The following is a 71,439-nucleotide window of genomic DNA, read 5'->3' on the forward strand; positions in this document are numbered from 1 at the left end:
AAAAAAAAAAATTCATTAACCAGCAGATTCCTACCAGAACTCCAAGTTCAGATCCCCATGAAATGCCTTCAGCTGCAGATCGACCTCTCTGCTACTTCCACAGCAACAGGCAGAGTCCCACCATGAACCTGGCAGTGAAATTCTCCCCCAGCCTCAGCTAAAAAATTGAATTTCCTGCTGTCATTATCCCAGGCATCTCTGGGCATGCTGCCTGATTCAGACATATAAACTCTATTGCACCTCCAGAGCAGCAAGTCATTATTTGCAGGAGGAAAAAATAATTTAATTTAGACTGAAGCTCCCCCCCAAAAAAGCAAGTTTTATCACTATAATAATTTCTTATAAGAAAGGTAAACATCTCACCAAAAGCTGTTTGCATTTGCATGTCATTTGAGCACAGGCTCTAAAATAGAAATCCATCCCAAGGGCGACACCAAACCCTCTATCTCTCACCCTTTCCTTGTTCAATGACTCTTCCTCCTCGTCTGTCCCCAGTTATTAGCGGGACAGGCAGCTCGAGCACCTGCACAGCACCAGGTCCCAATCATAAGTGCTGCTGCGGCATAAGCGCCAGCCTGGTGGGTTTTCACCCATAAATAATCTGCCACTGGTCCTTTGCCGGCAAAGTGGTATTTTGAAACTATTCGTACTAGATGATTAGCTAATACTTGTTGAGCCAGCAGCGTAAAAATTAGATGATTTGGCTTCAGATGGAAGTCAGCCCTCTAATCAAGGTGCTTTAGCTCATGCAATTCATATTGAATTTGTAAGTCCAACAGTAACCGGTGAAGATTATGGTTCTGTACCTGACAGCTCACAACAGCTCTACAGTAATAGAGCTGGGGTTTGAATAACCTTTTAAAAATAGCCCTCTGCTATCCTCCTGAAAGTGTGAAGTAGCATTATTTGTAACTTTTTATTCCTATTGATGATTTGCACAAGAGCAGATATGTAGCAAGGAACTAGTCATCCTGGAAGAAATATCCTCTCCCCGTTTTGGGGAGCAGGATCGCAGCTGCCCCAGCAGCACTTCCTTCACACCACACGTTCTCCAGAGACTTGTCACAAATCATTGGTGATATGAATTACTTGGCTTCTTCCAAAAACTTGGCTTTCACTGACCAAACGTCCCAAGAGTTAAAAACCCACCCCAGAGAGCGATGGTTTCTGCTTTGGCTGCAGAGAGCCACTGCTGGACCAGCCCAAGAGTGACTGCAGAGCTTTGAACGACATCAAAAAAAACCAAGAAAACCCTTCAGACCATGTCCATTAAGAATTTCCTTTGGTTACAGAGCACAGCACAGCATCCTTACCAGGTACCTGGTGGTGACTTCTCTGAGACCCGAAGGGGACATCAGTCCTGAAGCAATTTCTTTGCAGGGAGACTAGAAACATTTTTTTTTTCTTCTAGGACAGGAACACTCATTTCCTTAACCCACCCCCAATTTCCCTGAATGATGAGAAAGCAACACACCAGCTGGTTTTAATGTTCATTGTGACAAGAGGTTGCTTTGGCTCAAAATTTCTTTCAATAGGGGTTGAGGGTTCAACACAAGACTCCTTTGAGGGTCCCAACTGGAGGGAAACACTCAATGTTGCTGCCAGGTCCTACCTTGCCTTGGGCATTAAAGCAAAGACGAGACTTGTGTGTGATGCCAACCCTGAGGCTGCTGAGGAGTGTCTGCAGCCACGGTGTCATTCCACGTGGGTGACAGTGACACCAGCCACCACCGTCACTGGCAGCGAGGGGCAGGAGAGCTTTTCTCACAGTCACCTTCGTCCACAGCCCTCAGCACAGGTTGCCACAGAAGGTGGATAAAGACATCGATATGCTTATTACACTGCTTTTTATACATTATTTATAAGTGGTTAAGAGTTTAGAACTGTTATAAACACCGGCAAATGCGAAGAGCATTCATTTTAAACAGTTTGTAATAGCTATCAAGTGGTTACAGCTTATATTATAAATAGCTTACGGATTTGCTGAGTTCTCCAACCTGCAAAAACAATTGATCATTCCATAAAAACATTAATGTGAAGTGCAACTGCAAGTTATTAACCTGAATATGAAAACGTACTTAAACCTTATAAGAAGGCCCAATTAAAGATAGAGAAGACATAACAGTATGTCACTGCATTTTCGGCACAGGCAAGTCAAAGAATAAAGAATGAAAAGATAACATTAAAATGAATAAAATATTAGCAACCTCTTGCATACGCCAGATTCCAAGCTCACACTGGTAGGCTGCCAAATTAAATCTACCGAATTGCATCAATTTACGCCTTTGCAAGGGGGAGGGTTGGCCCCAGACAGATGCAAATAACTTTGCACGCCTGATCTCGTGGCAATAGGAGTTGCTGGGGCAGATGAACGAGCTGCGTGGGAAGTTATAAGGTCAGGCAGAGCCTCAGGTGGGAGCTGAAATGAATCTTCCAGGTGGGAAGAGCTGCAGGGGGGGATGACAGCCAGGGGGGAAACTGGCTGTGTAAGCGGCTAGGGACAGGAATACAAGTACAATAATAGGGAAAAAGGACCAGTTCATCTTTCCTTTCACATCTTTCCTTATGCAACAGCATGTAGGTAGGGAAAGGAAGAGTTTTTTACTGAAAATATAGCCATAAAGGCTTAATTTAAGATACTACAGCGTCCCACATCCCCACTGTGGGGACATCATGGGTGATGCGGCTGCAGCACCAAGAGGGAACGGCAGCTCAAGCAACACAAGAAGAGACAAAGTCGTTTCCTCTGCTGCCTGTGGCTGGGCTCACCCAGCACAAGGTCTCTCCAGGAGCCAGACACGGCCTCGCATCCTCCTCGTGTCCGTGGCATCGCTGCCCCACGGACCAGGGATGGAGTGAATCCAGTAGCGCGGGAGCGACTGGCCGGGTTTATCAGGAGAAGCAAGACACAAGGCTGGCATCAATCAATACCGCTTTGCAGAGGCCAACAGAGCTCAACCCTGTCACCTGGTGAACATTTGTGCCCCCAAACATGCCCGAATTAGCGTGTGTGTGCGAGCACAGACGGCTCCATCTCTGCCGCGCACACCCACCCTCTGCCCGTCACACCCTACACTTTATAAACGCATTGAACACGTATGCAAACTGCAAGCAAAAATAACGTCAGCTCCCCCTTTTCTACTCAGAACTGCATTCTTATTCATTTTCTCCGGGCAGAAGATACATTTTCATACACAGGGTGGTGGGAGCACACACAGAGGCGCGTGTTACACGTTCCCACCCACATGAACTAATGAGAAACCATTCAGATGGAAACGAGGAGATTGTATCTTACAGCTAACTGAGTAAATGGCATGGTGCGCTGAAACCTGGAATAATAAACCTGGAAGCAAAGTACAAAGAAGGATGAATATCAAGTAAATTAAAGGGTTTGCGGGAGGCTGATCGGAAAAAAAAAAAAGACTACTCAGACAATTACCGGCAAAAAAATCCCCAAAGCCTCTAGGTAAAAGGCCAGCTTCAGTAGAGGAAGATGAAATGAAATCAGAGCAGAAAACAAGATTGGTGGTTGTAAAGAGTAGAGAAATCTGTTATAAATCAGATAAAGATGCTGAGGTCCCCAAGAGAATGCTCTCCGGTAGCATTCACCTACTGCAAGGAGGAAATAATTGCTCTGGAGGAGGTCAATGCAGAGCACTCAAAAGCCCATTAAATAATATAAACCGCATTAAAATGTGAAGCGCCGTCAGCCCAGGTGAGTCTGGATTTCATTTGCCCACCCAGGCTTCAGAAGAGGGAAGACAAATGCTGCTGCAGGAGGCCAAGCACAAGGTCACCAGAGGGAGCACCATGGTCCCAGGTGCCATCGAGGCGCTCCCCTTGGTCCCCTCCTGCCAACATGAGTGAGGGGACACACAGCACCCCTGGAAACGGCCACCCAGATGGCAGTTTTACAACCATCTGGGTTATGTTAGTGCTGGAGAACTGCAGCCGGGACCCAGGTCTGCTCGGAGGAGCCCCACAGCGCCCCCCCCAGCCCTCCCACAGCATCATTTCTTGTCAACTACTTGCAAATCCCCCGAAAAGTGTATTTTCCTTCAGCTGCATCTCATGGACCCTGAAAAAACAAGCGGACTAGTTCGCCACACCACAACCCCCAGTACCGATCAATAAAATGCAGTTTCAGTCTTTAGCCCTCTTTGCTACAACAGCATGTGCAAAACACACATAAAAATTAAAAATAATCCCTAAATTTGAAAGCAGATGTGCAACTTCAGCTTCAATCAGGGAGCAGAGTTAGGCACACAGGTCTGCGATAACACTGTCTAATTTGGGTCCATCTGCGTTTGCAATGTCAAGAGAAAAGTTATCTTTTTGAACAGATTTGAGTACTTTCTTCCCAGCGCATCACCTTGACTGCCAGCTCCTGTCCCCACGCGCTCACTTTAAACAAGCCTTTTGACTCCACGGAGGAGCGGCTCCAGCCAAGTCTTCTAAGACATGAGCTCCTTCATTGATCTCATTGCATTATAAATAATTTCCATAGAAACTGGAAATATTCCCTAAACCAACAGAGGCTTCCTTATTTCCAGCAATTATCTTAAGGTCTGATTTGCATTTTAAATGTCACCTGTATAAATTAAAACTGTTTACCGCTAACACTGTCATTATTCCGAGTCATCTGGCAATAGCCAGCTACAGGGCTTTTTTTGTTTCCTCCAGAAAGCTCTACTACCAGAACATCCCCCGAAATGCTCGCTGGGGCTGTCTCCTCCAGACACCGGCACCTGGCCCTTTCCCCAGCCGGTTAAGCCATAAAACACACCATTTTCCACCGCTCCCTTGCTAGTTCTGGCAATACAGCTACTTCAGAGCATCGCTTGGGGTACATTTTGAAGCTGCTGCTGCAGATTTCACCGCTGATCCTCACTGCCGAAGGGACATATGGGTAACAACAGTCTCCAGTATTTTCAGGCGCTGGTTTGGATTCTCCTACAGTTGTTTTTTTAGGTTGTAAATAATTTCTTTTTTTTCTTATACTAAATTTTTATGACAAACAGAAAGTCTTCTGCCCACTTGAAAAGTTTGGAAACCGCTAAACTGAAACAAGGCAGGTAACCAACTGGCTGTGCCCATAAACAAATAGTTGTCAAACTGGCCGGCTCCCAGTTCAGACTGGAAGACCTCTACCGGTCCACAGTGCACACGGGTTGGGTAAATCCTGAATTATGCTCCATTTCCTCTCCAGCGAGGTTCTGCCCCCTGGTTCGCAGCCACCAGATCTGGCTCGAGGAAAATACTGCTTCTAATTTCAAACACTAAAACCAGTGAAAGGCAAATTGTTCACTGAAATCCCGCTGATCCTGCATGTTTCACCCACAGCCTCAGATCCTGATGGCTGAGGAACATCTCCCCAGCATCTTACTACCACCAAAGTCCCTTGAAGCTCGAAGTGTAGCTCCTGACCACCTGCGAAGACCCTCTGATGATTGGTTGGTAATCCCATTCCCTCCCTTTTTGTTGGTTTGTTTGTTTTGTTGTTTTTTTTTTTTTTAAATTATTATTGTTATATCATTGTAACAACTTGCAACATTTTTCTTCAATTATTATTCTGGGTTTTTCCACCCTTCAGACAAATTCTGACAGTTTTATCTGTCTGCACCTGGGACTGAAAACAGAAGAGGAGCTGCTAAAATCACGACTCCCCCCTGGAAATTAAAAATTGGGAGGAGAAAGGCAATTTCCTTAAACATTCACAAACCAAACCTTCAATTTAATCTCAGACCCATGAGGTCTGAGACCCAACTCAGCATCCACCTGTGCATCAGAAGCAAAACGTTCCCACTCTTGTTTCTAAAAAACAACAGCAAGGCTTTTTCAGCTGCAGCATAAGCAGGTACCCAAGCCCCGCCAGGTTACCAGCTGATGTCCTTCAGCATAACTGTTCAGGAAAATTATTATTCTAAGGAAGTTTATGAAATTATTATTTTGTCCAACTTTCCAGTTCAGCTTGAGATCAATCTGGGTGAACTAATTTCATCTCCCTAATGATTAAATGCTTCATATTAATATAACCCTGAGAAGGCAAGTTCAAGAAGCCTGGTTTTTTCATTCCCTGGAATAATTAGATCTTGAGAATAATTTTGTACCTCCTTGGTTTTCTCCAAGTTTGTTATTTCTTTAAAAAGCTTCCCTGCACCTTCTGTTGCCATCTGTCCTAATCGGCAAACCGGCATTTTAACTCTGGGTTTGCAGAGTAAATAAACTAGAAAAGGAATGAAGAGGCCGGCTGAGAGAGCTGAAGTGATTTACAGCAGGATCCAGTCAGAAACACACCCCATTCTTTAAAAGCACATTTGAAAATATAGAAGTCAAGGTTGGGTTGGGGTTTTTTGCCATGTAAATCACCAAGGGAAAGAGATTTTGCCAAGCAGAAGACAGCTTTCCATAGACATGACCTCACAGCACAGCACTTACCAAATTCCCAGCACTGCTGGAGAAGCACGGTGGTTCCCAGAAGATGACTTCCAACCTCCTGTGGTTGGTCCCTGCTCAGGACCAAGCGGTGAGAAAAGTTGTTAAACCCACAAATGTTTTCAGAAGTCGGGGAAATTAAATGTATGTGAGATTACTAAAATTAATGAAGATGCTGTAACCAGCTTGAGGCTCTGAGTCCCCATGAAGAGCAGACACCTCTCCACCTACCGACACTCTCCACACCAACACCAAGGAGATGGCCTTGAGGACCCAATGCCTACGAAACACACAGGGACTGCTTTTGTCTGTATCAGAGAACTTCATGCAAAGCTCTAACATAAAAACATATGTTATCTCAGGCTTTTATTCCCCTTTTCCTAAAGCTTATACTGTAATTTCACACCACAAAGTCTCCTGAGGTTTCCTTCATGGAGGATGTTTTCAACCGGTGGTGACAGGGGATCTGGTGGAGCTGGAGGACAGCACTTGAGGTCTGACTGGACTCAATTCTTCCATATCTACCATGAAAATGTCACTTAAAGAGGAACACTCCACTTCTTAAGAAGTCCCTGCAGCCACACCAGCACTCTGGCAGCAGCACTTCAAAATGCAGCTCTGGGGCTTGGACCACGGGGCACTGGACAAGACCGGTAACCAAAGCAAGACCTTTGGTTAAAAACAGCCCACACTGGCAGGGCAAGGACAGCAGAGAGGTGCAGCCAGTCTCCGCCGTGCTTAAAAAACTTCCCATTTCAGCTTTCTTTTTTAAGCTGTTAGAACTGATACAGAACTTGTTAATTATGTCTTTGTTTCCTTTGAGGGCTCTCAGCTCAATTAATTTGTATAATGCACCGAGGTTCCAGTTCAGTCTTAATGACAAGGTCTCCCTTCACATACCGCCGATTCCAGCCAGCACTTAATTTTAATGATAGTTAAATGAGGAAACGACAGTTATATACTGCACACGCTCTGCTTCGGAAGCACAGTGTGAAATCTCCGCCGTGATTCACAGCACTGTAGATCTTATCTCTCAGACGTGAAGCCATGGCGGCGTATGAGTTAATTGCAGTGATTTTTATCAGGAAACATCGCCAAGGGCCTGGTGGGAGCCGCTCTGTTTCACAGGGAGACATCCCACGTGGCAAGTCCAGTTTTGTGCTGACCTGTAATCCCAGGATTTCTTAATACCTTCAACTCGCAGGAAACAGGACTGACAGTTGAGGAGTTTTTCTTTCAGTGGCTCTGGGATTAAATCCATGCGTAGAGATAGGGGAATAGCAGGGCAGAAAGCCCATCTCCCACGTGAATCACCACGTTTCTTCACGGTCTTTAATAGAAGAGAATATTAGGGTAGAGTGGTCATTATGCTCTCAACCCTGTTTGGGGTTTTTATGCAGGACCAGGACAAAAAGCGAAGAATAAAGCAAAAAGAATAATATCAGATATTAATTCATGCTCAAATTGAAAAAACTTTAAAAGTCAATATTATGTAAAGGTCCCTGCTCTTTTTGCAAAAAAGAAAGATATCCTTTCAACAAAAGGAAGATATCCTTTCAATATCTTCAGAGTTACATATATCAGACCGTTTGCGTCTCTCTCAGCACCCGTCCTGGAGCCTGCCTCTGCAGGAAAATCCACCAGAGCTCCTCTTCCAGCCTTCTCTGCCCCATCTATCTTTCCTTCCCCCCCCCCCTTTTCTTTTGAGTAATTTTCATTTTTCAAAGCTTTGGTAAACCCAAGTTCAGGAGCTCTTACAGGCCCCACTCAGGGCTGGCAGTGTGGCTAACTAGGATTGCGTTCATTGAGCCCAGCCATACGGTTCTTATAAACCGGGATTTGCACAAACTGCAAGAATAAGGTTGGAGTAGCCTTATCGATGGCTGCCTTACCGATAAACCACTTTACAGAAATACATCACCCAAGATGAGCTCCAACCCCAGGATTACCCCTCCCTCCTCAGCCATCCCAACTTCCAGCCCAATACGAGTCCCTGGGTGGGATCTGGGTGGGATCCTCCCCAGCAGAGCAGGGTGTCCCCAACAGCAGCTGACCCCAAACAGCACCCAAACACCGCTCCGTTTGGCTATAACATGCCCTAATATGTTTTTGTTTCATTTACCTTTCATTTTTACAGTTATTAGAAGGCAATGCAACTTCCCTAACCGTGCATTCATTATCGTTCCAGTTATCCCTCCAGGAAATTACGCCGGAGAATGTGAGAACCAGAGATAAATTACTCATTGTAATTATAGTGGCAGGCTCGCTGCTACAATAGCCTGCAAGTTGCAACAGGGAGGCTGTAAGGGAAGCTATAAAACAGACACAGGCTGCTCGCAGCCAAAGAAAATAAGATCTGACCCCAAAGCCTCACGACCAGGAAAACAGAAATAACAACATGACTGTGGCTCACTCGGAGCCGGAGCATCGCACGGCGAAGGGTTACAGTCGGTCTCTCTGTTCAGAAAGGATTTCACATAAACAGATTAAAAATTAAATTGCTGTCGAGTGTTTACTCCAAAGGCCGGGCTCGTCTGAACATTCAGTGCAGCTGAAACAAATTCCGACTGATCGTGGGTTTTGTCCTTTTTTCAAGGTCTGAGTGAAATATAACAGGTCACACTGACATTTTCCCCAAATTCCCTCGGCCATGGCGTGCCCACAAGTCCTGAGACCAGCAGAGCTCTGAAAACCAGCATTTCCCCGTCAGCACCAGGAGCATAAAAGCAACAGAAGAGCTTTTGTATGTAAAGAAGCAAAAGCCTCTTCCCTTACCTCCCAAGAAAATAAACCGCTCCTGCTTTTAAAGCTGCAGTTGATATTCAGAATGCAAACGATAAAAGGCCCAAGAATCAAAAGTAAGTGTGCAACAACCGGTGCAATTCGGGAAGGGAAAGCGGATGTGGAGCTGGGAATTAAACCTCCTTCCAGGGACCAAGAGTTGCTGAAGCGGCCAAGGAATAGGCCACCGGGTCTCCCGGGACCTGGATTTCCGCAAGGGCTCTCGATTCTTCCTTCTGCTCCACGACTGTAGCTGGAAGCATAAAACTACATTTTCTTTTTGACCAAGAGAAGCATCAGTAAGAAGACCTCACGGCACAGACCTCATACAAGTCCTTAATCTAACAGTAAGGTTTAGAACAGCCTTTAAAAATTATAACCTCTAAATTAAAGAGGCAAGTACACACAACCTCCAGTATTGATTAAAACCCCGCAGCTTTATCACCAGGTAATTGCTTCATGATCGGTTTCTCAGCAGCAGCGCAAGCCTCAAACCTCCTGAATAGGAAATTTTAATTTCAGGGTGCTGCTAATTTATTGTGCCGGTTAGTGCTACATTATAAAAGCTCATGCCACGTCTCTACAGGTGTGACGTTTCTCTTCGGGGCTTCAGCTCAATTCATCCCCCCTGTTTCCAAGTGACAGGACCTGCATTTTCCTGTCCCTGTGCTGCAGTGCTGGGTTTATACTGGTTTGCACTCCCACCGCCTTCCCGACACACCTGAGACAGTTTCACAGAATCATCGTGGTTGGAAAGGACCTCTGAGATCACTGAGTCCGGCCATACACACACACACACACACCCCCCCAAAAAAACCCCAACAGTCTCGGGCACTAGAGCATGCCCTCAAGTGCCATGCCTACACGTTTCTTCAATACCTCCAGGGATGGCGACTCCACCACCTCCCTGGGCAGGCTGTTCCAGTGCCTGACCACTCTCTCAGTAAAGTAATTCTTCCTAATATCTAACCTAAACCTCCCCTGCCCCAACTTCAGACTATCTCCTCTGCTCCTGTCATTATTCCCTTGGGAGAAGAGTCCAACACCCACCTCTCTACACCCTCCTTTCAGGTAGTTGCAGAGGGCAATGAGGTCTCCCCTCAGCCTCCTCTTCTCCAAACTAAACATGCCCAGTTCCCTCAGCCTCTCCTCATAGGACTTGTTCTCCAGACCCCTCACCAGCTTGGTGGCTCTCCTCTGGACACGCTCCAGCAGCTCAATGTCCTTCCTGTAGTGAGGGGCCCAGAACTGAACACAGCACTCGAGGTGAGGCCTCACCAGTGCCCAGTATGGAGGCACCATCACTGCCCTACTCCTGCTGGCCACGCTGTTCCTGACACAGGCCAGGATGCCGTTGGCCTTCTTGGCCACCTGGGCACACTGCTGGCTCATGTTCAGCTGGTTGTCCACCAACACCCCCAGGTCCTTTTCTGCTGGGCAGCTCTCCAGCCACTCTTCCCGGACCCTGTAGTGTTGTACATACATATTCACACCAGAGACATATCGAGGAGCTCCACGCTCCTGCTCTTCTGACCAAAGCGGCTCCAGACCTGGGCTCTACCCTCAGGAGCATTCCCACGCGCCCTCAGTTCTCACACACTCCTGACACCAGACTCACAAGCTAAAAGTGATGTTCAGCCATCGACATCGCCGCAGCGGCATCCTCAAATGCAGAAATAGCAAAGAAAAATTCCTTGGGTGTTGTCAGATCAGAATTTCTTTCCATTTCCAGCTACCCTGGTGGTGAAGGCACCAACATCCATTCTCCCAAGGCACGACGAGGGGCAGCACTGTCTGGAATAAGTGGTATCAGAGGAGATGAAGTGGTGGAAGGACCTGTCCCCCATCATGGAAGAACCTTTCCCTCAGCACAGCCCTTGGGCAAATTACAGTTTTCAGAAGCCTTAAATGTGCACCTGTTACCTATCTTTTTATCCATTTCTTAATGAATCTGGGTTTCTTCGCAAAAAATGTTGATTCTGTGCTGATGACAATCTGAGAGCTGTCACATTACGATGGCATTTTTTAAACTACGGAGCAGCTTACCCCAGTGATAATATTTTTTCCTTTGAGCTTCTGTGATAACTGGTGACACAATCACAGTAATTTATACAACGTTGAGGGGTTTAATTGTTATTTTACAGTCGTTCACGTTTATTTTAAAACTAAGGTGGCTACCACCAAAGATAATTACTCAGGAATAAATGTCAAGCTGCCTAATGATTATTTTTTTTTTATTTTATTTCCTACAATATTTTCTTTTTATACAGCCAAGCCCAGGACCCAGCAAAGTCAATACCAACACCACCTGCTGACAGCAAAGGGGTATAGAAGTTTGGCATATAAATTAGTTTGGCATATAAGTTTGTGAAACTTCATGCACAGTGTCATCAAGACTATTTCGTAAGCCCACCATATGGCACACTGTGGTGCTAAAGGAAAATAAACCTTCTCTTATTATGGCGACATTCGGCAGAAGCCACGGGGTGAGGAGGGATCCCGCATCTGCCTGAAACTGCTGTCATCAATTGCATGATTAATGTCATTTTTCCCCTGCCAACTGCCATTAGAACTGCTTTTTTACTTCCCCTGAGGTTGGGACACAACTGACACCTCCTATTTTTCTCTCCCTTTTATTATTTGTATTTATCTAGCTTTTGTTTTCACATTGCCTCCACTTATATCTTTTTAATTGTTCTTTAAACAGAGATTAGAGTCTCCTTCTTTCCCATCCCTAAAATTCCTCCACGCTTTCCAGCTATGTCCATAAGTTTTCTGACACCAGGGCAAAACACATAAAAAGAGCTCCTCTGCTTTCTTTCAGTATTAAAGCCTCAAAACTGCTCCTGCGATGAGTTTGCTGAGATTTTACAGAGCAAATCCCAGCAAAATCCCTGGCCCTGGGACGGAGGAGGGAAAGGCTGAGGCAACACACTGCAAAATAGAGACCTGTTTCATCACATCCCTCCCGTGACACCGGAGGCAGCACCGCTCCAGCCAGCACCGACCTCTTCAAAACCAGCTGGGACCCAAATAACATTCAGACTGTGCAAAATTCTTCAAAACTATCTCTTTTTTGTATTAGCGCCTTTGGGACAGAGGCGGGCGCAGCCCCAGGGGCAGGACCGGCTCTTCATCTACAGAGATTTTTACTTTTTTTAATCTGTGAAAACTAATATACAGTGTATCAGACCAAAATTTTTTAATAGTAAGACAAAATGCCTGGAACAAATTGATTTTGCCACTCCTGTATTTGTCATGCCGGAAGAGTTGTCCCTAATTAGATAATATTAGATTTCTTGGCTCACACAAAGCAATTCAGAAATAAGACTCTCGTTATTAATGGGACAAACCATACAAAGGAACCGAGCAGGGTTTAATAATGCAGAAAAATATTAAAGGGAGAAAGGTTTTAATTCTTAATAAGTAGATCCATGAGTTTCATTAACCAGCGTTCAAGATTTTTTTTTTTTTTAGGGTCGTTTTTATTACCTAATTAATTAAAGCCCGACCAGTAAGATAGATTAATCTAATGGAATCGCACCTTGTATTAATAGCAATACTAATTAATCAACTGAAACACTGCTCACTGGCTGAAGAGAAATCTTTCCGGTGTTAAGCCAGAGAGACCACTGAAAAAGACAAGAAAAGGACGGGCAGAGAACGTTTTTCTTCCCCAAAACGTGGTTTGGGGGGGAGCCGGGAGGAGAAGGCAAATGGAGGAGTGACATGGGCTGTGACCCACACATGACATCACACCAGGTCTGGAATCACCTGCTCCCGCGGCACCATCCCCTCTCATCCCGGTCGCCTTTCCCATCCCGAAGGACAGGCCCTACGAAAGCCACCCGTCGGTTTTGCTGATAGGCAGGGCAATCAAAACATACATCTGCATCCCCTCCGGGACCACGATACAGCACAGCTCAGCCGTGAAATCGCTGCTGCGGGTTTTTAGGGCCAGCACACGCCGACAGCCAGGGCCGGTTTGGTTTTCTTCGCCATCCTCCTCCCGATCACTGCATCGCTTCCTCGGTCCAGCACATCCCCGTCCTCATTTGCACGGTGTCAGCAGCAAAACGAATTCAAGTGCAGTAATCGCCCAAACCTAGTAATTGTGTGTCAACAGAAGTGAAAAGCTACATTTTTCACATTATGAATAATACATTTTTTAATAGCATTTTCATTTCTGAAGTTTTAAATCCATCCTCTTCCACCCCCTTCCCAAAATCCCCTCCTTGCTGTGCCCACGGGTGTTACGTTTTGGTGCAGACGTGTCCCCAGGATGAAGGCAGCCGTGGATAAACCGAGACCGTACTGAAACACAGGAGAACCTATATACATATATTTTTTTTAAATCACTGTGATCTCCATTCATACCTGATTCTCCTTATCACACATTTTCAGCCAGCACCAGATGCCAAGATTTTAGGCTGTTTTAAGGAGAGCCACCTCAGGAGCTGAGGAGTCATGAACCTTATCAAAGCGTCCCCTGTTGCCACCCACAACACCCATTAGGACAATGTTTGCAATTAAAACAGAGTTTGAAGGATTCAGACAGCCAGCTGGGGCTGTCCCCGTGTCCGAGGAGAACATCGGGTTCATAGACTCATAGAATGGTTAGAGTTGGAAGAGACCTTAAAGATCATCGAGTTCCAACCCCCTACCCTGGGCAGGAACACCTCCCACCAGACCAGGTTGATCAAAGCCCCATCCAGCCTGGTCTTGAACACTTTCTGGGGGGGTTCAGATCCTTCTCCTCCTGCACAGCCACCACCATTCACCACAGCCTCCATGGTCACCATGAAGACTGGTGAGGCTGGGGACAGCTGGTTGAGGCTGGGGAGACCTCTGGGCTTTCCTGGTCCAACCCCTTGCTCAAGCAGGGCCACCCGGAGCTGGTTGCCCAGGACCATGCCCAGGTGGCTTCTCAGCACCCCAAGGGGGGACTCCAACAGTCTCTCTGGGCAACCTGCGCCAGTGCTCAAAGAGGAGGAGGAAGGTGCAAAGAACTGACATAATTCATACCACCAATTTCCACCACGGAACCTCCTGGCTGGACAAACCAGGATCAAATCTTCCTTTGCAACGTCCTCTTGGGAGCATGAAACAAGGAAAAGGGTCATGCGCTCACCTGCATTTCCTAAAAAACAGGGATTTTTTACATCCGTGGGTTGAGCACAGAGAATTTCCAGCCCCGATCCTTCCAGTGTTCAAACCCCGTGTCCTGCTCCCACCGACCGCTACAGGTGATGAAGGGGGGGAACCCAATGGGTATCTGTAGCTACCGCATAGTTTGTTTTTTCAGTAAGCAGCATCTGAGAGCAAGGGGATATTTGTTCTATTAAAAATGCTTATTTAAAAACTTCATTTAGAGTTAATTTTTCCTCCTGAAGGCTGCTTTAAAAATAAATAAATAAATAAATAAATAAATAAATCTCCTCTGTAAAAGAGGAGGAAAAAGCAGTATTTTTTCAAAACAGAGTTTTGTCTGTCATTCGAAGTTAACGGAACGCAGCTCCTTGACAAAATCATACAATGCCAGATTGCAAGCACTACCGTTACATGATGAAGATAATCGATTCATGGTACTTTTCAAGAGCTATTAATATTAAGAATTACTTATTACACCCAATGAACATTATAAAAAATTAATAGTATACAGATTGCCATTATTTTGAAAGCCTTTGGGCCTTAGAGGGCAAGTAACTTCAATTATTCAAAAATATTAATAAAGTAAAATTTAATTTTTTATAACATTTTCTAATCTTTTTTTTTTTTCACGTTTTTAGAGCACCTGCCTCGAGTGTGCAAATGCTGCTGCATATGGTGCTCTGCCTCTAAAAATGTGCAACAACGTCATCCAAGGAGAGGTTGGCCAAGGGAGATATCAGGGATCTCTGTCCCCAAGGGCAGGAGAGGTCTTTCCCAGCCACAGTCAGTGCTCCTCCTGGAGACTGGAATACGGTGCTGATCCGTATTCCACACGCTTTACACATATTTTTCATTTGAAAGGGCGGGTGAAATCATTTGAATTCAAATATCCATTTGATGAACGCTCACACTGAGGCACAGAGCTGCCTCTCCGGGTGGGAAGAGAGATAGACAGGGAGGAAGGAAGGTCTAAACCTTTTCTAGCTCCTTCCCCAACCTGGTAAATCCACACCTGATCAAACAGCACAGAGCGTGGCTGGTCCCAGCTCTCCCAGTCACCGCAGCAGCTCCTACCCCAGGTCCATCACCCAGTGCCATCAGTAGCATTCTCATCTGTGACTTGCCCAGCTCACAGGAGGTCAGTGCATCTTCACCAGTTACGGGCTGGGAAGTACCTTTTCACCTTTTCCAGCCTTATTAACACTACCTAAATTAAAAAAAAAAAAGACTTTACAGAACTTCTTAGAGTTACTATTTTAAGAATCAAACCTGCCATCTCCTCCTGGAAAATGGGAACAACCGACTTTCATCACTGGACCACCACCTCGTGCTAACGAGGCTGGAGCAGCTCTCCCGGGCTGTCACCTGCTATAGCCAGGCAAAATTTAAGGCAACAGAAATTGCATTATCTTTGGGGGAGGAAAAGATGCTTTTCAATATAATTTTTGCAAGCAAGTGGCCTTCTCAGCAGCATAAGGTAAGCAGGGGACAAATAAGGGAAAAGTAGTACAAAGCAGCTTTTAGCGAGTACTCGCTGGTCTCCTTTAGGTGAATAAACAGCACCGGTGGTGATGAGTGAAAGAAAATTTCTCTCTACAAGAAGTTTCAAGCAAGGACAAAGGTAAAGGTCTCTAAGGAAGTAGAGGAGACTGTTTTTCCGTACCCGCGCGGAGAAGCACAGCGAGGGACGGGCTCCTGGCAGCACAACACCTCCGCTTTTCACACTCAACTTTCCTCCACGCTCCCCCCAAAGCAGCAGCGTCGCTCCACAAAGCTACGGAACAGAGCATCTTCCAACCCTCCGGAACAGAGCATCTTCCAACCCTCCGCCTCCACGATACTCCGGCTGTCTGGCTGCCACACAACAAGCAGAAACCCTCCAACAGCGGCACAAGAGTGGTCTCTGGTGGAAGCAGATCGGATCTACAGCGCTGCCACCAAACGCACGGGAACCCAAGGCAAAGAGCTTCCTCCACAGCGACCAGAAGTCACCTCTTTTTTAGCCACACCACCAGGTCAGCCTGACGCATTCCACCCTAAAAAACCAAGTTCTCACGCACGCTTTAGGGCCTTAGATCTTTTATCACGTACCATCTCGCTGTACTCAGATCTGCCAGAAAACAGAGAATGGGCAGAGTGGCTTTTCTGAGGTATTTTCTTAAAGGTGGAGTTCAAAGAAACCGCAATCAAAACACTCGGTCCCACTTCGGAGCTGTCCCACCTTGAGCAACCAGCTTCTCGGCAGCAGATAGGAGGGAAGCCAAGATCAAGAAAGGCAGCAAACAGCAGCTGAGGGCAGTGACACCGCTAGTAAATGTGCAACCACAGTGAAAACACTAGAGCTCGGGTTCTTTCCCCAAAAACCAGGATTTCAGCCCACTTACGCTTACTTCAGAATTGAGATTGAGAAGCCTGAACCCAACAAAAGTAGCGTTAGATGGGCAAAAAGATACCACCCAAAAATTCACAGGAACTTTAAAAGCATTACAAAAACCCAACCACTCGTGTTCAATAGAGATTTCCTTGTGACTTGGAGTTTGATCAAGACAAACAGAAAGTGCCCTGTCAGCTTCAACAGCCTTTGAATCAGGACTACAAAACAGAAACCAACAGGAAAGATAACGTCAATCAGAGAAAACAAATCCAGGAGAAAAGAAAATAAGAGAAAAAAAAATATCAAAGCAATGGCGAGAGAGTTTGAGAGTTTGTTTCCACATTCCTCTATTTTTAAACACAGCACGAGGTATTTCCCAGGGCACAGTTCTCCACAGATAAGAGCCCAGCAAGGTTCTCGGTGCAGAATTCCCACCTGCACCAGGTTCTTCACGGACCAGCCCGGAGAAAGTGGGATTTAGGAACATCAGCGATTATTCGGTGCCGCCACACTTCATTTCTTCATTCCACATCAAACCACTGCCTTCAGCACAGGCTGCCCCTCTAATTGTTACGCGGGAAAAATGAAAGAGAGACAGGGGGAAAAGAAAGAAGCTTTTCTGGTTTGGAGGTGGGGTGTTGGGCCTTTTCCCCTGCACTAAGGAGCCATCCCGTGCTCTAACTAGATGAAAATCCAGCGTAGGTAAGAAGGCATCTCATGTCTAGTACCCAAGGCAGATGAAGGTGGCAAGAAAGCTCCCACCGGACAGTAATCCCTCCTCCAAACCATTAACTTATCTCGTGTGCTACGGCAAGGATATGGTTGAGAAATCCCATTTCCCCCAGGGAAAATAAAAGCTATTTCTTGCCCACCTCAGTTACGCTTTGTAGGTGTCCAGAACTGGAGAACTGATCGGGGACTTCTGCTACTGGAGAGAGAGGTCTTGGGCACTTTGGATGGGCCAAGCCAGGGGGAACTTGAATAAAAGCCACAAATCTGCTCAAACACAGACTTTAGACATATTTTTCCTTACTCACCCCTGCTCCCAGGTCACCCTCAACTGCTGTTTCCCTGCCTGGTGGAATGGCGAAGATCACGAATACACAAATTCATCTTTTCCCTGCGCTTGGGAGATCCCCTGCAAGCTTCACAATGGCCTTACGAGAACTACACAACAAGACAAACACACTTAAAAGTGGGCAAATACACGATTTTTTAATGCAGATTTGTAAAATTTAAGCTCAGTTTTGAGAGTTCAGGACAGTTCATGAAAGAGCATTTGGTCTTCTTAAAAATTTCCCATCCCCAATTAAATACTTCATGGAAGAACAACAATTAAGCATACATTGCATTTTTAATTAGGAAATATTTGATATTGCACATTATACCAAGAAATACAAAAGTCTGTTTCAGCAAGTTATTCCAGCAGCGTTATCGATTTCATTTTGATATCATCGACTTATACAAAAGTTTTAATTTTAGTGCATAACACGTGCCCTGTCATTACAGAGTAAAAACGTTATTCAAAGCAATTTTTAAAACAAAGAGAAAGAAAAATTTGGCTCCTTAAAGAATACAAAAGCCTTTTACCACATCGTCAGCACCGGTTTCCTTGTAGACAAAACCTGTTCCTATGGAAAGATGACTGTCGGATCACCTTGGCAACACATTCGGATGCAGTTTCTAACGAGGAGCTGACCATAAGACTATTTGGCACTGGAATTAACGGCCCAAATCACTGCGGGCTGAAAGGCTGCGAGACCTGCCCACGCTGTTCCCGTTCTACAGCCACCCCACAAGAGGGAAAAACCATGCTGGGCAGAGCTGTGCAACTTCGTTACAGTCATATAATTCTCTGAGGAAAACTCTGAAACAGATTTCTGTGCATAACACACCCTTGAGCAGGGTTCGGGTGCTTCAGAAGGCACGAAACACTGAGAGGCAACTGCAAGGTGTATTTTTGCTTTTTTGCTTGCATTCACGCATCCTCCTGCGCTCCTCTCCACGTTTACAAACCGGAGCACACCTGCGTGGCCCAGGCAACACTTACTGGTTAAAAAGCCACACCTTGAACCTCTCCTGATACCTCTTTGGGTCATAACACCTTGATTTTATGGTTTGCTTGGAAATACGCAACTAAGACATCCCAGCAATAGGTTTGCAAAGCAAATTCTACAGGGACGGGAACTGCCAGCTGCCTCAAATATCAAGGCAACCTACTCTACTGCAATGTTTTGGGAAATCTTAACATATTTCCCCAATCTTTCCCCCCCTTAAAATACACACAGTAAGACTAAGACAACAGGATTATTATTATTATTATTTTGCCTGAATACATGATAGAACTATCATGGAAGAGAAGATTCTACAGTGAAGTCCCTGAGATGCGACTGTACACTAAAAGATTCAAACAACCTCTTCAGCACTAACTTCATATTTATTAGAAATGTTTTGTGTTGCAACACGTAGTTTAAGAAAACCGATGTTGTTATAAGAAGGTGAAGATACAGCAGACCGAGTTTGCCCTTATATTTAAGCCTTAATTTAAAAAATAATTAACTCAAGAGTAACATTCAACTACTTCAACTGTAGTCAAAAGTAAAAAGCATGGAAGCAATGGGGAGCCACTAAAAAAAAAATAATGTTATATTTAGAATCAGTTGGTTTGGCCTCAGTTTGTTTTCATCCCCCAACAGCCCTGCCTGAATTTAACTGCTTTCCTCCTGAACATTCCTAGACAGTTAATTCCTCAAACATATCTGAGCTCTATCTAAAGATGGTGGGATGAAGCAACAGCATTTTTTCACCATTTCTGGAACCAAATGACACAGTTTCCAGGTACAGTACAGTCCGCACGGATGCCACAACCCTCCCCTGTCACAATGGCACATACCCAGCTTGTGGCAGAGGGAAGCTGACATCCCAAGCATTTTTTGGCATGGGCACAGCAGTTGATATCCTTCCAGTATCGGGTTTTTTTTTAAAAAAAAAAAAAAGGAAAAAGTCATCTCCTATGAACATTACTTTTTCAGTTACCTGGGAATCCACTGTATTTCGTGACCAGCTAATCAGAAATACTTTATCCACCTTCCCAAGCAAGCTCAGTTTTTTCTGCTAGTGAAGAAAATGTAAGGCACTAACGTATTAACGCTGTCAGGAATGTGGAATAGTTTGTTCTTAATGTACTGTTACACCAGTTCTTAGCAGCATCTCTCCTGAAAAGGCACTAAATACATGGCAAACAATGAAACTTTTGGAACTTCTGCTCAGCTAAAGCTACATCAAGTCAGCTGCTCGGATAGCTGAGTGGCTGCGCAACTTCCCCTTCCCTCCCCCCCATTCCTTTACAAAAAAAGGCACCTGATTTGTTTTATCACTGGTTTCTGTAGCCACAGGCGCTTGAAACCATGCAGTTCTACAGAAGTGAGGGATATGATGATTATAATGATATCTTGAAAAGATAACTCCTGATCATGTAAGAAGCTACTATTCTAGCTACAGCGGTTTTGTTTCAGCAAAACCCACTACCAGTGGGTTCCTACCTGAGTAGTTCTTAAGATTGCGTATTGCTAGTCAAAATAATTCAATGATTAAACTTGGTGTAAGAAATTGCACTTTCCCATTCCTTCCCCAATCCCAAGATCATTTCAAATTAAATACTAGACCCTTTTCTAAAGGGACATTTGTAATACAGCTACAAAGAGGTAGCTAAGTGGCACGTGCCAATTTTCTTTTCTTTCTTCTTTCTTTTTTCTTTTTTTTTTTCCCAAAGTATATTCAGCCTTCATTTGCAACAACATTTTTCATAGTAAGTCTTAAAACAACAAATCTCTATTCAGGTGGCACCTGGAGTTACCACAGTTCAGAAGACGGAACTCATAAGAGAACTTGGTCTCCTTTCACATCCAGGATTGACAACTAAAAGGCACAGGGGGTACACCCAAGCGACCCAGCAGCCGCAAGGGTGTAGCTGAAGAGGAAAGGAATGTCGACAGCCCTTCCCAGGCTCCTCCTGACAGACGGTAAAAGCGACTGGGAAGAACCGTTCAGATCAAGCCCACCATCCGATCAATCTGTCTCATGTAGTTACTCTTCAAGGGCAGTAGGTATCTCCTCTCATCAGGAACTCTGTTACACTGTTAACAAAAGGAGAATATTTTTAAGAACTCCAATAGGAAAACAGGCGACCCCATACCCTCTGCAATCCAGCAGGCGCTGCAGCATCACTAACCAGAAATTCCCTTCCAGTACAGAAAATTGTACCCAATGGGGCTTTTGGTCCCAGCTCTCCCTCGCTCTGTGCAAACTGCAGCACAAAGCCCAGAAATGAACAGCAAGTGTTTCCTCGGCGCCGGCTGCAGCTTCCAAACACACGCCAAACTACTGCAGCTTGTTATTCAACTGAGACTGCCTTCACTATGACAACTGTGAATGTTTTTTAAAATAATGCTCTTTTTTTTTTTTTCTGCAGGACTGGGGGGAGGAGGAGGAAAGGAACCATGCTAGAACCTACTAGTAGAGATTTTTAAAAATTGTTCTCTATTAAACACGTACATATTTCGATTAGTGATAGGCACTGGACCCATAGCTCCGTACTCTTTGGATGCCTTGCTAAGAAAGGTCACCATTACAGGCCTCAAAACCATTCTGAGGGAAAAAAGTTCTTTTTAAATAAAGCTCTGCATTTCTCTTTCCCCATCACAGCAACACTGGCAGATTTTAAGTGCAAAGAAAAGGGGAAGGGAAAAAAAATAATTGGAAATAAATTAACAAAGAACAAGCTAATTGCTGCAAAATACTTAAAAGGGGACACCTTCAACATAATCACTCTCCCCTTACCCTAACCCATTTATTCCACTACTGACAGTGTTTTTCACAAGGGAGGTTCTCAGATATTTGACATTTATAAAGGAAAAATTGCAGAGCCCTGAAGTAACACTTCCTAAGAGCTCTTTTTCTAATGCCTAACCCAGATCCACGCACATCCCTTCTCCAGCAACGCAACCAGGCACACTTGGTGTATTCCTTACGTTAGAACTGAAGTTGACTGCCTTTAGCTCGTTAGGTTTAATTTTTTCTGTGCTGTCCTCTTCTCCAGGGAGGATGTCTTGCCACAGCGAGTTACGAAAACGTTCATCCACAGACACAATATGTCCCTCAGTAGTAAACATATACTTATTTCCAGATTTATGCAGTGGATTCTCTTCATCAAACAACTAAAGAAGAGATGGGAGAGAGAGCTATAGTATGTGTGCAACAGTCTTCACGTGCCATCAGCAGTAAGTTAAAAGACATGCACTCATGCATGTAGAGGATCATGCAAAAAGCACACTTTTTAGTTCTAAATGGGTAACTACTACTAAAGCAAATGGAAATAAAAAGTTTTAATGCAAGCAATTTATTCTAACAGTTGAAGGAGGAGAGCAAAAGAAAAACTTCTCACACAACTTAAACTGCCTTTTTTTTCTAAGCTGCACTGTGCAGGCATTTCTAGGCTGGCATCCACTGTTTCCATTCAGCCACAGATTTATTTGTTTTTCTACACTAAAGGAGATTGAGAACAGTAGCTTAAGCAGCATTGGCTCAAATGCTTTCTCCTGTGAGTGCCAAAGTCTGATGGGGAGAAATCGGAGGCTGCTGCAAGGTAGGCACAATGGCTACAAGTAGTAATTTAGCTCAGAGCTGAGCGGTAGCTTCAGTTTTGCTTCCTCTCCTTTCCAGCTCCCCCGAAAAAGAGCTGCCAGCTCTCCAGCCAGCAGCCTCCCAAACCTCCAAGATTAGGGAAGAGTCAAAGGAAGAAACGCAGCACATTCTCTGTTACCTAAATCCCTCTCTTCCCCTGAGCACAGCACAGCTCCTAATTAACAGCGTCCCGCCTCCTCGTTGTGCTGCGTTTGCGCACAGTGCATGCAAGAGAGTGTATCTGAAATGAAGAACATGTACATACCAGGTACAAATATTTACATGTTTCACTGAGGAAAAAGCTCTCCATTCGATCTTCCTTTGTCTTCTCTACGACGTGGTGTAACGTGGCGTAGCCACACCTGCAAGAGGTAAGATTAGTTTGGGTTTAGTTCCCACACATTATGATCTTGAAGCGCTCCCTGGATACTCCTTTACTTCAGCCCACTCCAATTGTCATTAAGGGTGAAGCTAAAATGAAACAAGTCTCAAGCACTGATTACTGGTTTCGGGCATTCTGACGAGACTGTAATCATTGACCCTGTAAGTCAATACCAATAGCTGAATAAAAATTCACTGTCTTTCCTCCGAGTCGTGGAAGAAGTTCAGATGCTCAGCATTACAATCAGGACTCACTGTTACTGCCTTGAGGTGAAAGCTGATACGCAACAGCGTCTATCTCAGAGGCCATCCCTCCACTTTACTTAAACACAATGAGGCCAGAAATACTCTTGCAGGATCCATAGAAAAAAAAAAAACAAACTTAAACACCTACTAATTTTACCAGTTTTTAGCAACTGATATCGACAATGCATTTTGAAAAGCAGTTATAAAATTCTGAAAGCATAAAGCTATCACTGGACTATAATTTCATTTTCAGATGAGAAAGAAGTAATTGCTCAATAAATAAATCATCACTTGTGGCTTTCTGGTTTACCTACATTTGGTAGATTGGATTCTATATAATATTTATAGAATAAAATAGATGTACACAGCAGTGAGAGAAGACAAAGAAGATTGAAAACTGACTTTGCTTTTGTATATTTTTCCAAACTCTGCAGAATATCCATTCCCACATGAAGGTAAAATGGGTTCTTTGTGGCCTAAATGAGGAAGACAGACAAGAGTTAGAGTCAGCGATTTTGAAACCTTGTAAAAATAACACTTAGAATAAAGGCCTAAGTAGTATCAGATTCTTGGGTACTACAGTAAACTGATCTTTACAGGAACATGACTTAAGATTACTCTGTGCAAGCCTCTTGCATTTGCTTTAGTGCAAATCCTAATAAAACTTGTAGTAAATTTAAACTCTTTTGATAGCTTTCTTGCAGCCAGAAAGTTATTTTCGTTTACTGTATCTTCTGCCAGATGGAGACTGTGCCCAGACAATATAGCAAGGAAAGCTATTACATTTACTTCAGCAATTTCTATTAAGTCTCAAGTCTCTACCTTGTAAAAACGTGCCAGCTATTTTTTGAAAAGGTTGTTTAGTCTCACTTTTGTCTGTCTTATAAAAAAGGCTATTTTCTTTAGGCAAACAACACAGCAACTACATTGCATTACAATGTAGTGCCCAGAGACCTCTGTATAAGAGCAGGCAGATCCAGAGGCACCTCATTTTAGCAGGTCAGAGGGTAGGAAAAATGACTTTCTGAACAGAACCATTTTTGCCAAAATATGAGCTGTAAGCTCAGAAAAGTCAAGTACCTGATAAAGAAGATATGTGGATTCCACTAACTCTGGCCTCAGCGGATAAAAGGGAACATCCGGTGCTTGCAATTGCCAGTTGTATCTTTCTGGGAGAGCTCCGTATCGTTTCCATATGGCATAATAAAAAGCATGGAGACAAATAGCATCTTCCACATCTCCTATCAATACCTAAGGCATAACAACAGCCGTAAACACACCCGTGAAATACTGCAAGCCAGAAAATTGCTTTCTGCTCTGTAGAAGAGCATGCCATATAATAAAACACTCCCCTCATAAGGGGAGACAAAAATATAACCCACCCACCCCCCAAAAAAAGCTAATGTACTAATTCCTTCGCACTAAAAGCTTTAGCAGAGCTCAGCCTCACAGCATGGTATACAAATGCTGAGGTTAAAGGAGAAAAAGCTAAAAGTATGTCAAATCTAGTAGAGAGCAGGCCAGGCCTTCCAATATCATTACGCTGATGGAGAAGCTGAACTGCCCTAAGACTTTCTTATCAGAGCAGCCAGTTGTGAACCCACAGGTTGAAGCTCATCTCAAAATAGATGCTCAGACTCATTCACAGCCCAGGACTGGAATGAGCCTGACACGCCTCTACTGTGTCATTCGGTCTTTAGCAGAACGGAAGTTTACCTGTAGCCCAGGAAAAAAAGCTTGCAAAGAGTCGATCCACGTGTTCATCAGCTGTCCTGTGAACATGTTCACATTCACGTACAGAGGAGGGTCACCTTCACCTTCGTTGCAAGCTTCTCGACTGCCAAGTAACAATAAGCACGTGTAAATATTCACTATTTTAGAAGAACACACTGCACGTTTCATTTCACACCTCTGCCACCAGCAAAGAGAATGAGCCACAGATTTGTGTGGCTCATTTTCAAAGCCATTTTGAAAAGAACCAAAATGTCAGTCAGGCTTCTCAGAAAAATTAATTCATCAAGGCATGCACATCATATCCTTAAGTTATGTCACAGAATCTCTACCAAAAAGTCATGCTAGGTAAGATCAGGCCTTAAAAAGTACTAAACCAACCAATTTACTACATTTCCTTTGCAGTTCTACAGCCCTTTCTCAGTCTAACATTTACTAACTTGGATGGTAACCAGTCTAGCTTCTTTGCACCAATGCTGTTCAGATCAGTTGACTAAGGAGTGAAGGGGACATTAAAATTTATTGCCACGGTGACTACCATGGAAATAAGATTTTGGTTTTTAAAAGAAAAAAGAGAACAACAGATTTTCTAGACCATGAAACAAAACACTATACAATCTCCCATATCTCTTTGGAGTACTCATCACTTAAAGAATTGATACTCATATGAGATAACTCACCCTCTTCTTAAGTGGTTCTGAATGTTCCGATAAGCATCGTTGAACATCTCCAAGTCTTCCTTTTCTCCAAAGAGGATGTAAGACTTCAGAAGGTATTCGTAGAACGAATCCGACCCTGCTCCCAAGCCACTCTGCTTTCCAACCCAATGGCCAGTTTGAATATTCACAACATTTCCTTTCAGAACAGACAAAAAGTTTAGTCTAAAGTTGCCAAGTACATCAGAGAAAAATAAGCACCAGAACTTAGAAATATTACATCTTCAAAAAGTCTTAAGGAGGAACGATTGAAGATTTTTATCCAAATAAAGTGTTACAGTGGATTCATCAAGGCACAAGCGCGCACACACAGTTATTTTAAGTGCTATAGTTATCTGTCAATCTAAGTTATATTACTGGGGATACAAATGCAAGAACTTTAGTGTCATTTCCCAGTTTCATGAAAAATTTGTCTTTGGAAGCTTGAGCCCTAAAGAAGTCATTCAGATACTCCTTTTTTCTTACAAAATTACAGTGTCATTTGGTCAACACAAGCCAGGAGTACACAAGCGGAGCATGACTTCAGTTTATCATTGACAGAAGTTTATGATAGACAAAAGAAACCCATAGCACGATGGCATTCGGCTACAGCAGACTGAGGTAGGTTAAACCATGGAGCCAGTCAACACAGCATCACCTCGGAGATTACCGAGCAGTCCAGTGTTATTGCTCCGGAGACTCCAGAGGGCTTTGACGGCTCTCCTGGCCACCCATTCGAAGGTGGAATCGCCAAGCAGCCTGCTGAGGATGCCAAACTCCACCAGCAAGGAACCGGCTCCTGCAGTACAAGTTTCGTTATTGCTGTCTGGAGGTACCCCCTTCTTCAGATTGACCTGGGAAGCAAGTAGAGACAGCGCTTACAGCATGCAGGCAGGTACATCTCATACAGCCCTGCTCTCATCTGCAGTACAATATAGTTATTGCAGTATAATAAAAGTTTATTATAAAGCTTTTGTGTATTCATTTTTGCAATATGTAGCATGTAATGTGCATATAGTTAGAAAGGCAGCATATCACTGCTTGGTCAAACAGCCTTCCTGAAGAATCCCTGAAATTCATCTTCAAACTTTGTAACTATATAACTTTATATCATGCTCAAGGTGGGCAATCCTAATGTTGCTACTCATAGAATGGTTTGGGTTGGAAGGGACCTTAAAGCTCATCCACTTCCACCCCCCTGCCCTGGGCAGGGACACCTGCCACTAGACCAGGTTGCTCAAAGCCCCGTCCAACCTGGTCTTGTATTTGTTAATCCTTCCAAATTTCAGTCCACTTTTTCATCGTTTCTGCTGAACTTTCAGGTTCTTTTAAGGCTGATGCAAGCACTGCTCCCCCTCACTTAGTGCTCTTGAAACCAAGAGTTTCCTCAGTGAACGCTCCTCAAGTTCCCCACAGAAGAAAACGCTAATGGGAAGTTACACCACCCTCAACTGCTTTACCAGACTCCAAACAGAAGTGAAAGATCATGTCTCTGCAGCCCGACAGGTCTGAAGGAAAAGCAGAGCTGCTGTCCCCAGAAATTAAAAGTAGTCAGGCAAGTGCTAATTACTTTTAGAGTTCAGAGCTGTTCCACTAAAACTGACATCCTTCTCCTTGAGAATTGCATCTGCTTAAAACGAGAGGACGCGATATTCAAGAATATCACAGTATTCTTGAGTACTCACTGAGCAGTATTTGAGAAAATTACGAATTCCGAGCCCAGCACAACAAATATTTCAGACAAGTTTCATTTTATCACAGTACCAAGTCACTTTCCTAGGCTATTTGCCTTTACAGCATTTCTTTTTAACCTTCTTAATGACAGCACTGTTTGTTGCTCCATGATATATAAGAAAGTGCAGGGCAGGGCACCTTCCAGCCAAACAAAACAGAAACAAATGACTACCGAACCGAAGGGAACAACATATACCTCCTGAGAAAACAGGCTAAAAAAAATATTTATTAAACAGAAGGAGCAATTTATTTATCATGTCACCATAACTTGGCACAGTTTCCTCCCCACACCTTTTCAATGTAACTTAGAGCAGGTTCAATACCCCAAGTACACATATAAAGGCACACACAGGACACAGAATTTGAGTTATAGGACAGGCAAACTACTACTTCTAGATTATTTCCCCCCTGTGTTGGTGTGCTCACTTACCCGAGGATAGGGAATTCCAGTTTTGGTGTTCTCAAAGGCTGGAAGCAGCCTCACTGCTAGGTCATGAGCCATGTGCAGCAGTTCGTTGTCATAATCCTTAATAGTCATATCACCAAAAGGCTGTTTGGTGTCTGTAATTATGATGTGGGCAGAAAGCAGGCTTCCCAAAACCCTGCAGGGAAAAAGGAAAAGATCTTCAGTTTTAAAATCTGATCTGAACCTAGTTCTTCAGCTAAACCCTTACCAGTATCACATTTAACAGAAATATTACTTTGTGCACCTTATAGGCACTACAGAAAAATCTGCTTTTTTTCCCCCCAACCAGTAGTGAGAACATCTAGAAGTCACGTTGCCTGTCACCCACAGTAATCCCAACATCCAGTTCTGCAAACTTTACCTAACTCAGTACCTCCTTACAACTTACTAAGCCTGTTTACAACGGCAGACCTCCTCACCCCTGCAAATGGCAGTAAGGTTGTTATATGAACTCAGCATTCAGAAAAAAGAAAGCCTAGTCAAGTTGAGCAGCAATCGAATAAACACTGCTTAAGATACTCAGAAAATGAAGCCATTTAAAATCAGACTGCATCTTAAACTCATCTCCACGACAGACAGGTCTGTTTTCTCATCTAAAATGAAAGTGAAAGCAAGCAGAAGGTCGATGGAAGAAAACCAGAAGAGGGAAAGCCTGTCAGCAGGGTTGTTTGCTGTGCTCAGATCCGAGTCTCTCCTGCAAGAAGAACAAAAGAGCAGCAGTCTGCAAACCACACACTGTGAGACTCCCCTGTATCACTGCTTCAAGTCACATGTGACTCATTACAATTGTTTCAATTACAAAATTCTGTGATTCTGTGAAAGGATGGAATATTTTCATAAAAGGTTAAAAAACCAACTTACTCGAGGAACAATTATGGAATAAAGCCTACCAAAGATATCCTCATCAATGATTTCACTGTGGCTCTCCCGTATATGAATACCAAGTCTTTAACCTTGGTACTGTTTTAAAGACAAACTCAAAGGGACGTACCTGATTGTTGCCTCAAAAACTTGGACCGTTGAGTCTTTATCAAATGAAACCGTGTCAATCACCAACTTCACTGCTTTCTGGAATTCTGAGGAGTTTCCCATTACCTTTTTACATAAAAAACAAAGCTGTTTTGTCTAATTGTTACTTCAGAAGATGGTTGGGGAAGAGAATGTCTAGTTCACATTTTAGACCAACAGTTACATTAACTAGATATAGAACAGACTATTTCAAGTTCCTGCTAAAAAGACTTTCCAGAAAGTTACCCATCCTACCAACGTGTAAAAGTGCTTTTTTTAAAAAGTATGTTAAAACAGGGAAATCCACAAAGATACATTTTTGGCCATTTTACTAATCCATGCACATATGAATACGGGTGTTCTTCCACCCCCAACATCAGCCTTGTGGGTGATCTCTCGCAACAGGAGTCTAAAAACTCTTAAGAACCACCCCACAGAGTGTTTTAACTGCTTAAACTATCAGTTGGATAAGTTTAGCTGAAAAGGTAACACCGTTTGCAGAACAACAAAGCCTGATTTGACATTAATTTGACCAGGAGAGTGCAACCTTTTGAGTTTTTGACTTGACACTGCACGCCATGCCCAGGAGTTTTGTTGGGCCGGTTTTCTGTAGGTACACCGCAACAACTGATTTCCACTATATCCAGACATAAATTCAGCCCCAGCTTCAAGAAAGCAGAAACACGGAAGGAACACACAGGTTCCCGCTTGCATAAGTTCATGACGAGGCTGGAAACGCAGCTCTTTAACCATCAAAACACCACACATCAGTCTGTCTGCTCTCTCCAATACCCAGACCCAGCGGGAAAGCATTCACATAGATCTGAGAGGATGAAGGGCAAATCAGGCCTTCATCACGCAGAAGCTTCTGAAACACACGAGACTCTAAGAAGCAGAAGTTTTGTATTTAAGAAAAAGTTACGTACTGCTGCACAAGGTATAGATAAGACTCTGACGACAGGAAGGGAACTGTTTGGCCACGCCACCATCATAGCACAGATCCCTAACTGCTGTTTCTGTTAAAACCAACATTTTCATCGCTTCCTCCTTTCAGTTCTGTTCGTTGCTGCCACGTTCAGTTGCGACCGTCTCACCGCAGAGCTGCAATTCCATCGCAGCAGAGGAAGTACTTAATAACCCGAAGTACACATACAGTCCTTGCACACACCACCTTCTCCACGAGAAGGGAGAAACCCACCGTGGATCCATTCCAGAAGGCCAAGAACCTGCTCTGGCTGCAAAGATGAGACTGTGAAGCCTACGTGGGTTTCTAAATACACACAAGGAGTTCAAGGGACTCTTCTCCATGATACCATACTCCTGGTACTAACATAAAACTCAGTTTCTTCTCACATTATCTTCAAATTTTATCAGAAATGCACATAATGGTCTATTTTTGCAGGTGAGAGGCAGCTTTACAGTTTTTTCCCCTCCTTCCTTTCACCACTCTTCGTACAGATGTATGTGTTGGTCCGGCTCTCCCTGCCAAGCAAAACAATCGGAGCTCTCCCAGTCATCTTGAATAAGACAAACTCTCCTCCTGATGTATCTCTCAGCAACACGTGCACGTCCCAGTTCAAATCCACCCTTCCTAAACATCAGAGTGATGGCAGTATCCCACAAGAGATCTCACCTGAGCCTTGGCAAAGATCTCCAAGATTTTCTCTGTCTCTTCTGGAAACCTCTGCTGATATATCCCCACATCCCCTTACCCTTCCCTGCACATGTAACACACTGCTAGCTTGTGACCCAGCCGTTAGCTGGTGTACAACCTCCACCACCACCTCCTCAGAACGGAAAGATTTAACAACCTCCCACTTACAAACTATTACACCTTTTACTTCAATACTGCTGAAGTTCATTACCATTTTAATCGCTTCCTCACCATGTCAGCTCATCTGCTCTTCACAGTAAGAGTTGATCTCCATTTCTATCAGCAGCTCTGCGTGAACCATCAGCACTTTTTGCATTAACAACATTAACACGCAAAAACTAAACAGCACCAGTCCCACAGCAGGTCCTTGGAAAACACAGTGGAGTAACTCCATCCAGTTTGAAACTCTCTGTTGCTGTCTTCCTTCAACTTCTCACCGAGTTTCTCTACCAAGTAGCCCTCTTCTTTAGCTCCAATAGCCTCATTTTCCCCTTTAACTCTTCCCTTCAGAATCCATTCCAGCGCAATGCCTGCTGTCAAGGTAACAGCTCAGGACCCTGCTCCCACTTCAATCCAACCATCCCACAAACAAGACCTGCAGTTTCACAGCCCTTCCAAACAAAGCTCTGTGCCCAAGAGGGAGCTTTGACTCCCGGTTTCCCACACTGGGGTTAGGAATAAGCCACCCGGTGAATTGTGACAGGCCCCTGTTTCACTACTAACAGCTGGATTAGCAGAACAGAGCAAGCGAGACCCACACACACTCAAGAGTATCTGGGGTTTCTCGTCTCTCAAACCCTCTCATCCAATTGACTTTGGCTTTTCAGACATTAATGTCCATATGGCTGCCTTCAGAGTTTAATCAGCAGAGAGTTACTCTTTGGCAAAAGAAATGTAGAATAGAATCATAACCGTTTTGGTTGGAAAAGACCCTCAAGATCAAGTCCAACCGTTAACCCAGCACTGCCAAGTCCACCACTAACCCACGTCCCTCAGCAGCACATCTGCCCGGCTAATTTTAAATACCTCCAGGGATGGTGACTCCACCACTGCCCTGGGCAGCCTCTTCCGATGTTTGACAACCCTTTCAGTGAAGAAATCTTTCCTAATATCCATCTTAATGCCCGCCCCACCCCACCCCCCCACCCCGGAGCAACTGGAGGCCGTTTCCTCCTGTTCCTTGGGAGAAGAGACCGACTCCCCCGGCTACCCCCTCCTTTCAGGGAGTTGCAGAGAGCGAGAAGGTCTCCCTTCAGCCTCCTTTTCTCCAGGCTGAACACCCCCAGCTCCCTCAGCCGCTCCTCACAAGACTTGTGCTCCAGACCCCTCACCAGCTCTGTTGCCCTTCTCTGGACCCGCTCCAGCACCTCAATGTCCTTCTTGTTGTGAGAGGCCCAAAATTGGACACAGCGCTCGAGATGCAGCCTCTGTGTTCAGTTTAGGACCCCTCACATCCTCACTACATTAATGTATCTTTAACTTAATCTGCAAAACCCAGTTTGTTCGTTCCAGCTGCCAACAGGAATCTCCTGAGCTTCCCTCCTGATTCAATTTGGGGCAACACAGCAACTCCCCGGCCCCCCGGTACCGCCAAGCACAGACATGGCAGCCGGACGGGCCGGAGTCTTCCTCACAGGAAGAAGTGAAGCTCAGCTGAGGGGCGCCGAGCTCCTCAGGGGCAGGGCCGGCACTGGGGGTGCCCCTCAACCTTCCCTCCCCCGGACTCACCGCCAGGGTGTCCAGGGCATCGATCAGCGTCAGCGAGTAGTTTCCCAGGACGTCGTTGATGTTGAGGTTGGAGCTGGAAGAGAAGAGCCGCGCGTCAGTCCCCGCCGCCACCGGGCCTGGCCTTCCCCCCCCCCACCCTCCCCACCTCGCCATTCCCCTCAGCCCCGCCACTGACGGGTCGTGGTCGGGGCCGCGGCCGCGGCAGTGGAGAGGGTCGAGCTCGTCCCGCGGGAAGGCGTGCCGCATGTAGCTGTCGTAGCCGAAGACGAACATGCCGCGGGCGGCGTCCCGCAGCCGGGCCCGCAGCTGCGGCGGGAAGGCGCCGCTGTACCGCCGCTCGTACTCGTCCCCCCCCGCCGCCCCGCCGCCGCCGCCCCGCCGCAGCAGCGAGCCCCAGTGCGAGGAGCCGGCGGCGGGCGGGCCGAGCGCGGCGGGCGGCGGAGGGAAGGGGAAGGGGAACCGGCGGCGCAGACAGAGGCCGGGGGCCAGGGCGGGCAGCAGGGCCAGCAGCGCCTGCAGCCCCAGCCTCAGCAGCAGCAGCCCCAGCACCAGCGACCGCCATTGCATGGTGGCCCGCGCGCCGCGCGCATAGTTTAAAGGGGCCGCCCGCTCCCCCCGCCCGCTCCGCAGCCTCCCCGACGCGTCTCCTTTAACAGCGGAAGCGAAACACCGAGCTGGGCCCGTCCCCGCCCGGCTCCTATTGGCCGAGACGATGTGGGGGCGGGACCGGCTTCCGCTCATAGGGCGCGGAGCGACGTCACTCAAGGGCCGAGCCCTGCGAGCCTGGAAGGGCGGGGCCGCGGGGCTGTCGTGGCACGGCCCGGGGACGGGAGGGGCGGGGACGGCCCCGCCCGGGCCAAGGGCTGAGGCCGGGGCCGGTCCCACAGGGGAGGCGGAGGACGGGAGCGCCTCCTCCCGGCGGGGCGCCTCACCGCCCGCGGGCGTCAAGCGAAGGCTGAGAAACAGGTGGTTTTTCAGGAAAAAAAGGACCCAAAACGCAACGATTCAAGTGAAGTTTGTGATTGTACTGCAAATTAGCGCCTCCCAAGGCCTGCTTACCTCACAGATGGCATCAGGAGGCCTCGCTGTGACCTGAGGAGCAGTCCTCTGTACCGCCATGGGGAGCCTTCCGCCTGAGGAGAGCGTCCGGTGTGAGGAGGGGGCCACGGGCCCTGCTCTTGGGCCGTGGAGATGGACACGGGGCTTCCCTTCACACAACGGCAGGGCCCGCTCAAACGATGAGAGGGAAAATGGAGCAAGGGGTGCGACGACAGCAGTGCCCAGCACATGGTGACCCACCTTCAGTGTGACAATGGAGAGAGCAAAGAAGAAGCTCCGAGGCAGGTGGAGTTTTCCGAAAGCAGCATAAATAGCAAAAGCTGACAAATGCCGCTTGCAAATTGTAGATATGAAAGTGGAAACAGGAGTCAGGCAGTACTGGGAAAACCCAAACCCCTCAAAGACAGTCAGAAGAACAGAAAAGTCAGTAAAGAAACTACAGCTGGGGGAGGCGAAGAGGAGACACGCATTTCTGAGCTACCCCAGAAACCTTCTCAGCATCAGTATCTGTGGTTGTAACGTGAATGCTTTATCGCTGAACTAAGGACTGGTGCTCACTGTAGCACTGCATCCTTTTAGCAAGAAAAGGCATGACTTGTTACCCAAAAAAAAAAAAAAAAGAATAAAAATCAATGAATAATAATAAAAATCCCTATGTAAGGGGAAAAAAGTATTTAAAGATTTATCACACACAGACAGACAACCAGGCACTAATGATTTGTCTTCAGCCTCTATTTTATACGTTCTATTTCAGAAGCCTGATCTTGCCCTTTGTTTTCCATTCATTGCAACAGAAACAGTACAACAAATAAATCTAAAAATAAAAAAGTCACAACTCAAACAGAGCAGCCTGGGGTTGCTCTTTCAGTTCCTTTTCCTCAATCTGTGGGATTCATGCATCTTTTTAGTGTTTTTCCCCTTATGCACCAGAAATACTATTCACACCAAGAAGGGGATTCATTTACTGACTCTAAAAACTGAGGAAAATTCCTCCTCATTGAAAAGACTGAAGTATCTTCCCACATCCCGAGTTAACAGTTACACAGAGGCAACTTACCAGTTTAATTCACTCAGAGACTCTCGTGCGAATCAAGCTTAGCTTTAAATTTCACACATCACAACAGCTTTTTCTTTCTCTACACACATATTTGGTTTTTTCATTGAATAATATGGTTTATGAACTTCTCCCTGATCGGCCTTTTCAGAGGGAAACACAAATTAGACCGGTAAGTGCTTTCAGCATTTAAAGCAAAGCCATAATCAGAACTTTATAATAGAGTTTCACAGACCAACTACCCAGAAAGTTGCCCCCTGCCGAGCACAAGCCTCACGGCCACTCTCTCGGGGTGAAGTTCCACAGTGAACGCTCCTGCAGTTTCCACAGAAACCGCTCTCCCAAAACACAGCACACACCAAGCGTCAACCAGGCAACACCATTCAACAACTTACTCCTCCTTGTTAAAAGACGGCTTCAAGGAGTTTTTTGTTTGCTCCTCTCACAGGTGATCTAAAGCCTTAACTTTTAGCTTAGATGTGTTTAGTTTAGCTCAAGCATAACAATATCTCCCACAATTTGGCAACGAGGGCATCTTCTATATTTCTAACGCTAATAAAAGCGGCTGTACTACTACAGATAAATATGCGAAAGAATGGTTTTCAACAACACTTTTATTGAAGCACTTCGAAACGATCACAATGATAGATGTTGCCTTTAACAGAATAAAAGCCTGTCATGTCAATAATTAAAAGGCACTAATCCTGGCACAAAGGTCTACTTACCCACCTTCCACCGTGACGGAAATAAAACCACCAAATATTTGACTCCTCCTGTAAAAGAATATGTGCATACCCCCCCCCCCCACCTTTGAGTGCCGTTCCATCTTTTAAGTGCTATCTAAAGAAAACTCTGATATTTGACCAAGGCGTACTGTAACATTCAGCACCTGTAGTCCTCGAGCGACAGCCCACCCGTCGAAGGTTTATGATCCAGTGAGACGAGTCATTCTACACTCACACGGTGGGAATAAAAGTCCCGGAGCACACACCAGGCTCAGACATTCACGTGTTGTTTCTCCTTTACCACGATTCATTGCTTTGCCGCTCGGGTAAATCGGGAACGCACCGCTTTTAGTAAAACAGCTTAAATAACCTGATTTACACCCCTTTTTTAGAATTCCCAGAGTCGGGGCCAGAGCTGAAGCAAGCCAGCAGGGAGCAGCGCTGGGGCGTGCGACTGGGGGGAAGCGCTTCTCTTTCACATTCAGCAAAGGCGCACAAAGCAAACTCATGACATGCCGTTGCACAGCCACAGTAAACTATAAAATTAAACTGTAGAAAAGTTAAAAAGCTTGTTAATCCAGCTAAGTCATACTTCAAGGTATTATAGATCCCTGCACAACATTCCTGTATTAATTTAACCACAGAGACTGTTTAAGGCATTTTCTTTGGCCTCTTTTCTTCTACCAGAAAGTAAAGATCATGCAGTTTTATACATCAGCATCCAAAAAGGACCATCTTTCCAGCCTGTTTTCATGAAGATGCAAATAAAAACCACAAATCCATAAGAAACGAGATTATTAGTTCCACAGATCATGGAACGGCTCCACATTTGTGCATTTTTCACGTTGGCAAGTAGTAGGACAGAGTTCTTTGTGCAACTGCTGAGACACTAGGCTGTACTCAGGGTGATGATGATAATTATACTGCACTGTAATTGCACTTAGAAACCACCCTCCACACTAACATCGATAGGATGTTAACACTCCAAGGAAAACCTCCACATAGCTGTGGGCTCACACACCAACATTTCTTCCCAGTCTAGTCTCTATGATCAGTAAGAGCCATCACTTGTACTGAACAAAACCAACAAGTATTTGGAGTTGACAGCTATTTTAAAAAGTCATGAGGACACCATACAAAACACCAACACATCATGAGGTCATCAAGGTGTCTAGCTCACACGCGTATTCACGACACGGAGTTCTCTACAGCTCAGTATTTGCCTTTTCTTAATATGCTAAAGGCTGAGACCTACTGCAGATACATCAGAAGAGAGTTTCGGGACTACTGATGTTTAAGTACAATCATTTATATTACTAAAATGCAGCCCCAAAAGCAACTGGTTAAGAGAATGGGCAATTTAATCAGTCTCTTTTTACTGTCCAGGCTCACTACAGTGACAAGTAATCATCACAAGAGATTAGATTAGCATAATAGATTTCTAGGAGCAGAACACATCTATAGCATCCAAGTCCAGCAGAGAACACTGCTAATGCCCATCTTAGGCTCCACACCTTTATCAGGACAGAAAAGGTTTAACCTTGGACTTAACCGTGCCAGATGAGCAAGTAGTTTTTTCAGTCCAAGGCTGAAAGGTGGCGAGAACAGCCTCACCTCTCTGGAAACACTTATTACACTTCCCTTCTGTTTCAAAGTGAAGTTAATCAAGCCCTCAACCAGAAGTGCCATTCTCTGCCCTGGGTTCAAACAGCTTCTTCAAGGTCTGCATTTCTGCCACGTGAGTGGCATCTCGAAGAACCATACAAGAATAGCTCTGAAGACCTCAGCGGGGTCATTTCGTGAAGTAATGCAAATACACTTTTTAGAGCACGCACAGTGTGCCCCCCCCCCCCCCCTTGCTATTTACATTTAGAAGTAGAAACTATTACTGAAACTCCACATCAAGCAAACAGCTGTTGGCCAAGTTCCCACCACAGCTTATTTAAGCAATGAGTACTGGAATCAGACCAACCCGGGTGACAAATCTTACAGCATTAGTACTGTTTTCAGATTTTGCTTTGAAGGTGAACTCCAGGGAGCTTGTTCTGCACCCAGGAAACCCCGTCAGCTGAAGAAATACACACATGAGCTTTTACTCCACAGTTCACCAGCCTTCCCACCAGCCCAGTTACGTGTGAAGGATGTTAACTGACCAGTACTCAGACCTAAAAACCATCCCGTTACAGCTCAGCGAGCTTGAAAGCTTAGACAGAGGCAGGCCGTGAATAGAAGACAGCCAATTTGTTACCATTAACGGGAAGATGTTGTAATACGGTCCTACAAGTTAATCAGAAAAATTAATGCACCAAAGCATTTGGGAAGAACACTCAGAGTAACTTCAGATTAAAATCACGACAAAGATTTTGTTCAAGACCTCAGTCAATGAAAGTCTCACTTTCCAATGAGATAAGAATCTTTATGCTTTAATTGGCAGTAAGTGATCAGGCACTGCTACATCTGACACTTGTGCTAGAAAAGCCCAGGTTTTACTCTAGGCTTAATGACAAGAAACATGTTTATAGACACATGCCTTTTTCTCCTGAAAACAGACCTCCAGGAGGCTGCCCCTACTTAAGACCCTCCAGCTGACTAATTAGTGCTTTTCATACACATTATTATTAAAGCACTGAGGTCTGCTGAGCAAGCTTAGCCAGTCACTCCCATGGAAGCTGAGAAAGCCCCAGGCCTGAAAGGTAGTTTTATACGCATTTCACTTGAATGGTTGAACCACAGCACATACAGAAGCTCAAGCATTTACCGAGCCTTCTTCCCCCACTCCAATCTTGCGGGAGAGAGACATCCAATAAAGCATTGCCATGAGTTAAAACCACATCAAGTCAGTCAGTTAAGTGTCAATACAACCCTCAAAACATAAGTTTATTGAATAAAGCTGAAGAGCAGTAAACCAACATATGCATCCACCTAAATAAAAAAATTCACGTATTTACAAAGTTCAGTAATTGTATAAGTTGTTCACATGCAGAGAGTAATGCACAGGTTAACAATTGGTAGTGTTTGGATGCCATAAACGCTGAAAGCAGTGAAGTATATAAACACCAAACACATCAAGTTTAGCTATAGGCCAGTTAACTAAACAGTGACCTGGTCCCCCACAAAGATTCACACATTCTAGTTTAGTTTCCTTATTTTAGGCACAAGCAAGTTTGCTAAATAAAAGTAACTGTAGCACTTCCTGGTGAACTAGGGACTACAGTAGCGAGTTAATATACCCTCTCCTCTACAGCACCAGAGTATGAATTAATTGAAATCATGCTTCAGAGAACTGAAAGGGGACAAAAAAAAGTTAAAATGCAAGTTCAGACCGAATGCAGGCAGCATGTAGTGTCTGTGCAACAGTGCGAGAGTTGGTAGGGAACAGTAAGGCCATGGCAGTCCAAATTAAAACTGGCTCGTCATAACCAATATGGACTAAACAGCGTTTCCAACCAAAGACTCCGACGTAATGCAAACTACATTTGGGTGAAGAATCACACACGGTGTGAGGCAACACGAGCGGGTGTACCATGTATTTGCATACACTAATAAGCTACACTGACATTACTGTATGAACAAACCAGTCTTAACGAGTCTGTCCCTTTAAATATACCAAAGTCATTGAGAAAGTAAAGCTACAAAAAAAACCCATTACAATCTTTAGTTTATACATACTTCCCCAAGCTGTAGGAGCTAGTCAAGAAACAGGATCGATTCATTGGCTCTCTTGTGCTTTGACACAGTAGAACATTTCATCTCGCAGCTAACAGACTTTGCACATGGTTACATCAAGAAAGCAGGCAGGTCTAGAGTTGTCACAATAGCCTAGATATTCCATAGCACCAGGTGACACTGTGCCCAGCCATTCCATGAGCAGGAGAGACACCAGACAATTACACAGATATTGTGCTGAAGGTCAACGACTGACTCGATACAAAAACATCAGTAATTTAAGTGTCATGCAGCTGCTCAGAATGCGTGTTCTGGTTTCAGATAGAGACCACTGGTATCTGGAGATAGAAAAATGTATTTGAACAAAGTCTGATGTTCCTAGCATTTTGTTTTCATGCTGGAATACTCCAATTTTTGAAAGCTTGACAGAACAGTCCATTCCCATCCCCCACACAAATGTTAAACAGAAGCAACAAAATGATTTTTAAACAGTTGACTCTTCCCTAATTCATCATGAGAGTTTTCTTTTTCAAGTGACAGGATAAGATCTCAGCTGTGGATTAGTGATGCTGATCTATGCCTTGTGCTCCCCTCTGCAAACAGCTTCCATTCCTCTGCTTACATACACACATCACATGCATTTGTGAGATAAATCAGTATCCCACAACTCACGCTTAAATGTTTTCTAACTACTGTATGTGGCATCTTACAGAATCTTAATGCTGTCAAGCATCAGCATCTTCAAGCCACTAAACACTAGAAATAAAACACTTGCTGAAAATCATATAAAAACCTGGCCCTGAAAAACCAGAACAGAGTGTACCATCAGAGTTAACATGGTAGAGATATTTTTTTACTTTTTAAAAACCACCCCCCCCAACCCTCCCACCATAGATGGTTGTAAAATAAATATTTGTGCTGACTTTATCATGACAACTCTAGTTGTTTTGTGACAGGATAGGAATACAAGTCTTCAGCAGTGCACATGATAAATGAACCGTGACAAGGCAGATTCTTGATACAGGATTTTTGGGTAATATCTCATTTATGGAGGGAAGTGGACAATTGAGATTATGGCCAACTGGTACTGGAGACTCCAGGAAGACTTCAGCTTCTTCTAGATTTTGAATGCTGAATAAGCCACTGAAGCGTGATATCTGAAGAGAGAGAAGAGAAGGTCCATATTCAGGTGTCCATCTGTATTTGTGTAACCAGCATTGCTTTGGTACGCCACTGTCCTCAAATACACGACAGGAATATCCAGCCCTCCTCCAGAGGATGGTCCAAAACAGATCAACAGAATGATTTTTTGACCTGTTTGCTGTCTGTGCTTTGGTCCTGTAACTGCCCAGCACCCTTTAAGTAACACTTAAAGAAACTGCCCCAGACATCCTGGTTCCTCAGTCAACTACACCTCTAGGAAAAAGACTTCCTTTAATCTGATACTTTGGCGTGGCTCACATAGTCAGTTTTAAATCAATCAACACTGCTCTATTTTTCTGCCTCTCCTCACCTCATGAGAGCAAAGTTAGTTTAGCCCTACAGTACAAGGCATCAAGCTTGAAAAAGGGTCTCTTAAGGAAGTGAAACACACTGGCATCACACCAGCCCAATGCTTCCAGCCAGGAGAGGCAGCCAGAAGAGCCCCACAGGCTGTTCATTTTTCCTGGAAAGAAGTTGAGTCCTTCACAGAAAACAGTCCTTCACAGAGCCCTTCCTCTATAGTCTGTTCCTGTGACCATCAGCCTAAAGTTTCCCTCATGAGTAACCTCATGGTAGCCCACCAACAAACTGGTGTTAACCTCATGGCAGCCCCAAGAAGGCATCAGGAGAAGAATGGCAAGTGTCATTAAGTGCTATGTTTTCATTCAGTTGGGATTACTCAGTTTACCTACTACTGTCAGGTACTTGGTATTACACAGCACCATGGTTTCTGCCTCTGAACTCCAGAAATTCTAAAGCAATTGATGTCAGCATCAGAAAAATTTACTGTTTGGCTGCATGGAATAGTGACTAATCACAGGCCACAACATGAACCACTTTGATAAGCGAGCAGGGGAAGACGGTTTTTTCAAGGGAATAGCATTTTTCCTGTTGAGGAAAAACTTGCTGCAAGTACTTGCTAGCCTCATGGAGTGAGGCTGAGTTGAGAGTACCCGATAGAAGTATAAAATCATTCAGGCCAAGCTGAAAGTGAGATTAGTCAGCTCTTTGCTGCAAACTAACTAAAGGCAGCAGGTTTCACAGGAGACTGACATATGTTTCAATAACTGCAACCTCAACAACTTTAATACCAGTCAAGCTTCCTCACTGCCATCAGGAGTTATACCAAATTTAACCAGTGCACTTACACGTTGTTCTCTGTTTTGTTAGCAGTCTCCTGAAGCCAGGAAGCTTGTGCTTAACAACTTACAATCCCCCAATCCATCCTCTGATAGCTCTTCATAACGCTTAGCATTTTAGGTTAATAGTTACCTATATTATCTTTCTCTTTGCAAGAAATTGAGTAGCAGCAGATTTCTCTGTCCTGAATAGCAGCAAGGTTCCTGTGAAAGAGAGAACATTTCAACATACACTTCACTTATAACAAGACCAAGAATCTAAACTCTTCCCCTTCATCTTCTCCGCATAACTTGTTTCGGTACAATGTTTCAGCCACCTCCTGTTGCTGGGTTTTCTCCTTATAAATGCAAGCTGCTTGATCCAACAACCCCATGTACATGAATTCATTGATTGAGTTCAAGTAGCCTTTCTTAGGAAGGGTTGGACTTACATCTTTTCAATTAGCTGTTTCTCATCCAAAGCGTTAGGGAGGTCTCTCTTATTTCCAAGTACTAGAACCTGAAATCCAGAGCAGAAGGAAACAGTTGCAGCTTTGACTTTTTAGGAAAGAAAAAGCACCCAGAAAAACACAGCCACACCACAAAACCCCAAGCTTCAGGGGAGTCTAACAAGCAGTCTGCACGAGGCTGGTAAATTTAACAGAATAAGACACTCGCTATTAAACCAGATCAAGAAAGAAGATTGATCTAGTCACAGGTAAAGAGGGGTACAAGTAAACTGTTGTGTTCAAAAACCAAGCATGGGAACGCATCAGCTGATAAAACTGAGAACAATCCCCAGAATTTGAAATTCCCCAAACTTGCTCTATATTTCTGTACTACACTCTGGTTAACCTGTGCTAGAGCAGACTCTAGATGAGAACACAAACTCATACTGTGGAATACTCTAAACTACTGTTCTAATTTAATTTCTTTTTTTTTTTGGTGGGCACTGAACAAGAGTAAGATCCCTGAAGGACTGACTGACATCAACAATTTGATTTAAGGCACTACCGTCAGGTATTGCTCATGTCACACCAATCAGTAAGGTTAGGCCTCTAACTCTTAAGTCAAGTGTAAGCCAGACTTCAGAGTTGGTAAAGTTATGTACAGTCCTCAAGCAAGCTTAATACTGTGCAAGGCAATATTACTTACAGGGATTCCTTGTAACTGTGGCTTATCTAGAAGATTGTGCAGCTCATTTCGAGAGGCTTCTATTTTTTCACGATCTGCAGCATCTACCATGTAGCTTTAAAGAGAATTTAAGGTTAGGTCAGTGAGACTGAACTACTTCAGAAACAGCAGCGTTTCCTTTACAGTGTCGGTTTTGAGCACGTTCAACACGGCTTTAAACAAAGCTAGGTCTTCTGAGCAAAGAATTTGGCTCTTTTTAAAAAAATAATCTCTAAGAACAGAGTAGATGAAAGATTCTCTCAGACAGCACCGCCACCCAGTTCAGGAAGTAGTTAGCACTCCAGATCAGACACTGATAAGAAAATAACCCATCTTGAGCCCTGAATTTAAGGGCAAAAAAAGGTCAATATGGTTGGAGTATAGTTTCAAAATTAAAACGAGTATTGCCGAGCCAAGCATGCACTGTTAGAAAGGCTACACACACAAGACAAGCAAATCTGAAGTTGTACGAGCTGAAGAAAGACGACACTTACACAATAGCATTAACTCCTCTGCAATATCGCTCCCACATGCTTCGGAATCGTGGTTGCCCTCCTATATCCCAAATCTTAAGGCAAGGGGAAAAAGACAATTTAGCCATGCACTATGTTTAAACATGTCACGCAAAGATAAGACAAGAGATCAAAACACAGTTTTTCCTTTCTCCTTAGGCCAGATGCAGGACCTCTCACATATTAGAAGAGAAATATGTCCCTTGTACAGCTGCCAACTAGAGCACCTCACACCAGATGTAAGAGCACATCTGTGTACCGAGCTTACGCACTGTGGTATACAAGAAAATACACCAAGACATATTGACTTAAATCTCTGCTTTTGATGTAAGCCTCCCCTTAAGCAATATTGATGAGCAGAAGAGGAGGACCTCTGGGCCCTAAACATGTAAAAATTAATTCAGATTAAAGCCAGATAGCATTATCACGACATTGCCTTAACTAGTCCCTGAACCTGGAAATCACACACAGATTCTTATTTAAGAAACCCCATAAAAAAACATTAAGTGTATTCTTAAGCTATTTGACAGATTTAGCTGAGCCTCTTCAGTTTCCTATATTTGTCTCAAAGGTGTAAGCAAAACAGAGCAAACAAATATTTTAAACTAGAAGCTGGAGATAACCTTGCATGGGTTTAAAAGAGACAGTCAACAATGGTAACTTACCTTTATTGTAACGTTACCCTTCGTAACTTTTCTCATGTTGAAGCCCACAGTAGGAATCATATCTTCACTGAATTGACCTGACTGGAAAAAAAGAAAGTTAAATTTAGTGCTTAGCTGACGCAGATAGTTTACATAGTAAAATATCATAAGCTTTTTCTAACCATTTCCCCTCCAACTGAAGGCTTTATAGCCAAGAAGTCATAGATATTGTGTTTATGTCCATTGAAGCTTGTGTGAAGTCAGTCCAGTCATTTCTTACAAGCACTTAAATAATTTTTCAAGCCTTGAGGCAGTCAGGGGAGCAAAGTTGCTTGGGGAGAAGCGCTTTGTATGGCTTAACAGATGGACAGCCAGGGCAAGCAGAGGAAAAGAGCCGTTCACCTACTTCTGCTGGAGCCAAGTGCTAGACGTCAGGATCTCCTAGTTCCCTGGAAGCTAGAAATATCCAGAAGATTTTCCTCTGATGCAAGCTACTCTATGGACAACACTGACAGTAATAAATCACTCCTGTGGAGTAAGCCTCCAACCCACAGGTATGGGCTAACTCCCTGAGGACTTTTAAAAGGCTAGAAAGTGGAAGGACCTGAAAGGTCTGCTTCCTGCTCGGCCACAGTGTCCAACTTGTTCAGCACTGGAAGATGCAATCAAAATGCAACTGAAGACTATTTCATCCCGTTTCCACTGGAAGTTCAGCATCACTTTAAGCTCCGACATAACTGCTGCAAAACAGGGTTGCATTAGAGAGGTTTTCCAGTGGCAGATGCTTTACTGTTACACTTTTATCTGTAACAGCTTGAGAGCCAAGTTCCCAGCTATCTCCTGTAGCTAACCCAGAAGCCATAACAAGCGTTATCAACAGTAGCACAGATTTCTCCCATGCTCCCTCAGCTATCTGGCAGAAGGGAAATCTCAGCCACAGTGATCATTATGTATCCCACTACATCCATTATGTGTAATAGAAACAGTCAAACAGATTTGGAAAAAAAAAAAAAAAAAAGGTCAACTCAAATGCATTCAGTTGTTTAATTAGGGTTCGATATCGTAGCAGCAGAAAGTCTGATGTTGCACAGAGAAGCTAGCCCGAGTTAAAGCCCTTTAGGATCTAGGAAGCAGACATCACATCACCGTACAGAGTTAGGGCCCAACTGCTCACAAGCTGCAAGTAGTAACTAAGACTGACTGGACACGCTTTGATTATGTGCTGTTCAGAGTTTGCAGTCAGAAGATGATCAGCTTGTAATACCAATGCTTTGTCATTCACTTCTATGCCTAGAAGCCCTCACTTTCTTCAGCTCGTTCCCCCTACCTCACCCCCCCAAAAACCCTGTGTTCTTCCACTACCAAACCAAAGCTGCAAGCTTTACACAAGGGACTCCAGTACAACGCTGATAAACACAAGTAGTCAACTGAAAACATACAGATGATAGCAGTCTCATTTGGCCTTATTTGGCCAAGTCCTTCAGTTAAACGGTGCGTTGATCTTTCTGTTGACCTCCAAAGCAGAAATCCATCCAGAGCTTGGATTTGAAGCCAGCAGTCCCCTGAACAGGTGGCAATTTTTCACATTTAAGATCTGATTCCCGGGCGTGTGGCTATACAGACCAACAGCCTTTTCAAAAGAGTAAACAAGTTACTAAGTCCTTGAATTCAAGGAATGCAACACTAAAACCAGTGATGACCTGAAAAATGGACAGCCTAAACCTCATCAAGCAGGTGTTCTGCATTCTCATTTGAAAGCACTTTCAGCTGTTTGATACACACTCCTCTTTGTAACTTAATCTCATGCAGCAGTTTCAGAAACTACTCTAACCTCTCTGCTAACTTGGGTTATAGGTGCCCAACCTGGACACCTGCTCCTTACCTTCCCATTCCTGCCCCGAAATCCCAGTGCACGAGCTGTCCATTTCACTCAGTTTGATTACACATAGTTAGGCATCTGATGAAGTTTAGTGCAGTTCATAAAGCGTGCACTGCCAATCTTGCCTTTGAAGGGTCAGTTTGCCACGGTTGCTCAAGAACCACCACATTCCTGCCTCTCCAGTCACACCCTACACCCACATCTTCCAACCAAACACCTCCCCAGCACTCCCTGAACCTCTGTCTCTTTGTGCTGCTTTGTATTACCCGATATGCTCTCAGCTATTCCCGCTCAGGTACTTCCAGATTCTTCACTCGAGAGCTGTTCCTATCTATAGTTCATGCTCTCTCATAGCTCTTTTAGGATACAGATTCCTTCAGATCGGAGCAGCACCTCACTTGCCACGTGCTTAATGTAATGCTAAAGAAATTACTGTGATCCACCACAAAGAAGCTTTTAAAGAAACTTCAGAAGAGCTGCTGCACCTTATACTACTTTCCAACTACTCTCTACCCACGCTACACATCCAGGTGGCACAAACAACTTGTTCTGACTTGCTTAAGAAGTACACTACAGCATCACTCGGTTACAACCTGAGTTACAGCTTTCTACATTGCTCTTTGTAGGCAAGACAAGGCCGCACTATCCGACACACCTTCCCAACTGTCACAAACTGAAGGGCAGCAGGTGCCATCCCCGAGCTGCCTCCAAAACACAAGTTTGGAGGCTGTGGATCCCAAGATGAGGTGGGCACTTTATAGCTTTGAGAGGCACAGGAACACCTGACTGCAGGTTTTGAGCATATTGATCAACTCAGAGCTTCATTTGAAAGACCTTACTCTGATGTCAGCGTGGGCGTTCCCCTGCTCACAGTTAGCGTACCTAAAAGGTAACTGCCAGTACCTTTAAGACAGGTCAAGAAATGGTTAAAACTATTGTAATGGATTTTGCTAGCAGGCAGCGATCTCCTATGGTAAGTTCTGCTATTGTAGCCAACTGTCTTGGTCCAGAAATGGTTCCCTAAACCTAGAATTCAGAGGGCTTCTGTTTACTACCTCTACAGAGGAAAAAAAGCCAGAAGCCAGGAAAAAAGCTGCATCTTAAAGTATTTATATGCAAAAGCTACTCGCACAGCAGAACAAGAAGAATATGCTTTTATTAGTAGGCAATTCTGATTGAATCAGACTCCCCCCACCCCCCCCCCTCAAGCAGATTACTCAGCCCTATCACTGTGTGTTCACGATCCAATGCTTTCTCCTTCTAAAATAGGCATCGGCTTTAAAACAAGTTTGATAAGCATAGAAATATTTTCAATTGCCAATCTGAAAGTGCTTGGCTGTTGTCACACACAGTAAGCGTTGCTCAAACACTCATCAAGGACAGCAAGAGCAGTTGCTTTCAAATCTAGCAATAGCATCTGTTTTCAGCACTTGTGAATATTCCAGTAGACAGACACCGTACTTCATCCAGGCCTCCTGGAAGATCAGCCTTGTGTGCTAGAAGTGATTATGAATTAAGCCATTAGCTCTGAGGTCACACAGACCATACAGCGTTAATACAAACTGTTTGCTGAAGGTCACAGAACAAAGTTAACTCTAGCCCCTCTGTGAAAGATAAGAAAGAGGGAGACTAAACAGACCGAATTTCAGAGGCCACATGCAGAAAGAACCTGCAGGACTAGTCTGTAAGCCTCCTCATTTAAGAAATGCTCTCTTCTCAATACTCCAAGCTCCTGGAGAACCCAAGCACATGGTTTTAGTGCAATATGAACCCATTTACCTGCCTGAGTACTGATGTTGGATAAGGATTATTCAGAGGAGCAAGACTGCTTCCAGACTGAACTAAGCTCCTGCTCTGTATTCCAGTACAGGGCCAACACCTGTGCGAATCGGTGTGGGTTCAGCTCACCTTCTATCCTGCAACATTTATGAATTGCACTCTCCATCTCAACTCCAGATCCAAGCCTGGCCCACCTGTAAGACACCAGCTTTGGTGTGTGCTCTGAGACACCACCACACACGCCAAAGAGCAGCCACAAACACTGCTTTTTTTACCCATAACTCTTGGTCTGAGCCCTCTCCCTCAGCCCACCACCAGCCCGGGGCAGCTTTGCCAGCAAGCACCCGCCAAAGCCTTGCCTGAGGAAGAAGCCAGCAGCATGCCACTTACAGGTACAGCCCACCTCCCAGAGGGGTGGGCATGCATTTAACTTACATCCTTTCTATGGTTCTGGAATGTTAGGTGATAGTAAGTTTAGTATCTTAATACTTAGTTAATATTAAAACAAGCTGCTTACTAAACCTACCATTTCCAGTTGTCTTGAGTCAAAAAAAAAAAAGAGCCCAAATCAAAATAAACCCCACTCTGGCTACTTCTGCCTCTCTGTAGCCATAAGCTAGAGCCAGAAGACTGCCAGCTTCCAGGGAGTTACGCTTACCAGACCGTCAGCACCAAGCCCTAAGCAGCTTGATCAAGTAATCGAGGACAAGACTGGTACTCCCGCTTCCTGCCTCTTCCTTAAAGATTCATTTCAACACATTAAAGGAACCATTAAGGGCAGAACTCAAACTGCAGCAGTAGAACCAGCGTTCTCTCTTCTTTCTTTCCAGCCAGAGCAGTAGCTCTCTCCTGCTGGCACTGGAAAGCATGTAGCCTGCAAAGGTCCATCCACATGGTCCTCAACCACCAGTTCACAGCTACCAGATTTTGACTCCACAGCCTGCACAAGATCAACAGAAAAGGTCAGGGCAGCCTTTAGCTTGCATCCCACAAAGCTAAAACCATTTATTACTGTTAGAGGACATATTTCTTCATATAGGCTTTGTTACTACACAACAATATTTTATTAATCTTTACTCCTAATACTTTTCAGCCATCTAGAAGAGATCACCAACAAGCTTAGCCAACTAGGAGACAACAGCATTGGAGTACGGATTCCAGCCTGGATGCTCCCAATCCACCTGAACCAGCATCCTACCTTAAGCCCTGCTGTTCACCCCTAAATTTGTTTCTTTTCACACTAAGGAAAACACTGCATCTCTCAAATCTCTTCTTAAAAAAAAAAATGCAGAGCCATTTTAGCATTATATAAATCTACCCCTACACTAAGCCTCCTCTGCAACATTCATAGCCTCGACCAAGAAGTGCATCACATATGGACGTATCAACTCTTGCTTCTTTCTTGAAATACTTCAGTGTTTCAGCTGCTTGTTGTAATCACATTTAGAAGCTTGAACTCTAGTTTAGAAGCTTCAGCCCTCGTGATCCAACAGTCCCTTGAAAGGCTTTACAACAGCCCTTCCATGAATGATTGCTGCAGAAAGCAAAATCGTGGCATCTGACAAAAAAAATGCATTATTATTTCCCCAACTCTGACTTCAATGGACTATTTAAAAAGACATGGACTGCTTATCATGTAGCTACCACACAGCAGTGAAAGAAGACCTAAAAAGGCATATTTCTATCTAGAAGTCAGTCATGTAAGAGCTTAGATGCTTTCCTGACTATCAGAGGCCTGAAACGTCCTTTCTCCAGGCGTGCTATATGGGAACTCAAGACCATGATGGAAAAAATAGATTCTGATTTCAGTCACCTTTTGCAGACCATCTGGGGTACAGCAAGCAGGACCTCAAAGAAAGAGTATTAACTGGAGAATGAGTCACCTTATATTAGCTTTATTATTACCTCATGAAGTGAGGCAATCCATTTATGAGACTTTTGCGATTAAGAAACACTTCACTTACGTATCAACCTTCTCGCTTAACTACTCTGTGTATGAAGTGACAACAACACTATTATGACCTGCCTGGGTGTTTCAGAAGGCACTAAAGCAGTGGCAAAGTTCTTTGGAGCAATCTTTTCCCACACTTCTCCAGTGTGGCTTCTTGAAGTCAAAGTTACTTATAACAGTCCTGAGGACAGAAGGAAGTCACAATTCCCCAATGGCTAAACGAATCTTTTGTTGAGGTGCTTCAAGAATTGCCTCTCTCAAGAAACCAAAGCCTCATTCAAAGACTTTTCAGATATTCCAAAATTAAAAACCAAACCATGCTAATTCAGGCTTTGACACAAATCCTAGAAAGGCATCTTATTTATCCTGTCACCGCAAACAAAACAGGTTGAGTGTAGCTCTTAAACCTGACAACTCTATCAGGAAAGTCTGACTCCCTCCCACCCCTGCAGTTCTCCTCTCCCGCTTGCTGAGGATCAGGCTATCGAGCTTCAACATTCCAGTACCAAACACCTGGATCAAGGATCGATCTACTGGGCTTCCAGCAAGACTTCACAATAGGAAATGCCACTCTTTGATGCAGTACTTTTCTGCAACTGCACAAGTGTCCCATCATTCCCCAGCAGGCCCTGCCTGCAGCCTGGAAGCAGAGTCAGTTTACTTGAGTCATGTTTCAGTTGCGTCACACGGCGGTGGAGCTGCCTCTCCAACCTCCCCACACCAAGCGTGGCTGGGACTCCCAGCTTCCACAGCAAGGCTGAGGAAAGCCGGTTAACAGACACGAGACGCAGAGACGCAAACGAGAGAAGATACCACAGTCTCCAGTAAATAATGATCGTTTCAAGCCCTCAGATAAGAAGCTAACAATTCAAGATGCGATACCGGGATGACATGCAGTTTCTCTGAATAAGAGCCATAGGCCATCTACATTATGGAAATTAGGAGCAGGAAGAAATGATATCCTCCCTTGTGAGCAAGTTTACTCACGCATACGGAAAACTTATGCTTAATATCTAATTAGAGACAGTGACTAATACGGAGCCTTAGCAAAGCAGAAGCTGCATTAGTTGTATCCAGCTATAACTACATTTCACTAAGGTTTGTTTTTAAACCTTCTAGTCAAACTGACTTTGGTCGGATTTACAAACTAAGCGTTTGTTTACACTAGAAGAATAAATATGGCCCAAACCAGCTAGCAGCCTAGAAAAAGATTATTCTAGAACTAGACTGCCTGCCTTTCGTGGCCTTTCCACTTCAGTGGCAGTACCAAGCCTCCCGTGTAATTGGTTTGAGTTTTTCCTTCAGTTACATATGCCTGATTTGATTGGCATAGATTACATTAGAGATTTAGATTAGATTAAACTCACTGTTGTCAAAAGACTGGTAACAGCCCTCTGTTAGACAGAAGGCAATCTCTAAGCCATATCAAGTCCCTGGTATGTCATCCAGCTTTTAGAGCTACTCTGTAGGACTAGCATCTTGCTGTGTCATTCCTTTCATTTTAGTTTTATGGAATCCCACCACTTGACAGCTACATCCATCCAAACCATTAACTGGCCTGCAGAGAGCAGTTATTCTTTTCCGGCACTCATTTCCAAATGCATACTCTGAACTAAAGTCAGTCAATGAAGCAACTAACAAGAAGTTAGCTCTTCGTGCCATGGATGACACTATTCCTGTAAGCAGCAGTGTTGTGCTGATAACTGAAGCTATTCTTTTTTCATGCTATTTTAATCATGCTATTATTTTTTTTAAACCAATAATAGAAAACTGAATGAATCCCCTCACACTGTTTTTTGCAAGGAGTCACCAGACTCCCTAATTAAAAACTTCAGAAACGTGGCTTGCTACTTCCAAACCTAAAACGGCTAACTAGGCTGTGTCATTATGCATAACAACTTCCTTATTTCACTCAGTTTTGCAAGGCTGTTTGAATGACACTTACTCAGATAAATGTCTGGGTGTGATCCTAATGTGCGGTTGAAACCTTGCAAGATTCAACCCCCAGCAAAGCCAGCTGGATGCAGATGTCAGCTTTACTCAGGAGTACTTTCACCATTTGAGACAACTTAGATGGACTAAACTGACGTGCAACTACTAGAAAAATTCTGTACTACTCCACATATCTGCTGAACAGTTCCACAGGCAACTCCCTGAAGGAGACATGCTGCTGGTACTAAACAGATAAAACAGTAAAGTAGTACTTTGTCAAGTGCCATCCCCCGTCCAGGACTCCAGAAGACAAAAAAAACCTGCAGAGTAACCTCAGTGCCCAAAGTCGCATGAACACACCAATCAGCATCAGCTCAGTAGTCACAGATTGAGGTTGTTCAACGATTTCAGAGTTCCATTTTTAGAAATCCGAGCCCAGAGGTGGTGGCATCCACTACTGTGTGCGAAAGAAAAGGCTTCTGGCATTCTCGGGTTAGTCCTGGAGCTTCCACCTAACACAACCAGGCAGAGGAAGAGTTACCTTTTATGAGGGCAGACCCATTTCATGTGATTATCACAAAGCCCGGAGAGTGCTAACATCCTCAGCTACACAAGAGCTTGGTTACGTTTTGTCAGCTAGTCAGTGTAACAGGGATTATGTATAACTGCAAGAGAATAAGAGCCCTTCTCCTACCCAGTAACTCATTCAACTGACAAATAAGTACATTCAGAAAAATACTCTGTAATAGTAAAAAACAAACAAAAAAACCCACACTGAAGGTCTGCTCAATTAAGGTTGAAGACATCGGCTTTCTCAAGGCAGTTATGCTCCCTGCAAAACCAAAGGTACACCTGTTTCCCATTCCAGCCTCCCTACAAGGGCTTCCAAATTCCAGCTTGTCTCTTTGAATGTTTTCTGTCACATGCATCTGTAGAACAGGACACTGCCGAAGCCAAACAAGCCATTTAAGCAAGCCACTCTTTATGTTGTTCAACAATGGAAAAGCTTCACGTAGGAGGATTCCCACACCCTTCCTTCATCTGCTCCAGGCAGATCAGCAGATAAGTAGGCCCAAGTTCAGCAGTCTGCTGCTGTTAGGCTTGGAAGTTGTACTTCTTAGCGCATACCTTAAGAGAAAGTAGATTATTTGACATAGGTTCCAGCAATCGGAATAAGAAAAAATCTGAGAGAAGACCCATGAGCGGCAAACATTTAAATCACTTACTGAGGTTCACTGAAAAAAGAGTCAAATGAGAGAAAGTAGCTAAAGACACTATTTGCATGATGCTAACGTGGGCCCAGCCATCCTGACGTGCTGCCCAAAACAAGCCTTCAGAGCACACCCTCGAGCTGCACTATCAGTGTGGTCCTGTATCAGCGAGGCCCCATTAGCACACAAAGGCTGATGGGGGCACAGCACGCTAGCCAGACTGGCTCGCCCGCCTCCCTACGAGCCCACCCAGCAAGGGCAGACACGCCTGCTTCCCACCCCGGCGGCACAGCTCCATCCCAGCGGTTCGGCTCAAGACAGGACCGCGTACCGGGGCAGCCGGGGCAGGCGCCGGCCACGGGCTGCTGAGAGCGGGGCCGGGCACCCGACCCGGGCCCTGCCCGCCCCCAGCCCCCTCCCTCCAGGACCGCAAAGGCCGCAGCGGCCACCAGAGCCCGGCCGGGCCCCGCCGCGGCCTATCCCCGGCCCGCTCACCGCGATGACGTTGACGAAGGTGGTCTTGCCCGAGTACTGCAGCCCCACCAGGGTGAGCTCCATCTCCTCCTTCCAGAAGAGCGAGCGGAACCAGTCCAGCAGCCGGGAGAGTAGCGCCAGCATGGTGGCGGCGGCGTGGGGGCCGGGGGCTCTGGCAGGCTGGGCCCGGGGCTGGCGGCGGCGACGGCTGTCCCACACCCGCGCGCTCCCTCACGGCCCGGCTCGCCCCCGCGCCGCGGTCATATGACGCCGCGTCGCGGCCCGCGCGGCGCACAGAGAGGGGCCGCGCCGCCGGCTTCCCCCCGTCCTGTACCACACCGCCCCCTGCCGGCAGCCGCCCGCGCCGCCGCCAGGGAGGACCGGCCGGGCAGGGAGGGCGGGGAGGGGGCGGGGCCGCGCCGCGAGGGGCGGGGCGTTCGCTCGCACCCCCTCCGCGCCGCCATCTTGGGCGGGTGAAAGGGAGTCCTGACAACCCCTCAGTCCCGCCATCTTGGGAGGGTCAAGGGGAGTCCTGTCACATCCCTTCAGCCCCGCCATCTTGGGAGGGTCAAGGGAAGTTCTGTCACATCCCTTCAGCCATCTTGGGCGGGTGAGGGCGAAAGGGGCGTCCCCTCGCACCCTCTCAGTCCCGCCTTCTTGGGAGGGTGGGAGGCGTCTCTTCTTGCACCTGCTCAGCCCCACCATCTTGGGCAGCAAGGGAGGTGTCTGCTCATACCCCCTCAGCACTGCTATCTTGGGTGGGCAAGTGTGAGGAGAATGTCCTCTCACACGCCCTCAGCCCCACTATCTTGGGCAGCCGTGGGCAGGAGGGCGTTCTGGCACTTCAGGGCTGCCCAGCTGCGGTGCCACGGCCACGTTTGACACCCCAACTCCACGGCCATGGTCTCCTGGCAGCCATGCTGTGCTCCCAGCCCACACCTTCTCACCCATTCCCAGCCACCTCCTGCACCTGGCCCCACAGAAGTGCCCTGGCCGCTCACTGAGCCCCTCAGAGCCACCCTGGGCGCTCTGCCACCAAGCAGGGTGGACAACAGGACCCCAGCAAGACTGTGGGGTGGGTTGAAGCTCGGATTATAAAGGACATTGATTGTGGGGGGTTTTCTTGGTGCATCCTTTAGTGAGAGCTGCTGTTTGGTCCTCAGGACCACTGAGCTGGAAGCCAGCCTGCAGGCAAATCCTGGGCTTGCAGATGACTTAATATTAAGCCCTTCTTAACATTTAAGAAATATTAACCATAATATTTTCACGTGACAAATGCAGAGTATTTTTTAAGCAAGTGAAATATCTCATAAAGCCTTGTGTGTGCTCTTAGAACTTCCGAAAACTAAAGGTCAGGCCACCCGACCTTGTTAGCCTCAGTTATTCTGACATAACCAGCCATTCTGTAGAAGTTTTTTGCCAGGAATCCACGGACTTTTTAAGGTGATTTCCTGTGGACCTCGCTGGTGGAGATCCCCAACTGCCAGGAAAAGCAGCAGGAGGAAGCAAACCAATGCACGCGCCTGCATGGCTTTTTAAGAGGAAAAGTGATCGGGGTGATACCGATTAACAAGCTCTTGACGTCTTCATAATAAATTCCACACCTTCTCTAAACATCTGTCCCCCAGAGAGACACCACTGAGGATCCCGATATTTGTATCGTTCATAGATCCTGTACCACCGGCTCTCCGGGCAGTTACACGGTGAATTTTGCAGCTTGAGGCCAAGGCAGGCGGGACACGAGCTGAGCAAATGAAGATGCGTCTGAAAAAAAATCGTGAGGAGACTACAAGATGCCCATGGAATAAGAATATTTTCTGTTCACCTGAAGTACAGTCTTTTTCTTCAGGATTTCTTATGGTGCTGCAGAAAAACATGGTTCAAATTAAGAGATATCAATGGATATTAAACAGGATTTGCTGTTTGTCGGTTGGTTGGAAAACAGCTAGTGGTTTGCTCCCAGCTGCGATGGCTCTCAAAATATTTTACAGATACTAAGGACCTGAGCCACTGAATGAGAAGTGGAAGCAGAGTCAAGGCTCTCTGCCCTGCTCTGGTAGCTCGCTGGCCTTCATTAATTCTGCAGCATTTCTCAGGGCACCGGGATCAGGCTGAGGACGACTTTCCTCCCTAGTGAAGTGCAAAGCAGCCCTGGCAAAGCTGGAAGCCTTCTGCCTCCAGACGCTGACCGACTCCACAGCTTCTGGGGACCCCAGCTCCAGCCCTGCAGCCTCCATAACCCTGAAGGAGTCTCCCAGGGCAGGCAAGAGGCTGGTCCTCCCCAGCCCAGCACCGCACTGGAGGAGGAAGGACAAGCATGGGCTGGACTCCGTTCCCCCCTCACGTCTGGTTATGGACATCCCAGCTCCCAGGGGAGCAGGGGAAGCAGGTTAATTAGTTTTATGGAGGCTGAATAACGAAGAGAGAGGGGCCAAGCAGCTCAGGTGATGCAAAAAAAGCACACAAGGAAGCAGTACCTGGGAATTTTGGCATTTTTTGGTATTGCAAAGAGCAGCAAATACAGCACCAGCTATAACCTGGTGCCAGCAGAAGGTAACAGGCCTTTTCCTTTTCTTCAGAGGAATGCTACAGCTTAGCTAGCCTACCCATGGCTGACAAAAATCACATATAGGAACTGCTTTTAAATACGGGCAGGCCACGGTGTGCAGCTGGCAGACAGCCTCTTTGCTCTTGGATGAAGAGTTTTGGGCAGCCAAGCACCACACACACCACCCTCCTGAGGCAGCACAGCTCTGCTCTCTCCTCTACTGCCTCCAGATCACAGTTCACCCCGAACACGGGAGAATAACATATTTAATAACTGAGACCAACCGTATTTTGAGGCAGACTCAGCCCGTTGTTGAGATGAGGTTGCAGATGTGGCTGTGCAGGCTTTCCTCCGGTTTGCACTCCCGCATTGCTGGCGTTAATGAGGTAAATGCAGCCATAACGCTTGCACAGCACGAGTGGATTTTAGCATGGACATACCTAAAAGGACAGATAAAACATGCAAGAAACATTCAGGACAGTCGTCACTAATCATCGTTATAACCACAGGTCTCCTCTGAAGAGACACTGAGCACCCTGAGCTCGCACCGGGGTGCAGCTGCAGGAGGCAAAATAACGGGTGGTTGTTTATACTTCATTCCTCATCCCAGGACCTGGCAGCCCGTAATATTTTTTATTAATTGTTTGTTACAACAACTGCACAGGAGAATAATCTTTCCAAAAGTCCCTTCCTGACTGTGGTTTGCACTCCTATACGTTCAAGATTTCACGGAAGGCAGAAGCCGTGCCAAGGCACCCGGATCACCAGCCAAGAGCCGCTCTGCGTGGTCAGTTGCTTCTGCGTGTCCATCATTATTTCTGAGATAAAAGCTTCCCGAGGAACACGTTGTAGCTCACCGCAAACAGATGTGGAACAGGCAACAGCACATCTTACACGGCAGTCGGGTTTTCCATGAAATGATAAATGAATATTTTACTCCTGGGAGCAAATCCAATTTGCTAATTCACCCGCTGGAACAAAACAGTGCGAGAGCGCTTTTATAGCTGGAAACAACAACATGATGCCCCCTCTCCCTGTGGTGCAGAGGTATCACAGACACTTTCTACACGGACTGCAAATTCTGCACGGAGGAAATCTCTTCTCATTTGCGGTGTGTTTTCAGGCAACAGACTTGTGATTTACTGTCAGCTCCTTCCACAGCCAGCAAAGGGGGATGCTGTGTCTGTTCTCTCAAGCCTGGTGAAGTCACAGAGTATTTCAGGGTCTCATACGTCCATGTGCGAACAACGTGAATATTTCTCCTGATAAAATCCTGATACAACGTGTGACATGACATAACAAAAGCAGTGTGTGTCTAAACTCAAAGGAATGATAAAACTAACGAAGTTAATAGTATATTCTTGGCATTCACCTCAAATTATGGGACTCTCCAAAATGCCTTTCTCTGTGAGCAGAAAGGCAGCACCAAGCACTAATCTGTGTGCGTAGTTCTGTTTCTCAGGCCTTTAGATTTTGACTCTGCTCCCCGTTTCCACCCTCAGCTCTCTGCATTAAGCACCCTGGCTATTTGTGTGCTCGTTAGTGCAGAGCGCTCACAGCAAGGCAATTACCAAGCCGGGGCTCGACTGGTATTTCTGGTACCTGAGGAGCAGCACTCTGCTGGTGGCCGTATCGGAATTAAAAAACACAGAAAACCAGGGTCAGATCATCACTTTCTGTGTCTGGACATTTCCTGGAAGTTCTCGGGAGGTCAGAGGTTGCACAAGATAAGAGGAGAACCACTGGATTCACCCTGTGATACGATACATCCTTCCAAATATATTTTGAAGGGGTACACAGTTTGGCATTTGTTTAAATTACAAATTACCAAAGTTCTGTAATAACATGAAATGATATATCTCTGTATCATCAGATGAAATATAAAATTCGTGTTTACATAATGAAAGAAAAAATACTGTTACTGCTACTAAGGACAAAAAGCTTCAGACTTTTCCATGCCCGTTCGGGAAAGCAGTGACATCACAAAAGGGAATGGGGAGTATTTAATCAGTATTATATGGTGCCAAATCAGCGCTGACCAGTAAAAGGTATAAACAGAATATATGGGGATATTCTGTTTCACCTGGTAACCTTCGGATCCTGAGTCATCGCAGGGAGCTATGTCTGTCATTGAGATCCTGCCACCCAATGCCACATGTCACGTCTGGGACACCTGCAGAGGGTTCTCCCTCTCTGTCGCTGCCAGGGGGACACTTTCTAAATCACCCTGCATCCCTTTTCTGAGCCAATGGGTAAGAAAAGGGTGAGGGACGGACAAATCTTCTCTTCAGAACAGTGTCAAACAAGTGAAAAAGCAAGATTGCTATAAAAGCAGTGGGACCACACTCTAAGGCACGGCAGTCTGGCATCGGGAGGATCCACCCCACCCTGACTGGCCCTTGATCTGCCAGCAGCTCCCTGACCTTGCAGGGAGAGCTGTGCTAATTGGTTTCTCTCCGCAGGGCGTTACGCAGGAGGAATAGTAAGTACCGCACGCAGAGGAAAAAAAGCCTGTTTCTATCCTTCCTGGCTGCCGGGCGTGCTGTGGAGCGTTTGTGGAAGGTCCCTGCCACCAAATGCCACTCCTCTGCCGTGCTGAAATTAGAAATTTCCCAGCTCCCCAGTGGCAGGGAAGGCGGCCATGTGTGTGCTTTTCCACCCCAAAACATGGCTTTCCTTTGTATCCAGAAAAAGCTAACTAATACACGCCTTCCAATTAAGCTGTGATATGAACTGCGCTTTGAAAGTTCTTAATCCATTTTACGGTTCATTAACTCAGAAAATTTCATACCCATGGTTAGCCGTATCAAAGAGGATGGAATGCCTGGCACCAATTAGTTCTAATAACGAGCTAAATTGTGCACAGATTTCTGAGTCTGTCGGTAGTATGAGAAAATAGGACAGCTCCTCTCAAAATAGAATATCTTACTGGACATTTCTTTAATTTGTCTTTGGCTAAGGACTACTCTCACTAGCTGATGCCGACTGAGAAACTAATTGATTTGATGAGTTACAGGCGCCTGCTGGGTGGTGCTTTCCCCTGCTGCTGAGCAAGGAACCATGGCAAAATAATAGTGTCGGTCCCGTTCCCAGGTTTTGCTTTTCTGCTTTTTCACCTTTCCTGCTTTAAGGAGGCAGATACACACGCCGTGCTTGTGCCCTCAGTTCGTTTTGATGCTGATTTCCTTCCACCAAGGATTGAGCCATGTTCTTGTAAAACGTCTTAGGAGCTGTGGGTGCCATCCCACTTGAAATATTGGCGAAAGCAAGAGGCGGACAATAGCATGTATGAGATACATGTCATCCTTATGTTACAAATGCCTGAAGGAGAGGATAAGATCAGCACTCACCTCTGCAGAGATGGACATTAAAGTTACTGATGGCTCCTAAGTCTAACACACAGCCTGTAACACCACGCCTGCCCATAGCTTTACTCAGGCCTTGCTCTTTTGCAAGATTTTTGGGTATAAATACTCACTAAAGAACCTGAGGAAGGAAAGGAAGGATGGATTTCACCGTGTCTTCCCCACAGCTTTCCTGAAAAAAGAAACATGTCTATTGTGCTACTATTGCTTGAGCTACACCAGAAATATTCCTTTGCCATTACAAGGGAGACTCGCCTTGAAAACTAAAACATCGCTCTGATTTTCTTAGGGATGTTTGCATGCTGCTAGCGTGCCCTTCGGCCCTGCCTCTTTCCTGCAGCCTGGGACAGCACAAAGGCTGGGGAGGAGAGAGACAGAGGGGAGGAGGTGTGAGAGAAGCACGGCCTGACTTCCCCAGGGATGCCAGGGCTGCCGGCAGCGGCGTGACTCCTGCGTGAAAGCTGACGTGAGCAGGAGTATCTAATTTCCCAATGTCTTGCATGTTTGTCTGAGAGACGGGCTTGTGTGTCAGAGGGGTGCATGCCTGGACCCTCAGCTTTCCAAATCTCAGAGGACTGCCTCTAGGTGAGCCCAGGGGAAAATCCGCAGGCTGGCGTGCCGCTGAGAACCCAGTGTCAGGTTTGCCGGGAGGCATTACCTTTCATGCACCTCCTTTACCTTCCAGTCGTCTAGCAGGCTGGAAACGTGGCGGCTGCGAGGCTGGCAAGCTGTAAGATTTTCCGTCGCTGACAGTGAAAATATAAATGATCAGACCCGGTTTAGCATTTTGATCTGGCAGATGCTGGCAGACGCTCTGCAGCCTGAGCTGCTGCCTACAAGTGATGACCTTCAGGAATGCTGGCGTCTCCCTGTGGTGAAGCAGCAGGAGCGTGAATCAGCAGAAGGGAGCAGGGAAAAAATGATGGCTAAAAAAGAGCCTGCTGTTAGCAGTAAGTTAAAAAAAAAAAAAAGTTTCCTCCTGGTCCTCCAGTCAGATTTATTAGCAGAGACCTTGGCACTTGCACAGACCCCTGCGCAAAAGCCAGGCCCGCGCTTGCAGATTTATTGCACAGTCAGGCCCTTTGCCAGCTCAGTCACCGCATTTCACCCTCTCTGTAACTTAGATTTTAAATCCAAAAAAGAAACCAAACCGTTCTTCCAGCGTTAGGGCTAAGCACAGACACTCTCTGAGCGAGCCCCTGAAAGAAGGGCAAAGAGCCCTCAGCCTCCAGCTCTGTGCAGACACGTGTGCGACCAGATTTAGAGGAAGCCAGCACCAAGGGGAAGCCCATAGCGGCAACTTCTTGGAGGTCCTTGGTTAGCCATGAGCCGCCCACCACGCACATGGGGCCACAGTGGCGAGCCCCTGCTGCTGCCAGAGAGTCACCCAGTGTGCTTGGGGCTACCACAAGCCCTGCACCCCAGCCCGCCTGAGAAAAACAAGGAAAAATGAGGAAAAATGAGCTCCGGCAGCGATGCTTGGGGCAGGGGAGCAACCTGGCAGGAGAGAGTCCCAGCCCCAGGGGAGCTGACAAGCTGCTCTCTGCCTGATGGCCACTGGTGACTGCCTTCCCACCATGAAGGATAAGAGGTGACAGAGGCGGCATTTTCTCCAGCCTCCAGTTTGAAGTGTGGCTCCCTACAGTCTGCTTGGCAAGAAACCATCGGCAGCTCTGCAACACCCTTCCTGACAAATTCAGGTGCCCACAATTCAGGTTTCCTTGCATATTTTAAGTCCCACCAAGGGGCTTTACACCTCAGGACCGACCAGCCATGGCCCCTTGGCACCACCTAGGCTACGAAGCAGCATTGAATCCAACATCGGAGCACTGACTTTGTCCATGCGATTCTGCTCAGCTACGCTCACAATTTTCTGCCCGCTGTCAGAACCTGCCACATAGTCAGGACCTGCCAGACCCATGGTGTCACCCAGCATGGTGTCCCAGACCCTTGAGGGGCTCAGTCCTACTGGGACACCCAGTGCCCAGCTCCATCTCCCCTCCCACTGACTGCACGTATTTGCCAGCACTTAGCATCCCTGCACCATTCGCCCATTCCTGTGATGGGGAGTGGGGTTACACCTGGCACAGGCGACACGTGCTTCCCATTTCTGCAGAAGGCCTGATTGTCCCTGGAAAAAGCCCTCTCATCGTGGCCAGCAGCAGAAGAACCCCCAGCCACAGCTCAGGCTGGCTGCCCACCATGTCCTCTCTCTGTCCCCCTGTGGACCCCGGGGCTCACTTGCTTTCTTTGCACGTTTATTTCATTTTTTTCTCGCCCCAGTTTTCTCCCTGGCCGGAGGGTGCTCTTCTGCCTTTGCGTGGATTTTCCAGCAGAGGGGGATGCAACCTCACCAAAACTGTCCTCCTCACCCAAAGCCTTCAAATATGCATCCTTCACCTGCATCCTCACCCTCATCCTCACCTGCATTCTCACCTTCATCTTCACCTTGATGCTCACCCTAACCTGCATTCTCACCTTCATCCTCACCCACACCTTCACACTCACCTTCATCCTCACCCTCGCCAGGACTGGTCTCCCCATGCAGCACGGCCCCCTGGCCTGGCACCCACACCCCAGGGCTCCCCAGGCACGTGGGCACCATGGGGTCCAGCAAATCTTCCTTTTCATTGCACGTAAGAGATCCAAAGCAGGGGATTTGGTCTGCGATAAGCTGTTCATGTGACAAAACAGCAACACGATGGCCATGTGTCCACCCAAGCCTCCATGGTGTGAACCTCTTTGGTTTTCCTCAGTGTCGTCATGGACAAGGGGGAAGATAATCCTGGGAACTGGGTGTCCCTTTCACATGAGGGAAAGAGAGGGATGTTTATTCCCAGCCGCAGGGGCTGTATAATGTCCATCAAGCCAGAAGAGCAAGATGGTCTTATTTAATGTTTTTTAATCAGTGAAATTCAAAGTGCTACGTGAAGCGTCCATCCTCTCATGGACCAAGTCAGTTGAGCTGCGCTGATTTACACCAGCCAAACGCTCGAGTCTTTGCCTTGGAGTCCTAAACTGAGCAGGAGGAACTTTGCGAATGTTGATGCTGAAACCATTTCTTGAACAGGAGCAGAAGGGAGCACCCAGCCTGCTCTGCAGCCTCTCTTGCGTTGGATTCCGGGTGCTCTGGTTGTCTTCATTGTCCTTTGTCGTCTCCTCTGGAAGTTACGTTCCCCCTTGGCATTTCACGGAGCACGGTCATCTCAGGAAGCTGGGCACCTCGCACACCGACATGTCAGAGCTGCGCTCCAAGGTTATTTCCCATCAAACGCTCCTTCTTCCAGCCATCCAGTTGTTTTCTCCTTGGCTAAATCATCTCAAAATAGAAATAGTCTGCAGCCATCCTAGTTCTTCCTGCTTTATATGCTTGAGCAAGAAAGGGAATTTAGGATTTTACTGTAATGCCTTACACAAAAGCCTGCTGGAGAGCATCACTCTGATTAGCTCTTATTCTACAACCAAGAAAACAAGAAAGGAATAAAAATAAGGGAGAGCCCAGCGTGTGGCTTCTGTGCCTTGCTGCTTCAAGGCTCCTCAGAAAATCTGCCCAGTTGCTCGGGGCCCTCATCAATGACAAATACGTGTCACATTTGTGAATATCACAATAATTGGTTGGGTTTTATCCTCTTCTAATAATGAGGAGAAGAGGGCAGGAGCAATGTCATGATTTACTGAGTAGCACCTCAGAAAACTTGGGCAATAAATCACCCCAGTGTCTGACTTGAGCCCCCCCTTCACTCAGTTGTTGCTGTTGCAGGCAGGGAAACGCCTCTGAGGTCGTAACGTGTGACACTGGGGACAGCAAAGCCCCAACAGCTTCATAACTTACAAACTAGGCATTCCAGCTCGTGGAAGCCCGAGATGGAAAAAACTTCGTTTAGATCTGGGAATTAAATTAGCAAAAGGGATGAAAAAAGAGAAGAAAAATACCTCCCATCCAAGCACGCATCTTTGGCAGAATTCACGGCTGGAAAAAAAAATATGTTAGGATGTGACTTTTGCAGATAGCTCTGGTGCATGACGGACTGGACCGAACTCCTTGTTCTGAACTCCCTGAACTTGGAGGATTTGGTGCAGATCCAGATTTGAAATTTCCAGTGGGGCTTTTCTCATTAAACCCAGAAGGCTGGCATTTCCCCGCAGAGGCTGTACCAGATATCAGTTTGCCCCTTCTCCCTCCATGTGTACTCCCCATCCCCCTCTCCATCCTTTTTCAGTTTATGTGAGTCTTGGCGTAGGGCACATACAAACCCAGCAGTCTTGGCTCTGCCTAGACATAGGGCACTCCGGTTTCGGAAAAATTGTCTACATAATTCAGCGCCAGTTTCTGCATATGGATTTTTTTAATAAATTTAATCCCAAATAAAGCTCATCCGAAGCCGTGGGCACTCAGAAATCATGTTTAAAACCACAGGAGCATAGAAGAAACAGAATGCAAACGATGCATCCCTGCTTCCCACCCCGCTAGGCGAGTGCCAGTCATGAGACTCACACAGCTTAAATCCCACTGTTACACTTTCCCACCAGACAAATCCTACTTTATTAAACTAAAGTGCAAGGGAATTAGCAAAAAAAAAAAAAAACCAAAAAAACCCGCCTGTTTCCTTCACACTGCAGTATGTAGAAGTAACCTAATCCAGGCGCCAAAGCTCCCACCGCTCTTGAAACCCCTCGGCTGGGACTTCCCATCAGCAGCTCCCAGTCTCCCTCCTGCCAGCTCGCAATTACTTTCCCCTTCTGGGGCAGGGGAAGGAGAGGACCGTGCAGGACCCTGCAGGAATGTATCCCTGCATCTATCCTCCTGGATCGTTTCCCTACAGTCCTCCTCTTCCCAGATTGCATCCCTGCATCTCTCCTCCTGGATCACATCCCTGCATCTCTCCTCCTGCAACGTATCCCTGCATCTCTCCTCTTCCTGCAATGCATCCCTGTGTCTCTCCTCCTGGATCACATCCCTGCATCTCTCCTCCTGCAATGCATCCCTGCATCTCTCCTCTTCCTGCAATGCATCCCTGCGTCTCTCCTCCTGGATCACATCCCTGTATCTCTCCTGCAACGCCAGGGTGACCCCTGCCCAGAGGAGACACACACAGCCTGGGTGCTGGCTCAAGGAATTAGACACCAGACTAATTAGTGCTTGGCTTTCCTCGTTAAAAAGGCTCGTTTGGCTGACCTGACCAAATCTATTGGTCCAGCTGCCGCTGCTGGGTCCGACCGGCCGCCCCGGGGAGGAGAGGGATGCGGCGACAGGAGGATGCCCGGTCCCGCTGCCTGACCTGCCCTTCACCCCGGCTGGCAGGGGCAGCCCAAAACTCTGATGAAAGAGAGAGGAAGTGCGAGTCAGTGCGAAGCCGGCGTTTCATTTACATGAGATAAGCGCCTTCATGTAGCAACTAGAAATCAAGGGCAATTGGCGCGGTTGGGAGACTGGTGCCTTTTGTTGCACAAGGCGTAATGGGCCTCCTCGGAGGGAGCAGGAACCAGCCTTCCCGTGAGCGAGTGTCGCAGCCTGGAATAGCGATGTGCTACATCCTATTTCTCAGGAGGGAGGAAGGAAGGAAGGACACGTGAAAAGAAAAATAGCAGTAAATGATCCCGCTTCATCATTTTTTTTCCTGTAACCCTGCTGGCCTTACAAACAGGAACTTCATTTTAAACTAAAAATAAAGCATGATGCCTATTTCACAGTTGCAGATGGGTGTTTCCAACCGCGCTGCTGGGTTTCAGCCCTTTGCTGTACGCAGCCCCGAGCAAGGCAGGGGAGGAAAGTGCCTGGCTTTGCATTTGCTATATTTACATGTCATCAGTTATCAGGAGAACAGGATGTCCCAGGGGATCTGAAATAGGATACACCACACTCTTCATCCCCTGCTCAGTTCAGCCGCGGGCCAGGTTCGTATGACCCATACCCTTGGCTGCAGCGGGGCCGGCGGTGGCTGGGCGTTATCCATCCCCAGCCTGGCTGGCACGCGGGGACAAGCCGCGCTGGCATCCCCAGCCTTCCTCCAGACCCAGCCTGACACGTGTGGCTGAGGCAGAGGAGAGCCTGGGCGGGGAGGGGATGGAAAGCTCCTATTTCTCTTTCTGCCACACCTTTTTTTTTTTTTTTTTCTTTTTTTTTTTTTTTTTCCCCCAAGGGCAGAGGAGATTAATTCTGCCTTCAAGAAAATCAGGTCTGTATTTTCTTCTACACTTTGTTTTTTCATGATAACTCTCCAGGAGCTATTGTGAAAAAACCCTCCACATCAGGAGCGTTTCAGCACGGGCTGATGGAGCACAAGCAACCATTTTGTGGCAGTGCCCCCTGGCACAGCTCCCCGCAGGCGCTGGGGGCCCCAAGAGCAGAGCGGGGAGGAGGTGGGTGGACGGATGGAGGGGGTCAGTACCCAGTTCTCTGCTGGAGAGATTACACCCAGCTGTTTCCCTCGGAAGCGGGCTGGATGCCCTGCCTACCTTCCCACCTTGGATTTAAACGCCTTTCTCACAGGTTGGGCGTAGCTGCCAAGTATTGTGCCTTCTGTACATCACTCCACCTTGATTTCAAACCACCTCAGCTTGTGCTTGGGAGTGGCTTCCAAGCATTCAGCTCACCCATATCTTATCCACGCTGGTTTCCTTTATGAGCTGCACCCACTGCAGGTCCAGAGCTTTAAATGCAAACCCAAACAAATATGTGGTAGCGCTTCCCATTCCCACTGGGCTGGCCTGGAGTGGGAGTGGAGTGAGTCAGGAGTACCATAAAGGAAAGTGAAATAGATCCACCCTGAGCAGACGATAGGATCAGGGCAGATTAGTAGCCTTGGATCAGATTCAAGGGTCAGCATAAATCTTTAATCTTCGCAAAGTCCTCGAGACTCCCTCCCCTACGCTCTGTCTCACATGCACACACACCAGGCATGACTAAACAGCTCTCTGCGGGGATGGCAGACACTTCAGAAACTCCCGGCTGGTTTTGGTTTGCAAAATAAAACAATAAAGCTGCTCTCTGTTCTGTAAACGTGAGAACTTCCCTCTGACGGGCAGATCGCGACTGATGCAAGCCCTGCGCTTGAAACGCTGCCCTGGGGACCGGTGTCACCCTGCCGCGGCCGCCACTTCTGCCACCAACGGGGGGCTCTTTGCCAATGGGTCCCCCCTCCTCCGTTTGCTCCCAGGTGTAAAACACTCACCCACTTAACGCAGTGGGGTGAGAGCTCCGTACAAACCCCCCCGCTCCGTGTTGCCTCTTATTAGGTCCTGATGACACGACCTGCCAGGACGTCATTAGTTATTATTCCTCTCCATTTGCTCCCCGCTGACGCTGTGCTCAGGGGACATAATCTGGAGAGTTCCCAGGTTTCACGTGGAGCCACGAGCGCTTCGGTCGGGGTAATCGGGGTGGGGGAAATGCCGGATCGTCCCGTGGGGATGCACTGAGCTCCCCAGGGAGCGGAGCGCCTGGAGGAGAGGCATGTGCCAGCTTTGCACCCAAGCCATGCACCCAGGGAAAAGAAAGAAAGAAAGGAAGAAAGAAAAAAAAAAAAGTGCAAAAAGCCCTGGCCTAGTTTTTGTTTCACTGTGCTGGTCCCGGGCTCGAAGGATGTGGTTTGGTGGTCAGTGCCTAAGACAGCAAATGAAAAAAAAAAAAAAATTCCTTTGATTTAATCCAGATCGGGTCTGAGCACGCTCATCCTGTGGCCATTGGGAAATCACACAAGGGAAAACCCGGCCCACGCTGCCTGTGGCTGGGCGCTGAGGGACGTGGCGTGGGTCCTGTGGTGGCCCTGTCCTGCTCAGTGGGGTGACTGCAGAGTGAGATCCTCCAGGAAGGATCTCAGTCCTCACGGGGGCTCCAGGACATCCATCTCCTCACTGCGGCAGGCTCCATCCTGAGCTTTCTTGATGGATTTATAACCATTCAAGTCCCTCTCACCACCACAGCATGCACAAAGGGCCAGGCAAGCTCTGTATAAGTGAATATTTATATATTCCCGTCAACATTTTCAATGGGAAATTGCCTAATATGTCTTATTAAATGGGAAGCACGGGCAGCTGGCCGAGGGAGCTGCTGAGGGTGGATGTGCCGGTGCCGCGGCACCTCGCAGCCCTAATCATTTCGGGAACCCTTTGACTCATCTTCTGAGTGGCTCCAGGATCTGCACGGAGATCTCGCTCTCACCACTCTCCTTAAAAAAAGAAAACCAGACCAACACCTTTGCCTCGCTCCTGGGCTCCAAAACGCTTGTGTTGCAAATACCTCCTCACCTCAAGTGCCCAGGTGTTTGCTGGAGCCAGGCTGCAGCTGGAAAACCCCTCTGTGATTAATGTCTCACCAGCGTGTTTGTCACAGGCGTGGGAGTGCTTTGCTGGTCCCCAGCTGACCACCGGCATGGCACTGCCACCAGCGAGCCCTGGCGTGCAACCACTCGCCGCGGGCACCGGGGACGAGCATCCGCCACCAGCCGTCCCTCACCCTGGGCAAGCTCCTGCCAGGTCCTGGCCAGCCCCACGCCTGCGCCGTCCCCTCGGCCGGCAGCTCCTGTTTGCTTTTCCAGGACTGTGGAGAGACAGGGAAAACTTGACATGCAGGAAAAAGTGCAGGAAAACTGTTCCCAGGCATCTGCATCCCACTGAGGCGTTGGGACCTCGCAGGTCCTCAGTTCCTGCCTGGGGACCACGGATGTCACCGAGTGCTGCGGTACCAGGCTGCTCTGTTACTATGGGGACGAGCACTCCGGGGACGACAGGAATAAATGCAGAAAATTCCCTAGAAGCTTTGCTCCGAGGGCAGCAGCGGGCACCACCAGGGTGCCATAACCTGCCCTCCCTCCTTGCCCCCTCCCGCCCGGCTCCGTGGCCGCCCGCCCCTTGCAACACCCGGCTCCTCTGTATCTTTTCCCCATCTGCGAGGCCGACGACTCAGAGCTCGACACACAGTTGTGGTTACACCAGCTCAGAAATGCCTCGCCGTGGAGGCGACGTGCCCACTGCCCTGCCTGCTCCGGAGCCACCCCGAGCATCCCTGGGGAGCCATATGCCGGGCCAGGGACCTCCTGCAAGGCACACGGCACAGTGGTGACACAGGTGCTCCATGCCCTCCGCTGGCACGGGTTCTGCACTGGCCATGCCAGCACGGGATGGGGCTCACAGGAGGGAGCGGATTGAGTCAGGCCTCACACACTCACCCCTTACTCACTGGGCGACATGACCCTCCGGGCAGAGCTCCCCACAACCTTTGGACGCTCATTTAAACCATGGGAAGGGTGACGGGGCAGCCAGCAGGCAGGGAAAAGGGGCAAATGGCCTTCGCCAGGTGGTGGTGGGCACTGCTGTCAGAGCCTCCATCCTGGGGAGGTCCCCAGGTTGGACTGAGCATGGTGCCCACCACCCTTAGAGCCTTCCAGCACCCGCCATGGGGTGGCTGGCTCAATTTTGGAGGTTTTATCCTCCACAACCAAGCGGTGTGACTCGTGGGGCACTTTGAGCTGAAGCCCCAGCCCATGGCCCTCAGGGACTCCTGAACTCCTGCTTTTGCTTATCATCCTCCGGAGCCAGCGGAGATGCTTGGATAGAAATGGGCCCGAGGAGAGACGGAGACAGGCTGTGCTGCAGGGAGGGAGCCACCGCAGCGCGGCCGATGACAGCCTTCCTGAGGGCATCATCTTAGAAAGCGGCTCTTGGGAGGCGCGGTGATTCAAGGGGAAAGCTCTGCAACAGTCATTCTGGGAAGTTTCCATTTGAATTGCTGCAAAGAGCAGTTTTTCCATGATAAACAGATTGCTTCAGTTCCCCAGCAGCACTGGGGGTGGGGTGGGGGGTCACTGCCACCCCCTCCCTCCACAGCCCTTCCTGCACGGGGCCCTGACTCATCCTCCAGCCCAAGGCTCAGCCCATGGGGACAGGCAGGGCCCTGCTGGGATCCACGTTTGCGGCCACCGTGGTGCCCCCAGGAGCCCTCCCACGGCACCCGGGGAATTCAGCCCCACAGCAGCCAGTATGGCTTTGAGGTCAAACGCTTGTTTGAAACCAAGAACCAGAGAAAAACCCCTCCCCAACCAACCCCTGACCGGCGTGTGCAGAGCCAGGGCCTCCTCCATAGCTCTCCTGGGGCACTCTCGGGCTTTTTCATTTGCAAGCCGGGGCTCCAACGTGCTTCGACTGTATGGGCAAGGCTTAGGGGACTCCCTGCCTCCCCGCCTGCCTTGTCCCCATGCCACCAGGGATGCTCTGGGGCTGCCCAGGACCCCACGTTGAACCTGCACCACCAGAGCAGCACCCCAACCTTGGCTGACCTTTGGAACGTGACATTTTGGCACCGCTATGGCCGCTGCTCATACAGGTGTTGCAGCCACGGTGGAGAAAACACCACTTGCCTCCTCCCTACATTGACACCCAAACCAGGCCAGTTCAAACCCTCGTGTCCTGGCCATCTCCAAGGCAAATGTCTGAGCGGGCAGAGATCAGGGAGGAAGAGGAATCCCGCTCCCCTGCGCCTCCCTAATCCTATGGAATAATGCAGGCTGCGAAGTGAAGCCTGGACCCGCTCCAGCACTCTCCGAAGGCAATGACAGACCTCCCACTGGTTTCAACGGGAGCCAGAGCGAGCTGGGGTTTGTAATCAGCATGGTACCAGCAACAGCAATAGATCACCGGGCCCCGAGAATACACAAGAGCGTGGCTGCCTATGCCCATAGGTCACACTTCATCTCCAATCACACCAGTTTCACAAGGACGTGTGCTAATACCGTGCAATAATCATCAGCGACCGCTTCCACGCAGGATGACATATTGCCCCCTTCTGCTGTGCACCGATCGATGGCTGGAGCCAAACTCCACCGGCAGGTTCCCAAAGCAAGAGGAGGGCATGGGGAAAGGCCCCGAACCTTTAGGTTCCATAAGGTTGGCCACGGTAAGGTGGCCATAACCTTATTAATGATTCACCGTCAAGAATAGAAATAAGAGTTAAATCTTCCATAAGCTGCTCAGCTCCCCCTTTGCGTCGCACGCATCCTCAGGCAAAAGTGCAAATACGAACTCTGTGCGTAGCCCATGACAAGGATAAGTAATATTTCAGGCCTAACTGTTTGCATATTCATCAGGAGTTTCAAAGCAGAATATATATCTTCGCCCTTTTTTTCTCCTAGGCAAACTGAAAGGAGGCAGGCAGCGAGGCTACCGGGAGAGCCCCGCACGGGAGACGAGACCATGGGCTGGAGGAGAGATAAAGCCCTACTGCAGAGAGAACACTAATTATTCCTTCATGTGTGACAGCCCGGTGAGGACCGGCCGCTGCCACTGTTTTTCTGGCCTGAGCTGTTGTTCAGAAAACAATAAAGAGGCTTCTCACCCTGGGGTATGGAATCAAAAGCAGAAGTCAGGATAGCAGATAAAATGGACCTCTGGGGACAGGATCACGGCTCCGTGTGGGTGGATCTAGTTGGGTACGAGGAGACGGGGAGCAACCAACCCAGGACAGACCCTATCCCACTCCTCTTTTCCCAGGGGCAGCAGGATGCACAAGAGAAGAGGGAGGATCTGCCTTTTTATTGTCGGGCATTCCTTGCCATTGCTGCTTGCAAACTAATCCCAAACTCCTGTGCTTTCCCTCAGCTGGGTGGCGTTACCCAGCCCTCCCCAGGTTTGCAGTTTTTAACGAGGCACACACGGTGAAGAGCCCTTCCCAGCCACAGCTCTTCAAGGCCAGCTTGGAGGGGGCTTGGAGCAACCTGGTCTGGTGGGAGGTGTCCCTGCCCAGGGCTGGGGGTTGGAATTGGATGGTCTTTAAGGTCCCTTCCAACCCGAACCATTCTGTGATTCTATGATTCAGAGAAGCTTTACTGCTTGGCCCTTTCCGGAGGCGCTGGGCGTAATGGCAATAGCTGACTCCATGGAGTGAGGTGCCTGGAGCGAAAACACGCCCCGGGAGAAAGCGAAACGTACAAGAAATAAATTATTTCCAAATGCCAGGTAGAAATAAATTATTTCCAAAATGCCAGCTAGAAAGGTTACCCTCTGGTCCTTAAAGCCCCAGGGTGGGAGCGGGGTGTCCTGGGAGGGTGGGCACCCCCTTCCCCACCACCCTCCATCGCACCCACCACGTCTAACGGTGCCAGGGCTCTGCTCCGGCCCGGGCGCCCGGGGCTGGTAACGGACATATTCAATGCAGGGGCCAATTAGCAGTGTTTCCCTGGCCGGCTGCCACCGGCAGCTATTTGGGTATTTCTCGAGTGCCATGAAGTGCCCGGAGAAGGGCGGTGGGAAAGGTCTGGAGCGTGGTTGGGGGGGGCTGTGAGAGCCCTGCCTGCGGCCGCACGCCACGAGCCGGGGTTAGAAGCCATGAATACCCCGTGTCACATAGCGAGGGGCAGCGTCTGTGTCACACAGCGAGGGGCAGTGTCACCGGCTCCGCTGGCTGCCATCATGCCACCTCAAACCCGGCAGAAGAAACTCGCCCTGCGGCGCCTCTGCCCCGGCATTCCCGACCCCCTCCTCGCATCACTCCAAATGTCTAACGGGGGGAAAAGGAAAAAAGACTTGCTCAAGACCTGCTGCTTTTTCTTTTTTTTTTTTTTCTTTTTCTTTTCTTTCCACGACGAAGCAGCTAAAGCAGAAAACAGCAATTATCTGGTTCAGTCTGGTGCTGCTGGCCTGGAACATGCCATGACAACGTGTTTCTTGTTTCAAAGCCTCTTTTTGTACTAGGACACAGTTCAAGGGATCTTGCAATGCCTGCATTTGTAAACACGCGGCACTTGCAGCTACACGCTTTGCAGATGAAAGCCGGGGGCAGAGCAGAAGGGCACTTCTTCTCCCCGTGTCACAGCCGGGGCGGGGGGGGGGGGAACCGTTCCCCCTCCCTGGGCTGGCTGGCTGCGGGCGGACGTGATGATTCCGGGACCCGGGAGCATCCCCCGGGGGCTGGGTGACTGCTCGGAGGTGGTCCTCAAAAGTCACGGCATGTTCAGAAAAATGGAGTCCTGGAAAAGAAAAAAAAAAAAAAAAAGAAAAAAAAAGAAAAAAAAATCACAGCAAAAAATGTGCGTCACTGCAGATTATTTTAGGCCCTGGTCCATGCATAATGCAAATAAGCAGCTCCCG

At 46.9% G+C, this 71,439-nt stretch overlaps 2 protein-coding genes across 2 annotated transcripts; both read right to left on the minus strand.

The window, feature by feature from the left end:
- Positions 1-20,506: 20,506 nt before the first annotated feature.
- On the minus strand, positions 20,507-32,677 carry EDEM1 (ER degradation enhancing alpha-mannosidase like protein 1). Its single transcript, XM_074151814.1, has 12 exons — positions 32,242-32,677; positions 32,067-32,139; positions 28,668-28,771; positions 27,641-27,812; positions 26,147-26,330; positions 25,462-25,636; positions 24,767-24,887; positions 24,131-24,301; positions 23,453-23,526; positions 22,689-22,785; positions 21,772-21,957; positions 20,507-20,877 (listed from the first exon to the last, which is right to left on the minus strand). Exons 1-12 carry the CDS (start codon positions 32,631-32,633, stop codon positions 20,788-20,790), a joined length of 1,839 nt encoding a protein of 612 aa, XP_074007915.1. The 5' UTR covers positions 32,634-32,677; the 3' UTR covers positions 20,507-20,787.
- Positions 32,678-34,781: 2,104 nt separating this feature from the next.
- On the minus strand, positions 34,782-52,704 carry ARL8B (ARF like GTPase 8B). The gene is made up of 7 exons (XM_074151371.1): positions 52,468-52,704; positions 43,242-43,322; positions 42,559-42,632; positions 42,047-42,140; positions 41,344-41,411; positions 41,046-41,116; positions 34,782-39,727 (listed from the first exon to the last, which is right to left on the minus strand). The coding sequence occupies exons 1-7, from the start codon at positions 52,588-52,590 to the stop codon at positions 39,678-39,680; spliced, it is 561 nt and encodes a 186-aa protein (XP_074007472.1). The 5' UTR covers positions 52,591-52,704; the 3' UTR covers positions 34,782-39,677.
- Positions 52,705-71,439: the final 18,735 nt, after the last annotated feature.

The sequence above is a fragment of the Numenius arquata genome, chromosome 8 (genome assembly GCF_964106895.1).
Source record: "Numenius arquata chromosome 8, bNumArq3.hap1.1, whole genome shotgun sequence".
Classification (NCBI taxonomy): Eukaryota; Metazoa; Chordata; class Aves; order Charadriiformes; family Scolopacidae; genus Numenius; species Numenius arquata.

Excerpts from the sequence above, each read along its gene's own strand:
- EDEM1 (XM_074151814.1), bottom strand. The coding sequence starts at position 32,633 with ATGCAATGGCGGTCGCTGGTGCTGGGGCTGCTGCTGCTGAGGCTGGGG. Across the intron at positions 23,527-24,130 it reads CCACATATCTTCTTTATCAG|GCCACAAAGAACCCATTTTA; the intron begins GTACTTGACTTT and ends TTCCTCATTTAG. Across the intron at positions 22,786-23,452 it reads GAAAAATATACAAAAGCAAA|GTGTGGCTACGCCACGTTAC; the intron begins GTCAGTTTTCAA and ends TACCTCTTGCAG.
- ARL8B (XM_074151371.1), bottom strand. The coding sequence starts at position 52,590 with ATGCTGGCGCTACTCTCCCGGCTGCTGGACTGGTTCCGCTCGCTCTTC. Across the intron at positions 42,633-43,241 it reads AGGGTAACGTTACAATAAAG|ATTTGGGATATAGGAGGGCA; the intron begins GTAAGTTACCAT and ends CCTTGCCTTAAG. Across the intron at positions 39,728-41,045 it reads CAAAGAGAAAGATAATATAG|ATATCACGCTTCAGTGGCTT; the intron begins GTAACTATTAAC and ends CTCTCTCTTCAG.